This window comes from Bos indicus x Bos taurus, chromosome 23 (assembly GCF_003369695.1).
Source record: "Bos indicus x Bos taurus breed Angus x Brahman F1 hybrid chromosome 23, Bos_hybrid_MaternalHap_v2.0, whole genome shotgun sequence".
Taxonomy (NCBI): domain Eukaryota; kingdom Metazoa; phylum Chordata; class Mammalia; order Artiodactyla; family Bovidae; genus Bos; species Bos indicus x Bos taurus.
The window spans coordinates 36,353,915-36,426,003 of record NC_040098.1 but is presented as its reverse complement, the minus strand read 5'-3'; the positions used below and the strand labels follow the sequence as shown (position 1 = coordinate 36,426,003).

General features: G+C 37.1%; 1 protein-coding gene across 2 annotated transcripts in view; it reads left to right on the top strand.

Moving 5' to 3' along the window:
* The first annotated feature begins 71,003 nt into the window (after positions 1 to 71,003).
* The window catches only part of PRL (prolactin), an 8,645-nt gene continuing 7,559 nt past the window's right edge, over positions 71,004 to 72,089 (top strand). The window contains exon 1 of one of the 2 annotated variants that reach the window (XM_027524257.1): positions 71,004 to 71,113. In XM_027524257.1, the coding sequence (XP_027380058.1) occupies positions 71,086 to 71,113 (28 nt within the window). In that variant the 5' untranslated portion in view covers positions 71,004 to 71,085. The remainder of the gene's footprint in view (positions 71,114 to 72,089) is intronic. The other variant, XM_027524256.1, reaches the window with a different exon arrangement.

Genomic DNA, 72,089 nt, shown 5'->3' with positions numbered 1-72,089 from the left:
CTAAGGTACTGTGGAGTTGTAGGATCTTCAGTTTATTTAATGACACTCATTCAAGGGAAAGAGGGCTTCCCGGGTGGTCAGATGGTAAAGAATCCGCCAGCAATACAGGAGACCGAGTTTGATCCCTGGGTCGGGAAGATCCCCTGGAGAAGGGAATGGCTACCCACTCTAGTATTCCTGCCTGGAGAATTCCATGAACAGAGGAGCCTGGCAGGCTATAGAAAAGTGTTACTCGCTCATTTATGTCTGACTCTCTGTAACCCCATGGACCGTAATCCGCCAGACTTCTCTGTCCTTGGAATTCGCCAGGTAAGAATACTGAAGCTGGGTCTCCTGCATTGCAGGCAGATTCTTTACCATCTAAGCCACCAAGGAATACTCACTCAAAGAGGGTTTAAATACAGTTTTTAATCTATCCACCCATACACACACATAATAGAATTTAAGATACTCCCCCTTACCACTGATGACTCTGATGGCTATTGTTAATATTTGGGGCCAGTGAAAATACATTTGCCTCAAAGGAGTTAAACCATTGTAGTAGCTTCTCAGCTATAGCGCTTCTCAGCTTTCTGATCAGATACTTCCATGCTCTATCTTGAAAAAGGGATAGTTCGGAAATTTAAGACACTTATATATCCCCATTGCCTTGAAATCATGAGACCACAATGCTGCAAAGCTGAGACTTCAGATGGATATTATGGAAACAATGTTTACAGGTGAAAATATTTATGATTGCTGTGAATAATCTACATCCCTACAGAACTTATCCAGGTTGAATTCATGATTTTTACATCTTAGGTTGTTCAATTTATTTCTTATCTACTATACGACTGAGTGATTTCACTTTCACTTTCACCTTATTGACAAATCTGGCATATCATGGCTTTTTTTTTTTGGATGAAATAATGCCTTGTCAAATCACCAACAAGGAAGAATATATTTTAAAAAAGGAAAAAAATACATTTCAAAAGCCACACACATGACATATTCATCCATTTAACACTTATGTAGTGTGTACCAAATGCCATGCAGTGTTCTGTTGGTGAAAAACATGGGCAAATTCTTGCACCAAGAAAGTTATTGGAGTAATGTAAAGAACTGTGAAAGTGAAAGTCGCTCAGTTGAGTCCGACTCTTTGTGACGCCAAGGACTATACAGTCTCCAGGCCAGAATACTGGAGTGGGTACCCTTCTCCAGGGGATTTTCCCAACCCACGGGTCGAACCCAGGTCTCCCTTATTGCAGGCAGATTCTTTACCAGCTGAGCCACAAGGGAAGAGCAAAAATACTGGAGTGGGTAGCCTATCCCTTCTCCAGGGAATCTTCCCACCCCAGGAATTGAACCGGGGTCTCCTGCAATGCAGGAGGATTCTTTACCAACTGAGCTATCAGGGAATCAATCAATAAGTAAGATAATTTTAGGGTGAGATATGCTAGAAATAAATCACTCTGGCTGTTGTTTGAGAGTGGTCTGTTCTAATCTATTTGGAATACCATAGTATGGGTGGCTTATTAACGACAGAAATTTATTTCTCACAGTTTTGGAGGCTAGGAAGTCCCAGTTTTAACAGGTTGAAAGTCAGGCAACAAGGAAGGGAGAAGAAGCTCTTCCCCAGGTACATTTCACATGAGCCTTGTACATGAGTTTCAGATAAGAATATTGTCCAATCACAGATTTTTGTGTCTATGTCTCATTTCCTGAGGCAGGGTAGCATTGTAGAAATAACAGAAGATTCAGAGTCAGGTTTCAAGTCTGCTCTCCAGACTCTTCTTAGTTGCATGAGTGTTGGAAAGTTAGTGAACATACCTAGACCTCAGTTTTCTCCCCTTCAAAAGAAATACACCAGTGAATAGGGTCAAATGAGACAACATAAGTGACAGCACTTTATTTCAAAGCACTTTATAAATGTTAGGCATTTTGAACAATGAGTATCTAAGTTGAATTCAATATTTCACGGGATAGAGATGAAAGTTTATTAAGGTGCACTGTCATATCCAAAATTGGGGACCTAAGGCTGAGCTCCTGCCTCTATCTATTAATACCTCCCACATCCAAAATCAAGGCCGAAGTGGGAATTGGAAAAGGAAGATGATAAGAGTCAGCTTAAAATTAAAAATTGGAGGGGAATATGAAAACTCACTCAGTCCACAGCAGTCAGGCTGTTTTTCTGAAGGGCCAGAGATTAACTAAGACATTGCTGCTTCTACCGCCTCCACTGTAAACCCCTATCTATGAGGTTATAGCATAAAGGTAGCAATAGATTTTTGGCAAAAAAAAAAAAAGTGAGTGAGACTGTGTTCCAGTATAATTTTATTTGTGAACACTGACTTTGTATGTCATATAGATTTCACTAGTAAAACAATCCTCTTTTAATATTTTTTCAACCATTTAGAAGTGTAAAAATGATTCTTATCTTGAAGGCCACACAAAATGTGTGGTAATGGGCTGGATTTGGCCCAAGAACCCGAGTTTGCTAACTTCTGATATAGCCCATCCATCTATCCCTTTGAGTAACTGTGAGGAACAGCACAACCAACTAGCTGCTAATTTATCTGCTAGAAATACTTCAAAAGATAGGATAATTAGAACTTTGCATGACAAAACATTCAAAAGACAAATAATGAAAGAAATCCACTTACATAAAGAATTTTTTAGAGAATTTAATTAAATAAAAAGGATGACTTACAAAAGCTGTGTCACAGCAAATGAAGACTTACGCTGGACATCGACTGATAAGAGCGTCCAGCTAGATTAAGAAGTTCACTAATTGACACATGCAACTTTGTAAAAGATAAATAGAGCTTCATTTGTAGAACACATAGGCTGTGTTGTGATGCACAGACAGACCAAGTTCACTGTTGCTAAGAATCCTGTCAGATTAAATCAACCTGCAAATATATAATTGTGACATCTTGTTCTCTTTGGTACAATCCGTGCCACTGCAGTCATTATCTCAAAGCTCTTTCACTCCGAGGAGCATCAGTGTTTAATTATATTCTTTTATGAGGCCTCATTTGTAGACATCATCCTCCTTCAGAGTTGGCTTTGCTCAGGAAAAGTAGGTTATTATTTTCAAGACTGTGCCCAGTAGTACAGAACATTAAGCCTCTCAGCAGCATCCTCTTAAATGGAGCAGCTTGTGGAACCAAAGCTCCGTGTTCTTGCTTCACATTCTTCAGCTGTAAGTTGACAGATGAACTTATTTTCCAGTTCCTCCAGGCCCTCGCTGGCCTCAGTAAGGCTCAGAGAAAATAACAGGTCTGTGGTCTGTTCAGTTGAGCATATGAGTCATATTCTTCAAAACAAATGAGGGGAAACACTATTTCATGTCCATATTTCAGATAAAAAGCTAACATGATAACTTGAAAATAGTTTCTAAGAATCTCTATGAGGAAAAGAATTAGCTAACACAAGAAGTGAGTTACCAAGGATCAGGGTTTGACAAGTGAGCCAAATCCAGTTCCCTGTCTGTTTTAGCAAATACATTTCTTGGGAATCATAGTCATGTTCATTTGTTTATGTGTTGTCTACAGCTGTTTTCTCACTATAAAAGCAGAGTTGAGTGGTTGTAACAGAGACCGGTGGTTTGCAAAGCCCAAAATATTTACTGGTCCTTCATAGTAAACTTTGCTGACTGCTGCTAAAGACTATTGAAATCACCAAGTTAAAAATATAAATGCATTTAAATTTGACAACACACAGGATTTTTTTTTTTTTCAGAATTAAATTCTAGCATGCCATTTTCCGTTTAAAATGAGACACGGTGTCTAAAGTGATTTTGCTCCCTTTTGTTCTTTAAGCTAAATTAAAGCAATTAGTAATAAGTTCTATGTATTCTATGGGTATTTTAAAGAAAATCCAAGTAAAGTCTTTCTGTGAAATACACTCATGTGTGTGTGTGTATTTGTTTAATGAAAACAATGATCTATGAGTTTTTCATTTTAAATTGAAATAGGAGGTATACACTCATGCTGCCAGGCTTAACATCTTCAACCTGCAAAGGCCTGAAGTTCATTAGTAAGCATCAAGCATGGGAGGATATGCAGTTTCAAAAGTAAGAAATTTCTCAGATTCTTTAAGAAAGAACCAGTACTTTTCCCTTATGTAGGACTTCTTACTTTCCTAGAATCACTTTTGATTAGGAGTAAAAAGGACTTTCCTGATGGCTCAGGGGTAAAGAATCCACCTGCAATGCAGGAGACGTGGGTTCAATCCCTGGGTCAGGAAGATCCCCTGGAGAAGGAAATGGTAACCCCCTCCAGTATTCTTGCCTGGGAAATCCCAGGGACAGAGGAGCCTAGCAGGCTACATACAGTCCATGAGGTAGCAAAGAGTCAAACATGCCTGAATGACTAAATTACCACCACCACATGCTATACCATATCCCCCTAAGTGGTGTGAGAGCCTGTCAGGAGAGGGACATTGCAGCTGCTGGTCAACAGATTTCACAGGCAATTTGAGAAGTTAAGATTAAGATAAATCTGCAAGGTTACAATTTAAGTCAAATGGATTTATCCTTTTTTAGTGGGGGTGGGGGAGAGATGGTCAACACATACTACAATTTAAATAGAGAAAATAATCTGATTCAGCACAGGGTTGATTTGGCAAACAGACTACAGATCTTCTGTCACTGAATTCAGATATAAGTATTTTCTGTTACTTTCCCCAAATTATTTGTATGTGCATGCTAAGTTGCTTCAGTCATGTCTGACTCTTTGTGGCTCTATGGACTGTAGCCCGCCAGGCTCCTCTGTCTGTGGGATTCTCCTGACAAGAATACTGGAGTAGGTTGCCATTTCCTCCTCCAGGGGATCTTCCCGACCCAGGGATCAAACCTGTATCTCTTATGTCTCCTGTGGAAGGCGGGTTCTTTACCACTAGCGCCACCTGGGAAGCCCCTTGTACACGCATACATTGTTTAAACGTACCACCTACTCTGTCTCTCCCAGTCAGCACACAGTTGGAAAGTGGGCCTTCATTTGGCAATTTATTAAAAAGCTATACACACACTTTCAAGATTAGATGCATGTGAAATTTTTAGAGTGTCACAGATGTGGTTCTGTTTCTAAAAATAAACTTTTCCTTATTAAAATCTATTCACCAGTGCCAAATTAAACATTGCAGTCAAATATAGCACACGAAAACTAATAAGCTAATATATATATAAAAGCAACTTTTCTAGAAATTCTGATTTTTTGATGTTTTTTTCTCTTGAAAGTCCAAAAACAATCTGAATGCCCATCACCTAACCCACTGAACACTTGCTATTAATTTCGATTTACTTATAAAGGTCTTCTGTTAAGTGAACAAGGGTTCAGTATGTAGAATGGCAGCTTGATTTTCCTTCTTTGGACATCTGCTCAAAATTAGCTATGATATCATCAATCATATTAACTCTGTGGTATTGTGTTATTCCTTGGGTGTTCCCCAGGTTTCATCTGACAACTTTTTCTAGGATTCAAACCATCAACACTTCCTCCGGAGACTGTAATTAGAGGTACAGATAAAAATCTAGGGACAAGACCTGATAAAAAACAAAAACAAACAGAGTTTTACATTGCCTCTTTCTCCAACTTCAAAATTAATTTGTCATAATTTTCTATAAGAAACCAGTAGAAAAAATAGAACCTAAAAATCTAAAGAAGTATGTTTAACTACTAAAACTAAAGAATAGAGAAATTTCTGAAATGATATTACTTTTATCCAATAATGTTACAAAGCAGAATGAGAAAATATATACTATCATCAATTTGAGCAGAATGTAATAATCGGCTCAGTGGGAACCAAAACTGTAATTATGCTTTGTGTGTGCTGTGTGCTTAGGCACTCAGTCATGTCCAACTCTATGAGACCCCATGGACTGTAGCCCTCCAGGCTCCTCTGTCCATGGGGCTTCTCCATGCAAGAATACTGGAGTGGGTTGCCATGCCCTCCTCCAGGGGATCTTCCCAACCCAGGGATCCAACCCAGGTCTCCCGCATTGCAGGAGAATTCTTTAACCATCTGAGTCACCAAGGAAGCCCAATTATGCTTTAGAAGTAATGATTTTTCTCACTTTAAGAATAGAAATAATGATTTTTTATCACTTTAAGAATTATAAAGTATCTTTATTGACAATTTCTGGTAGTATCCCCTTTATACAATAAAGAACAATGAATAACAAAATAGTTTTGTTTAAAACAAGGAACTTCATGGGAAAACAGTAGCACATTTCCTCAAACTTAGAACATTTCTATTTCTCTTTTTGGATATCTACACACAACCCCAGAATACAGAACTCAATTCTCAATTAAATGTCCAAGTGTTGCAAGCATTTTTTAAAGCTACTTAATGTTTATCAGAATTATAAACAGCAGCATAGCAGAAGGAATGCTTTGTCATAGTAATTTATCTATACACTGAATGTAACAAATTTGGGCAAGTGATTTTCAGTTTATATTAGATAAGCTCATACATTTTTATTATTAATTATAAATTTTAGTCATTACATTACAAGGTAAGCATCATAAACAGTTTGTGAAGAAACTAGATCGCTTTCACTCTATTTGTGTCTCATTCTTCTTGTGCCAAATGCAGCCTAGCACTTGTGCATAGCCATATGACTGGGTGAATTGAATATGGATAGATGGAAATAATGTCCACCAGTTTTAGGCTTGGCCCATACAGAATTCCCACATGCAATGCTCTACATTCTTTCCTCTTTCATGGTGACCTTGGAAACTATTTGTGGAACATGGTGGAACCACAAGGTGGAACGAGATCAGCTCTCTGAAACATGGAGAAAAGCCATTTGGCAATCAGGGACACTCATTTAGGGCTTTGAGTGAGTGAGCAATAAACCACTGATGCTTCGGAGTTTATTTATTAGAACAGCTAGAGTTACCTTTGTTACTACAAGGTTGGACTAATTTAGATGTGGTTCAGAATTGTTTATTAAGTCTGGATACAACATGTCTATGGAAATGTTGGACCAAAGTGATTTACTAATAATTTCCAAAAAGGAACTCAAGTCCTAGTGAAGAGTCCACTTTCATATGACCTGCTTTGATATGAGGAAACTAAGGAATTTGAGAATAAAAATAAAACAGAAATAAAATAGAGCTTAAGGACTCACTTATACCACCAGCTGCATCATTTTTCCATGGTAGAAATATGTTGGGAGAAATTCCAGTTACTCACAACCACTGCTTATATACAAAGCTCAGAAGATTTTGAAACTTAGTTCTTAGGTTCAGACCACAGGAAGTAATTGGCTTCCAAAGGGATGATTTCCAGTTCTGTATAATTTTTGCATCACACTTAACCCCTAATATAATTGGCCTTCTTTACTTAACTGAAGGTAGTGACCATGAGGAAGAAGGATGGACACAGGTTTCATGACCCAGCCCATCATTCTTCATATAGAAATACACCTTCTTAGGACTTCCCTTGTGATCCTGTGGGTAGGACTTTGCCTTCCAATGCAGAAGCAATATTGTAACAAATTAAACAAAGATTTCAAAAAATGGTCCATATAAAAAAAAACTTAAAACAAAAGAAAGAAATACACCTTCCTAGACATGCCAGCATCATTTTCTTTTTTTTCCTGCAAACACTCTAGAAATATTAATGGTAGTAGAGAGACATAAACGTGATAGAAGACAACCTCAGCAAAGGCAGATCAGCACTGGGAGAAATTTAACAGTGATGTACAATACTCTGAGATCCCTTTGGAGTATCTAAAGTAGAGTTGCCATATTATAGTTGACAACTTTTGGGCTGATGGTCAATCCATAGCCTAACAACTCTGGGAATGTCCTCTCATTCAAAAGAAGTCTGTTTCCAGGACTCATGTTGTACATTGTGACTCCATCCAGACCACGGTGCACTGGATCAGTTAGGGCAGATAAAGACTCCCCCTCCTGAGATTCTGGGATTTAGATTCAGCAATGGCATCACGTCTAACTAGACATGGTGGTATGTAAACTGTACTGTCTACTGGAAAGTGGTACCAGTCTTCAGAGGAGAGTGATTTGGGCCTAGAGATGAGAGAATCTGAGCAAGAGAGAGAGAGAGAGAGAGAGAGAGAGAGAGAGAGAGAGAGAGAAAGATTCAGAGAAAGAAACAAGATGACAAAGACAGAGACAAATAACAGGAGAGAAAGAAAAACTTGTTAGACGCTAGGTGCTATTGACACAATTGATCCTTTTGGTAACAGATTTGAAATCTCAGATCCTATTGCAAATTTGCCATCAATAAGCATTTTAAGAAAATGAATGAGGGGGAGCCTAGATTACTACCAGCTTTCATCTTTCCCTGGTTACACACCCTCTGGCACGTGGTCAGCTTCTAGATTAGTCCAGAATAAAGATGCAAATGAATGGTACAGTCAAGGCTCCCTAGTACAGGCCTGTTTGGCCTACTCATAAATTATACCTTTGATAAGCCTTTCTCTTTTAACTCCTCCTTTCCAACTCTCATAATTTTTTTAAAATCTCTGCTTTACTAATTTTTAAACAAGTCATTTCCTACTTATCTGTACAGATCTGGATCATGTGTCACCTCCTTGGTGAAGTTTTATCAAATTCTGTTAGACAAAGTTAGTCATTTCTGCACCTGTGTTTTCATAGTACTTTCCACATTCCTGAACTGTAACAGTTTGCTTATGCAACTCTCAGCTCTCACACTGGGAGTACTTGTGGGTGAAACTGTAATATACTTTTCTTTGAGTCTCTAGACCCTAGTAGTATCTGGCATATAGTAGGTTCTCAATAAATGTTCCTGAAATGAATGAATGGATGCTGTGTGTTTAGTTAGTGTTACTTCCTCTGTGGTATTTTAAAACACCAAGATAGTCTTTAAAATGTTGCGTGCACCCTCAATATTTTGAAGAAAATTTTCCTTTCTCAGGAACTGTGCCTCTTTGACTTCTGTCCACACTCATTTTGAGGTCCTTTTCCAGAATACATATTATTCTGCAATTAACACAATTTCATAAGGAATGACTCAGTCCTACCTATAGCTAGGGTTCATTAGCAAATAAGCCTTTGCATTCCAAAAATATTCCTAGAATTAGTTTACATTTTGAGAAATTGTATAGGAAAATTAAAAAAAAAAACTGCTATGGTTTAGAATTATTAACAAGAAGCCATCCTCTATATTGTTCAAGTTAACAGTATATGTTAGTTATGCCATAAAGCATTAAACTGCTTTGAAGAAAACTATGGATTAAGATAGAGATGTTTTTAGAGATCTAGATAAGCCTAAATAATATTACCAGGATAATGGAGTGAAACAATTTATATATCCTAAGTCCCAGTAAAACTATGTCTTTATCACATTGGAATCAAGATTTCTACACTCACTGCCATTAATCCAGGAGGTAGATATACATAGCTAAAATCCATGGATAACTTGCATGGCTGTAGGGGTGTTGCTTTCTTTTTTTACACAGAAGCATGTACTATTGGAGCACCAGACTTTTTAACATCTACAGAGGAAAAAAAAAGGAGCAAAAGCAAAGGGATTTTAAAATTTCTGTACGTATTTGTCTTTCTGTCTCTCTCTCTTACATATATATGCAAAATTATATGTATAATATATGCATGCATATGTAATAATATTTATATGTGCACTAATTATATTTATATGTATTTGTGTGTATACACACAAATATATGTGTATAATTAAATATATATATATATACACACATACACACATATAAATCCAAAAGAGCTTTTCTGATTTTTTTTTCTTCAACCTTTTTCATAAGGTGAAGTTTCATCAAACCACATCATGTGACTCTCTAGGAACCTCACTGAACGAGTCTGACTCATCGTCTGGGAATTTTAAATAGGCATGTGCTTCCATGAGAGTTAATACTTAAAAACACACATACAAACTGGCAGTGAAAGAGAGAAAAAAAGAAGAAAAAAACTCAAGTGAAACTTTTGCTTGGCACAAACACTCGGGTCAGGCGCCGGCCACTCAATATTTCACAGTTAATTACCAGGTGGCACTACCTTTAGAGTGAAGGTGGTGGCTCAGTGCTCAGGGGACAGAAGCAGTAAATCTACAGTTCATATCGTTAAGTCAGCCAGGTTGGATTAAGCAGTGAAAGGAACTGCCCCTGAAATAGTTGACCCCAATTCCCCTCTGAGATACAAAGTTTTCCTCAGAACCAAGGGCTGTGTCTGCCCACTAGTGGTAAGATGGCAGAGCTGGCACCCAGACATTCCCTAGAGGGATTTATGCCAAGTTCTATCTGCATCAATGTGGGAATGGCAGTGGTCACCTAGTCTGATTTTTTAAGTCATGGTTTGGGGATCTATCAACTCAGTTCTCTCAGAAGTTAGAGCAACACAGGCCAAGTCAACTTCAAGCAAGAATTTCTATTTGTAAATTTACCTGAAACACTTACTAATGGTAAGTTTGCAATAGGAACTGTGATTTCAAATCTGTTACTAAAGGGATCAGTTGTGTCAGTAGCACCCAGTACAGGCTAACACCTTTCTTCTTTTTTCCCAGATCTTTTTAAAAACATAAATTTACTTTTTTGGCTGTGTTGGGTCTCAGTTGTGGCATGTGGGAACTTCGTTGCAGGGCATGGACTCTAATTGAGGTGAAGGGGTGCAGTAGACATGTTCCATGGCATGTTGGATCTTAGTTCCCTGACTAAGGATTGAACCCCCATCCCCTGCATTGCGAGGCAGATTCTTAACCACTGGACCATCAGGGAAGTCCCTCTTTCCAGATTTTCATAGAATACTGCACTGGGATATTTTCTGGTTTGAATATCACTTAATGTTCTTCAGTTGTCAATGGAATTCATTTTTAAAAAATATTTAGGTTGGATTTAAAGCTCTTCTGCCAATTTTATCCCAACTGATATCTTCATCATTATCTCCATTAAGTCCCTAAAAAAGTCCATAGTCTAATTAAACTCAGTTAAACACTGTTCTCAGTAGAATTTTTGTGCTTTGTCCTCTATGTTTGGCTTATCACTGCTCAGTTTAGTTCAGTCGCTCAGTCATGTCCTACTCTTTGTGAATCCATGGACTGCAGCACTCCAGGCTTCCCTGTCTATCACTAACTCCCAGAGCTTGCTCAAACTCATATCCATTGAGTCAGTGATGCCATCAAACCATCTCATCCTCTGTTGTCCCCTTCTCCTCCTGCCTTCAATCTTTCCCAGCATCAGGGTCTTTTCCAGTCAGCCAGTTCTTCGCATCAGACGGCCAAAGTATTGGAATCTCAGCTTCAGCATCAATCCTTCCAATGAATATTCAGAACTGATTTCCTTTAGGATTGAGTAGTTGGATCTCCTTGCTGTCCAAGGGACTCTCAAAAGTCTTCTCCAACACCATAGTTCAAAAGCATCTATTCTTTGGTGCTCAGCTTTCTTTACAGTCCAACTCTCACATCCATACATGTTCAGTTCAGTCGCTCAGTCATGTCTGACTCTTTGTGATCCCATGAAACGCAGCACGCCAGGCCTCCCTGTCCATCACCAACTCCCGGAGTTCACTCAGACTCACGTCCATCGAGTCAGTGATGCCATCCAGCCATCTCATCCTCTGTCATCCCCTTCTCCTCTTGCCCCCAATCCCTCCCAGCATCAGAGTCTTTTCCAAGGAGTCAACTCTTCACATGAGGTGGCCAAAGTACTGGAGTTTCAGCTTTAGCATCATTCCTTCCAAAGAAATCCTAGGGCTGATCTCCTTCAGAATGGACTGGTTGGATCTCCTTGCAGTCCAAGGGACTCTCAAGAGTCTTCTCCAATACCAAATCCATACATGACTACTGGAAAAAACCATAGCTTTCACTAGATGGACTTTTGTTGGCAAAGTAAAGTCTCTGCTCTTTTAAAATGCTGTCTAGGTTGGTCATAACTTTTCTTCCAGGGAGCAAGCATCCTTTAATTTCATGGCTTGCAGTCACCATCTGCAGTGATTTTGGAGCCTCCCAAAATAAAGTCTGTCACTATTTCTGTTTCCCCATCTATTTGCCATGAAGTGATGGGACCAGATGCCATGATCTTAGTTTTCTGAATGTTGAGTTTTAAGCCAACTTTTTTTTACTCTCTTCTTTCACTTTCATCAAGCAGAACTATTTACATGTTCTACCTATATAGGTATCACCTTGGATTAAAGTAAAATCAAAATCCAACATCATCATAAAACTCTAAAGTTACTGTCACAATATGTACTAATTTTGTGGCACTTGTTATAGCCTATTTTCATTGTCTTATTTCATTGTCATATTCTCTTTTTCACCCACATAATGTTTACTGAAGGTATTTTCCTTATAACAGGGAATTTACAAATACTTGCTAAAAGTAAAACACAGAAATAAATTAGTGGCTTAACTTCCAGGTCAAGACACAAATCTGTCATTTGGCACAATTTTACTGCGATCCAAAGCAATGTGACAAAGCTACCTCTCCAGGGGTTTAGTTTTCTTTATCATCTCTAAGAGTTTCAATCTTGCATTATGAGTAGAAGGCCACTGGATGGCTTACTGACTCCCTGGTAAAGTATAAAATTTCTATGACCGTCACATAAGTATTAGATTTTATGATGTGCAAAGTTTCTCAATGTTTTAGCGTCTTTTCAAATAAAATTTTGAGTCCTATAAATATCACTGGAAAATTTAAACACATTTTTAGATAGCATGATATCTGTTACAAATGTTAATAAATTTGATAGTTTTCCTTCTAATTTGTAACTCATAGTTCCTCACTTTATATCCCAAATACTGACTCAAAGAGTGTTTGGTTTAATTTTTTTTTAAAGTTTTTTCCAGAGTTTACTTCTGATTCCATTTTCGTAATTGTTCAAGATGATCTGTCAGCTTTTCTTTATTCCAATACTTTCCTTTCCTAGTTTAAAGAAAAATCCAAGTTACTAACAAACTAAGAAAAACATCTTTAATTCAAAAGACATTTATTGAGCATCTTTTATGTTTCAGGCCACCCAGTAGAAACATGTAGAAATGTCTGGAATATCTTTTATCAGTAACAGCTGTGAGTCTTTGCAGACTGAGGGATGTTTTTACATAGATTTTATAATATCAACTATGGCTAGACAGATAACTGATTACTACATATTATTTTCTAAATCACTTTTGATTTACTTGTTGATTAGATCCATTGTTCATGGAAATATGGGAGATACAGTGCAGTCATTGAGAAAACCAAAAAGACTTGAATAACTAATACGTACATTGGTATTTAGTATTGGTGTGTGTGTTATCCATTGTACTTCTTTAGAAAGAAATGCAGGATTTAGCTAGGGAGGAAACAGGCTACAAAAATAGAAATGATGTAAGGAAAAAAAGATCAAGATGACTTTCCATGATAAATACACAACAAAATCTAATCTTTCTTGCAATTAGTGGCTCAGGCAAGTGGGAACAATTTGAAGACTACCATCATTCAGAAATATTTTATGTAGTTATCTGTCTTAACAGGTTGGAGTCAGGAAGAATAAAGCACCTAAAGGCATAGATTTTCCTTACAGCATTTGTTTCTCCAATCCACAAACTAAGTAATAATGTGACACAAGAGAAAATAGTGATGACAGATAAGAGTTGTTACAAATAAGTAAAAAGTCCCAAAGAAGGATGTTAGATGAGGCTTATTTTTATATATGTAGTGGTTTAGTTTCTAAGTTGTGTCCGACTCTTGTGACCCCATCGACTGTAGCTCACAAGGCTCCTCTGTCCATGGGATTTCCTAGGCAAGAATACTGGAGTAGGTTGCCATTTCCTTCTCCAGGGGATCTTCCTGACCCAAGGATTGAACAGCAGTCTCCTGCATCGCAGGCAGATTCTTTACCAACTGAGCTACCAGGGAAACCCATTTCTATATGTAGGCCAGAACAAAAGGATTCCATTATCATCCAGGCCATATGCTTTCCCTTTTAAATAAATTCTAATATAATATTTGTATTTTGCATGTAGACAGAACTATATACTATGACAATTGTGGAACGGAATAGTAGAAACATGCTTTTCAGTTTTTCATAATACTTATTTTGTTCTGGTCACATGAAAAATAATTCCAGGAAAGGACTAGAGGACAGTTTTAAATTCATTCTCCTTAATTTCCTCCTAAGGTTCAACCTCCAAACACCATCACAGTGGGGATTAGGGTAACAAAAAGGAATTTTGGGAGGGACACAAGCATTCAAACCATAATAGTACCCACAGAAGGATATTTTCAAGGTAAGTCAATTTCAGGTGCATAAAAAATATGAAAAAATGCTTAATGTATAAAAGTATTGTGAATGGTTACAAAATTCATACATTCTTATAAAAACACTTCCAGCACTCTACCACAGAGCACAAATGGCCATGGATTCAGATGAGTAAGAGAACTTTCTTCTTCACTGTTGTCAAAATTTTTTAATGTATACTTTTATAATATACTTAAAAAAATTGTGATTTGTTCTCCTTTCTGGGTGTGAAAGTAATATGTGCTATCTGCAGATGTGTTCAGAACCTGAAAAGAAAGGATATAAAAATCACCTATAATCTCATCATTCAAAGATAAAAAACAATTCTAATGTTAACTATTTATATTATTTTGGGATATGTATAGCATTGGGCTTCCCAGGTAATGCTAGAGATAAAGAACCTGCCTGCCAATGCAGGAGATGTAAGTGATGTGGGTTTTATCCCTGGGTTGGGAAGATCCCCTGGAGAAGGAAATGGCAATCCGCTCCAGTATTCTTGACTGGAGAATCCCATGGACAGAGGAGCCTAGAGGGCTACAGTCCATAGGGTCCCAAAGAGTCAGACATGACTGAAGTCACTTAGCATGCACACATGCATAGCATAGTATACTTTTTTTCCCCCAGAAGGCAAAACAAGAGTTCCAATTAAATAAGTGTTTTACAGTAATTTTAATAACATTTCTCATGAAATGGTAAAGTTATAGTGACTTTTAGTGCTGAGATAAAGACAAGTTTGCTTTCAAAAAGTGATGGGAAATGTCAGGTTTATCTACAGCTGTGTACTTCATTTTTAAGCGTGTTGACCGGCAATTCACCGACTTTAGCTTCATAGCTGCTTTTTCAATGTTTACTGGGCAGATCTTCACCAGGCAAGAGCTTTTCTCCCCACTGGTTACTGATGAAGTTTGTCAGTAGCAATGTGCTGAGTGCATTCATGTTAGTCACTCAACTCTGAAAATATTCTCTGAGACAGATGCTTTCCTCTATTCTTCCTCAGGCAACCAAAAAACTTCTACTGACTTAGAGTCAGTTACTTCTCCTCAGGTAATCTTTGCACTCCTTAGAATACCTTTATATCAGACAGACTACAATTTGCTTCAGTTACACAGATGAGACATCTTTTGAAAGAGTACAATCTAATTGAAACTGTCTTGAATGTCTTTATCTAGACAGCATCTATTATAATATCTATTTTTAAATACACTTAATATTTTCCCATTTTCAAGCTGATTAAGGTTTGAAGTGTGAATAAAAATCACACCTTTCGTATTTTAAATATTTTTGATAATTCTAATGGTCAGTCCTTAAATGATCTTAAATCTTAACATAGTTAGCTTAAAAGATTTCATGATGAGAAAGTGAAAACAAAATGAAAACTTGAGAACACATGTATTTTCTGTCTCAACACTGACAATAGAGAGGAATGAAAAACTGAACATTAAAACATGCATATTTTTTCAGAATACAAAATGGTTCTTTTTTTTCCCTCTCGACTTTATTCAACCATTGTTTTTAAAACTATTAATTTAGGCCCTTCCTTACATTTAAGGCAGTGTGCTAAAATCACAAACTGTCAGTATTTATTGGATGCACTACTACATAAGTCTAGATTTCAGAATAATTTAGCTCGAGCTTCAAAATCAAGTTTCATTAGCAATTCTCAGCTCTCGATTGTTCTATTTTAAAGCTTTCAACTTGACATTATTGATTCTAGGTCATTCCTCACTTTCTCTCCAGAGAGAACACTCCTCTTTCCTCCAAGCTTACTTCTCTTTACAGCCCATCTCCTTAGAAGTCTTAATCTTTTGTTGTTGTTTTGAAATTCATTATTTATTATACAAATAACACATGAATGAATGATCACATTGAAAGATTCAAGCCACACAGAGTCATGTAGAATAAATGGTGCAAATCACACTCTTGTCAGCCATACTGTGAAGTTCCGAAGCAGAGATAATCCCTTTTTATAATCCAGGGTGAGATGTCTTCTCTTCTTCTGTTCATGTATGTATATACATATTGCTTTAAATATAAATGAAATCATAGTACACACATTGTTCTGTGACATGTTTTTCACTTAACAGTCAACTTAGGAGTTTGGTCCTGATTATTACATGGGTCTCTTTAATTGTTGCACAGCATTTTATGATAATTGATACTTTAAACTTTATTTCAAGGTCTCCTTTTATGCATGTTTGGTTCTTTTCTAATTTTTCAATAGCTTAAAATACATAACAAAACATAGGTACCTATATTATTATGCACATATTTCTTTGGGATCATTACCTAGAATCAAATCCTGCATTAAAACATGCATATATAAATTCTGACTACTGCTGAAAAATTGCTCTCAAATTATTTTGAATATTCAAAACAACTATATGGGGCTCCCCAGGTGGCTAAAGGTAAAGAATCTGCCTACCAGTTCAGGAGATGCAGGTTTGATCCCTGGGTAAGGAAGATCCCCTAGAGTATAATTGGCACGCCACTCCAGTATTCTTGCCTGGAAAATTCCATGGACAGAAGAGCCTGGCGGAGCCCACAGTCCATGGGATCTCAAAAAGTTGGACACAACTGAGCGACTGAGCATACTCACACAATCATTATATGACAGCACTCAGAAATCTTTGCCAACACAGAATATTAACACTGATATTAGAGTTTCATCAGGATAACAGAAACAACACCAGTTATTTTAAAAGGAAGAATTTAATATTGATTTTGGAAGTGGTTACACAGATATTAGAGGAATGACAAGACAAAATAATAAACTGAAGTATAACTCAGTGCAGGACACAGCTACCATCCTTTTGTTTATATATATATATTTTTTTTAATATATATCTAAAATTATATATATATATATATGTACATATATACTTTTAAATGGAAAATTTATTCTTAAATACTATTAACTTCTTTGATCTCCTTTTAAAATATTACAATTTTCTGGACGTATCATTCTGTGGGATTTCATTATATAGAAGCATATTGTGGTGATGGTTTCATGGATGTATACTTAGCTCCAAAACTCATTAAGTTGTATACTTTGACTATGTACAGATTTTTGTATATCAGTCATACCTCATGGAAAAACAAACCGGTTCCAAATTGGGAAAGAGTACATCAAGGCTGTATATTGTCACCCTGCTTATTTAACTTATATGCAGAGTATATCATGCGAAATGCTGGGCTGGATGGAGCACAAGCTGAAATCAAGATTTCCAGGAGAAATATCAATAACCTCAGATATGCAGAGCCCCCACCCTTATGGCAGAAAGCAAAGAAGAACTAAAGAGCTTCTTGGTAAAAGTGAAAGAAGAGAGTGAAAAAGCTGGCTTAAAACTCAACATTCAAAAAACTAAGATCATGACATCTGGTCCCATCACTTTATGGCAAATAGATGAGGAAACAATGGAAACAGTGACAGACTTTATTTTGGGGGGCTCCAAAATCACTGCAGATGGTGACTGCAGCCATGAAATTAAAAGATGCTTGTTCCCTGGAAGAAAAGTTATGACCAACCTAGACAGCATTTTAAAAGAGCAGAGACTTTACTTTGCCACTAAAGGTCCATCTAGTCAAAGCTATGGTTTTTCCAGTGGTCAGGTATGGATGTGAGAGTTGGACCATAAAGAAAGCTGAGTGCTGAAGAATTTATGCTCTTGAACTGTGGTGTTGGAGAAGATTCTTGGGAGTCCCTTGGACAGCAAGGAGATCCAACCAGTCCATCCTAAAGGAAATCAGTCCTGAATATTCATTGGAAGGACTGATTCTGAAGCTGAAACTCCAATACTTTGGCCACCTGATGTGAAGAACTAACTCATTGGAAAAGACCCCGATGCTGGAAAAGATTGCAAGCAGGAGGAGAAGGGGATGACAGAGGATGAGATTGTTGTGTGGGATCACTGACTCAATGGTGATGAATTTGAGCAAGCTCTGGGAATGGGTGATGGACAGGGAAGCCTGGCATGCTGCAGAAAGGGGTCACAAAGCACCAGACATGACTGAGTGACTGAACTGAACCAAGTCACAAAAGCGACCAGAAATACATCTTGAAATGCCCATTATGTACCTTGGAAAATTGAGCCAAAATTACCAATATTGTGAAGAAAATCATTGTATTTAAAAAAAAAAAATTGGGGCACTTACATCAAAAGAAGACAAGTCTTAAGCAATAAAACCATATTGTCATCATGCTTTATATCAGAGGTCAAAGGAGTTACAAATTTAGGATACTCAAGAAAAGAAAATGTGAGCAAGGACTTTGTGTCCACTGAAAATGACCTTCAATTTTAAAGGTCATAGACAAGCTGTTATAAATGTTCAAGAACTCAAGAGATACTGTTCCCAGTGTCCTTTCAAAGGGTTCTCTTAGAGAACAGAACAGAACTATTGGAGAAGCATCCGAAGAATGGATGGGTTTTCAAATGCCACACAACTGTAGATTACTAAAAAAAAGAGAAGTTGTTAAAAAAAAAAACAACATTAAAAAGGCAGATTATTTAAGGAATAATCAAACTTAGAGCTTAATTTTTATCAACACCAATGGATTCTCTAAGATCATGGAGTTATACCAATGTTCTAAGGGGTAGGAACTGTCAACTGTGAATTCCATCTTCAGGTAAAATAGCTTTTAAAAATGATAGCACATAGAGACATTTTCAGGCAAACAAAACCCACCAGAGTTTACCACCAAAAGATCCTAAGTAAAGGAATTTCTGAAGGCAGAAGAAAATGAATCCACTGGGTAGTCTGAGATGTAAGAAAAGATGAGTATACCATTGATAAAAAGATGATAAATGTGTGAGTGATTCTAAACAAATACCATCAAACATTAATTACATAATGTAATGATAATACTGTCTTGTTTAAAACATTTTCAACCCTCAGGATAATACTAAAACACTGTATAGAAAATAGCAACTATGTCAGAGAAACTTCAGAATAGGAAGGTTGGAGTATTTCCGGTATTTAAAAGTAATTGTGATACACTAAGTGCTTCCCCGGAGAAGGCAATGGCACCCCACTCCAGTACTCTTGCCTGGAAAATCCCATGGACAGAGGAGCCTGGTAGGCTGCAGTCCGTGGGGTCGCTAAGAGTTGGACAGGACTTTCACTTTTCATTTTCATGCATTGGAGAAGAAAATGGCAACCCACTCCAGTGTTCTTGCCTGGAGAATCCCAGGGATGGGGGAGCCTGTGGGCTGCCGTCTATGGGGTCTCACAGAGTCAGACATGACTGAAGCGACTTAGCAGCAGCAGCAGCAGCAGCAGCAGCAGCAGCAGCAGCAGCAGCAGCAGCAGCAGCAGCAGCAGCAGCAGCAGCAGCAGCAGTAGCAGCAAGTGCTTCCTTTGTAGCTCAGTTGGTAAAGAATCTGCCTGCAATGCAGGAGATCCAGGTTCTATTCCTGGGTTGGGAAGATCCCCTGGAGAAGTAAATGGCAACCCACTCCCGTATTCTTGCTTGGAGAATTCCATGGACAGAGGAACCTGGCAGGCTACATACAGTCCAGGGGGTTGCAAGAGTCTGACATGACTTAGTGACTAAGCCACCACCACCACATGATATACTGCAGTATTCTCTTTATCGTTGTTTATAATTTATACATATTTTATATAATTATTTTCTATATGTTTATACTAAAAAAAACCCAAAATTTTTTGGGAAAAAAAATCCCTGTAAATCTCCATACCTGCTTCACAGTAATGGCAGTCTGGAAATAGTACTGAAAGAGATATTTCTTTCTAAATTTATTGTCAAATTTATTAGCTATGGTATGTGAATAAGAAAGTATGATCTTGATGCATTTTATTCTGTTCAGGCTACATGAAAGAAATAGGAAAAACATTTTTTTTCCCCCTTTGGAAGTTACAGTGGTAATAAAACTGAAGTCGAAGTGATATGGTATTAACCGCTTGCCTTATTAGCTATGCAATTTCCCCTGCTAATTTCTACCCTTTCTTTTCTATATATTAAGATAAATACAGTCATTAGTATTACATTGTGGAAGAGACACTATCACAATGATAGTTTCACGCGAACATTTTCATGGTACCTACAGTGAGAAAATGCAAGTTTGTCCTCAGAGAGCTTTAATGTAGTGACAAGTTAGTGCCTGGTATGAGAAGGGAGGAGCAGAAGACAATGAAAGAAAGAGCTTGGAAGCTTTAAATGTAAATGAACGTTAATCATGAAAAACACTGATTAAAGTGTAATGATGTAAAAGTTAATCTAGCTACTGTGCAATTAACTCAAAATTACAACCATATATTGTATGTGTAATCACATCCGGAGAAACATATTACATTTTAAAAAATTAAACCGCTTTAACAGGCTGCTCACGGGAGTTGCTGACAGACAGCTATACCAATTTGATAATTAACTTTTTAAGGCTAGTTCACATTTTGTGTTCCTAATTAATGCCTACTTAATTTTTGATACATTCTATACTAACTTAAGTGCCAATTAAATGCTGTGCTAGCTCTAGGAATGGAGAAATTTCTAAACCTCAAAAACCGTGTGATTTTATCATTAAATCGCTCAATAGAAATCAACTAAGACCACTTTCTCACTAATACCTTAATAAATCTACCCTTGAACCAAATTAATAAAAATAAAATGTAATTGGCTCTCATGACAGTGAATTCAAGTGATCACTGTGATGATAGTTTCTAATTATATGGTCACTTATCAAAGTTTCTAAAGATAACCTCCACAAATATAATAATTTCTGTAAAGTCATATCAGATGCACTTAATTATCCTTTCATCCTTCAGCTGGAAAGCAGGGTTGAAATCCTGTCATCCTTAACTTTCTGGAAGCTTCATTTTACCTTTCACCTTTAGATCTTCAAACCATTTGGAATTGATTTTTATATGAAGTATAGACCAAAATTAATCTTTTAAAAATGATATTCAACTCGCTCAGCAGCATTAAATCACAAATGACCAGCAGTGATAATGTTATCATAAGTTAAAGGTCTACTTGTATCTTTGATTTTTTTTCTTGAGTAAATATTCTGTTCTAATTTTCTATTTATCCTGCACCAATACCACATTATTTGGTTGGTACAACATTATACCAAGTCTTAAAAAAAATTTTTTTTGAAGAATAATTGTTTTACAGAATTTTGTTGTTTTCTGTTACACCTCAACAAGAATAGCCATAGGTATACATGTATCTCCTCCCTTTTGAACTCCCCTCCCATCTCCCTCCCCATCCCACCCATCTAGGTTGATACAGAGCCCCTGTTTGAGTTTCCTTAGTCATACAGCAAATTCTGTTGGCTATCTATTTTACATAAGGTAATGCAAGTTTCCATGTTACTCTTTCCATACATCTCACCCTCTCCTCCCCCCTTCCCATATCCATAAGTCTATTCTCTATGTCTGTTTCTCCACTGCTGGCCTGTAAGGAAATTCTTCAGTACCATTTTTCTAGTTTCCATATATATGCATTAGAATACGATATTATCTTTATTTTTCTGACTTACTTCACTCTTATAATAGGTTCTAGGTTCATCCACCTCATTAGAACTGACTCAAAGGCATTCCTTTTTAAGGCTGAGTAATATTCCATTGTGTGTATGTACCACAACTTCTTTATCCATTCATCTGTTGATGGACATCTAGGTTGCTTCCATGTTCTAGCTATTGTAAATAGTGCTGCAGTGAACAATGGGATACATGTGTCTTTTTCAATTTTGGTTTCCTCAGGGTATATCCCTAGGAGTGGGATTGCTGGGCCATATGGTGGTTTTATTCCTAGATTTTTAAGGAATCTCCATACCATCTTCCATAGGGGCTGTATCAATTTATATTCTCACCAACAGTGCAAGAGTGTTCCCTTTTCTCCACACCCTCTCCAGCATTTATTGTTTGTAGACTTTTTGATGATGACTATTCTGATGGGTGTGAGGTGATATCTCATTGTGGTTTTGATTTGCATTTCTCTAATAATGATCGACGTTGAGCATCTTTTCATGTGTTTGTTAACAATCTGTATGTCTTCTTTGGAGAAAAGTCTGTTCAGGTCTTTTCCCCACTTTTTAATTGGGTGGTTTGTTTTTCTGTTATTGAGTAGTATGAGCTGCTTTTACATTTTGGAAATTAATCCTTTGTCAGTTGTTTCATTTGCTATTATTTTCTCCCATTCTAAGGTGTCTTTTCACCTTGCTGATAGTTTCCTTTGCTGTGCAAAAGTTTTAAGTTTAATCAGGTCCCACTTTTTTACTTTGTTTTATTTCTGTTACTCTAGGAGGTGGGTCATAGAGGATCTTGCTTTGATTTATGTCATCAAGTGTTTTGCCTATGTTTTCCTCTAAGAGTTTTATAGTTTCTGGTCTTACATTTAGGTCTTTAATCCATTTTGAGTTTATCTTTGTGTGTGGTTTTAGGAAGTGTTCTAATTTCACTCTTTTACATGTAGCTGTCCAGTTTTCCCAGCACCATTTATTGAAGAGGCTGTCTTTGTCTCATTGTATATTCTTGCCTCCTTTGTCAAAAATAAGGTACCCATAGATGCATATTTATTTCTGGGCTTTCTATCTTATTTTTTTTCTTCTCTGATTGCTGTAACTAGAACTTCCACAACTATGTCGAATAATAGTGGTGAAAGTGGACACCCTTGTCTTGTTCCTGATCTTAGGGGGGATGCTTTCAGGTTTTCACCATTAAGAATAATGTTTGCTGTAGGTTTATCATATATGGACTTTACTATGTTGAGGTAGATTCCTTCTATGCCAATTTTTTGAAGAGTTTTAATCATAAATTAAATCATAAGTGAAAGAGGAGAGTGAAAATGTTAGCTTAAAGCTCAACATTCAGGAAACTAAGATCATGGTATCTGGTCCCATCACTTTATGGCAAATAGATGGGGAAACAGTGGAAACAATGACAGACTTTAATTTTTGGAGCTCCAAAATCACTGCAGATGGTGACTGCAGCCATGAAATTAAAAGACACTCATTGGAAGAAAAGTTATGATCAACCTAGACAACATATTAAAAAGCAGAGACATTACTTTGCTAACAAAGGTCCATCTAGTTAGGGCTATAGTTTTACCAGTAGTCATATATGGATGTGAGAGTTGGACTATAAAGAAAGCTGAGCACCAAAGAATTGACGCTTTGGAACTGTGGTGTTGGAAAAGACACTTGAGAGTCACTTGGACAGCAAGGAGATCCAACCAGTCCATCCTAAAGGAAATTAGTCCTGAATATTCATTAGAAGGACCGATGCTGAAGCTGAAACTCCAGTATTTTGTCCTCCTGATGTGAAGAAATGATTCATTTGAAAAGACCCTGATGCTGGGAACGATTGAAGGCAGGAGGAGAAGGGGACAACAGAGGATGAGATGGTTTGATGGCATCACTGACTCAATGGACATGAGTCTGAGTAAACTCCAGGAGTTGGTGATGGACAGGGAGGCCTGGCCTGCTACAGTCCATGGGGTCACAAAGAGTTGAACATGACTGAGCGACCGAACTGAACTGAATCCTAAATGGGTACTGTATTTTGTCAAAGGCTTTTTCTGCATCTATTGAGATTATCATATATTTTTTATCTTTCAACTTGCTTGTATGGTGTATCACATTGATTGATTTGCATATATTGAAGAATCCTTGCATCCTTGGAATAAATCCAACTTGATCATGTTGTATGAGCTTTTTGATGTGTTGCTGAATTCTGTTCATTAAAATTTTGTTTAGGATTTTTGCATCTACCTTCATCAGTGATATTGGCCTGTAGTTTTCTTTTTTTGTGTTGTCTTTGTTTGTTTTGGTATCAGGGTGATGGTGGCCTCATTGAATGAGTTTGGAAGTGTTCCTTCCTCTGAAAAATTCTGAAAGTTTTAGAAGTATGGGTATTAGCTCTTTTCTAAATGTTTGATAGAATTCTCCTGTAAATCCATCTGGTCCTGGGCTTTTGTTTTCTGGGAGATTTTTGATCACAGCTTCAATTTCAGTGCTTGTAATTGGATTATTTATAATTTCTATTTCTTCCTGGTTCAGTCTTGGAAGATTGAAATTTTCTAAGAATCTGTCCATTTCTCCCAAGTTATCCATTTTATTTCCATACAGTTGTTCATAATAGTCTCTTATAATCCTTTGTATTTCTGCATTGTCTGTTTTAACCTCTCCCTTTTCATTTCTAATTTTGTTGATTTGATTCTTCTCTCTCTTTTTCTTGATGAATCTAGCCAAAGGTTTGTCAATTTTGCTTATCTTCTCAAAGAACCAGCTTTTAATTTTTAAAAATCTTTATTATTTTTTCTTTCATTTCCTTTTCATTTATTTCTGCTCAGATCTTTATGATTTCTTTCCTTCTACTAATTGTGGGGTTTTCTTGTTCTTCTTTTTCCAGTTGTTTTAGGTGTAAAGTTAGGTTGTCTATTAGATGTTTCTCTTGTTTCTTTTTTTTTCTTTTTCTTTTTTAAATTTTATTTTATTTTTAAACTTTACAATATTGTATTAGTTTTGCCAAATATCGAAATGAATCTGCCACAGGTATGCCTGTGTTCCCCATCCTGAACCCTCCTCCCTCCTCCCTCCCCATACCCTCCCTCTGGGTAGTCCCAGTGCACCAGCCCCAAGCATCCAGTATCGTGCATCAAACCTGGACTGGCGACTCGTTTCATACATGATATTATACATGTTCCAATGCCATTCTCCCAAATCTCCCCACCCTCTCCCTCTCCCACAGAGTCCATATGACTGATCTATACATCAGTGTCTCTTTTGCTGTCTCTTGTTTCTTGAGGTAGGATTGTATTGCTATAGACTTTCCTCTTAGAATTGCTTTTGCTGCATCCCATAGGTTTTGAGTTGTGTTTTCATTGTCATTTGTTTCTAGAAATTTTTTGATTTCCCTTTTGATTTCTTCAGTAACCTGTTTGTTATTTAGAAATGTGTTGTTTAAACTCCATGTGTTTGTGTTTCTTACAGTTTTTTCCTTGTAATTATATCTAGTCTCATGGCATTGTGGTTAGAGAAGATGCTTGATACGATTTCAATTTTCTTAAATTTGCTGAGGTTTGATTTGTGACCTGAGATGTGGTCTATCCTGGAGAATGTTCCTTGTGCACTTGAGCAGAAGGTGTATTTTTCTGCATCTGGATTGAATGTCCTGAAGATATCAAAGAGATCCATCTCATCTAATGTATCTTTTAAACTTGTGTTTCCTTATTAATTTTCTGTTCTGATGATCTTTCCATTGGTGTGAGTGGGTGTTAAAGTCTCCTACTATTACTGTGTTACTGTCAATTTCTCCTTTTATGTCTGTTAGTGTTTGTCTTATGTATTGAGATGTTCCTATATGGGGTGCACAGATATTTACAAATGTTATGTCTTCCTCTTGGGTTGATCCCTTGATCATTATGTAGTGTTCTTCCTTTTCTCTTGTAATCTTCTTTATTTTAAGGTCTATTTTGTCTGATACGAGGATTGCTACTCCAGCTTTCTTTTGCTTTCCATTTGCATGGAATATATTTTTCCATCCTCTCACAGTCTATCTGTTTCTTTAGGTCTGAAGTGGGTTTCTTGTAGATAGCATATATATGGGTCTTGTTTTTGTATCCATTCAGCCAGTCTGTGTCTTTGGTTGGAGCATTTAATCCATTTACATTTAAAATAATTATTGATAAATATGTTCCTATTGTCATTTCCTTAATTGTTTGGGGTTGATTTTGTAGATCTTTTTGCTTCTCTTGTATTTCTACTATGTAAGTCCCTTTAACTTTGTTGTAAAGTTGATTTGGTGGTACTGAATTCTCTTAATTTTTGCTTGTCTGAAAAGCTTTTTATTTATCCTTCAATTTGAATGAGATCCTTGCTTGTTACAGTAATCTTGGTTGTAGATTTTTCCCTTTGAGTACTTTAAATATATCCTGCCATTCCCTTCTGGACTTCAGCATTTCTGCTGAAAGATCGGCTGTTTCCCTTGTATGTTACTTGTTGCTTTTCACTTGCTGATTTTAATATTCTTTCTTTGTATTTAGTCTTTTTAGTTGGATTAGTATGTGCCTTGGCATGTTTCTCCTTGGGTTTATCCTGTATGGGACTCTGTGCCTCTTGGACTTGATTGACTATTTCCTTTTCCAGGTAGGCGAGAATTTTCAACTATAATCTCTTCAAAAATTTTCTCATACCTTATCTTTTTCTCTTCTTCTTCTGGGACCCCTATAATTCGAATGTTGGTGTGTTTGATATTATCCCAGAGGTCTCTGAGACTATCCTCAGTTCTTTTCATTCTTTTTACTTTATTCTGGTCTTCAGAAGTTCTTTCCACCATTTTATCTTCCAGCCCACTGATTCGTTCTTCTGCTTCAGATATTATGTTATTGATTCTTTCCAGAGTATTTTTAAATTTCAGTAATTGTGTTGTTTGTCTGTTTGTCTATTGTTTAATTCTTCTAGGTCTTTGTTAATTGATTCTTGCATTTTCTCCATTTTGTTTTCAAGGTTTTTGATCATCTTTACTATCATTATTCTAGATTCTTTTTCAGGTAGTTTGCCTATTTCCTCTTCATTTATTTGTACTTCCGTGCTTCTAGTTTGTTCCTTCATTTGTGTAGTATTTCTCTGCCTTTTCATTATTATTTTTTTTAATTATTGTGTTTGAGGTTTCCTTTTCCAGGCTTTAAGGTTGAATTCTTTCTTCATTTTGGTTTCTGCCCTCCTAAGGTTTGTGTAACCTCCAATTGTTTGTGTAAGTGTCATATAGGGTGAGATTTGTGCTGAGTTTTTGTTTGTTTGTTTGTTTGTTTTTCCTTTAATGGGCAAGGCTGAGTGAGGTGGTAATCCTGTATGCTGATGATTTGGTTTGCATTTTTGCTTTGTTTGTTGTTTAGATGAGGCATCCTGAACAGGGTGCTACTGGTGGTTGGGTGATGCTGGGTCTTGCATTCAAGTGATTTCCTTTGTGTGAGTTCTCACCATTTAATATTCTCTAGGGTTAGTTCTCTCGTAGTCTAGGGTCTTGGAGTTAGTGCTCCCACTCCAAAGGCACAGGGCTTGATCTCTCCCTAGGCTTGATGCCCTCCAACACTGTGCTGATCTCTGGATCTGCTTTGGGGCAGCTCAGATTCTAATCTTGTCCTACCCCTTTGTATTCTTGTCCTACCCCTACACTAGAACACTAGTGTGTTCTCTTTGGTGGGAGCCATAGACACAGAATCTGCCTAGTTAATCATGTGGATTTAATCTGCAACTTATAGAGCTGGTGGGAAGGTTTTGGGTCTTCTTCCTTAGCCACATGCCTCTGGGTTTCAATTGTGGCTTTATTTCCACCTTTGCATGTGTATCATTCACTGGGGCTTGCTCCTGAGGCTGCCCTGGAGGACTTGGGTTTGCCCCTGTGAGGGCCAGATATGGAGGCAGTGCAGCTGCTTGGGTTGCAGGTGTTCTGGCAGCACCAGGCACTCAGGGAAGTTGGTGGCTAGGGCAGCAGGAAATATAGTGCTCTAGAAGGGTATGGCAACCAGTATTGGCCAATACACTCCAGTATTCTTGCCTGGAGAACTCCCTTGGCAGAGAAGCCTGGCAGGCTACAGTCTACAGGGTCGTAAATTGTTGGACACGACTGAAGCAACCCTGCATAAATAGACACAAGACTTTTTTTTTTTTGCCTGTGGCAGCTCTGCCTCAATGAGATTTGAGCCTGAAGGTGGCACAGCTGCTTAGCTTGTGGGGACCCTGGTGGTGCAAAGTGTGCAGGGACACGGACTATCTCTGCAGAAGTAGTTATGGCCCTATCAGAGATTTTTGAGCCTCTTGTAGCTGGCGTTCAGAAGGCCTCTTTGGCCAGTCTTTCTCTGTAGCTCCGTTCATTCAGGCACTTAGAGGGCTCCCTTCCCTGGGATCCTTCTCTGTTATTCAGCGCATCAGATACATAAAGGGGCCGCTCTGACTGGGGTCCTACTCTGTAGATGGGCATGTCAGGGACTTAAAGGGGCACCCTGGGTGGGGTCCTACTCTCTAGTTCAGCTGCTTCAGGTGTTTAACGGGCCAGTCTCTCTACTGTTCAGCTGCCCATGTGGGCGTGTGGGGAGAGATGGGATATGGTGATGGCTCCACCCAATGTGCGTGACTCAGCAGGATCCTCTTGCTTCCATGGCTGCCCGGCTTTCCTCCACAGGCATTTCTCACCAGGATCTTCTCCCTCCTATCCCTTTGATCTGCCTCTCTGCAGTCAACAACAGCCCCCGCCCTAGGATTGCTCCACAATGCCTAAACTGCAGTTCCCAACTGCTGCACCTTCCAGGGGATCTGCGTCCCTCTCTGGGGTATGTAATGCTGCGGCCAGGACTATCTGATTCTCATTCCATTTAGGCTGCCACAGATCTGCTGTTTCACTCTCAGACTTAAATGTTTCTCCTCTGACTCAGACAATTACCCTGATGTGGGGATTGGACCCCTGCTTCAGTTCCCTCACCTGCTGAGGGCAGCTCCAATCCTAACTAACACTCCTATTTTTTCCCTGTAGTTCCTTCATCCCACTGAGTTTTGCGTGGTTCTATATATTCTTTTCCGCTTGTCAGGTACTCCTGCCTGCTCTCAGCTGGTGATCCGTATGCACTTCCGGGTCTGAAGGTGTATTCCTGATGTATCCATGGAGAGAGATATACTCCACGTCCACCTTCTCCTCCGCCATCTTGTTCTCTCCTCAGTTCCTTTCTTGAGAGAAGAAAGGCTTCTCTCTGAGAGATTTTGCAGAGCCTGCACTTTTGTAAGGGCCTTTTGGAAGTCGCAAGCCTGGATTCCTGGGTCTCTCACAGGAGCTCAGAAATAGTGCATCCAGATCATGAGTCATTCCTGTCACTCAGTTACACCAAGTCTTGATACCTTGCTGAAAAGATTTTCTCAAATAGTTTTTCTTCTTCAAGAATGTCTCATACATTCTCGACACATTGTTTTAATACAATGAATTATAGAATTATAGAATGCCAATTTTCACACATTAAAAAAATTGTGGAATTTTTATTGAAATTACATTGAATCTTTAAATCAGTTTGTAAATAAGTGGTATTGTTGTAATATTGTTTTTTAATTTATGAGAAAGGCCTTATTTCTATTTATTTAAATAGTCATTAACTCCTTCAATAAAGTCTTACATTTGTGTATAGACATCTTTTAAATATCTTGTTAGATGTATTTCTATGTATATGGTTGGTACTGTTGCAAATAAAATGAGAAATGTCTCTTTCTATATTTGGGGAGAGTTTTTGCAGGGTCAGTGTTAATTTTTCTATAAATATTTACTAGAATTCATTGGGAAACTTCTCAGTGCCAAGAGGTTTCTTTTAGAAAAAGCTTTAAATAAAGATAAAAAAATTAATAGTTATTCAAGTTTTCTATTTGTGTGTGTGTGTCAATCTGAGAAGTTGTCTTTTCAAGAACTTTTCTATTTCACCTTAAATTTTCAAATTTATTAACATGGGATTTTCCATGATATATTACTATAATGTTTTAATACATTGTAGGGTCTCTAGTGATATCAGTTTAATTTGACATTGGTAATTGGTGAATTCTTTCCCACAAACATGTTCCTGTGCATGTACACACACACACACAAACACACACCTATCACACCAGGGGTTACCAGTTTTAATTTTAATTTTTGGAGCAGTAACTTAATTCCTGATTATTCCTCTTCATTGTATGTTTTAAACTATTTTATTAAATCAGCCCTTTTCTATTTCCTATCTTCTACTTTTTAAAAATTTAATTGGACATTTTTCTCCATTTCCCTTGATGGATATTCATTCATTTATTTATTTTTTTGTTCTACTTCTCTTTATTTTCAATTACATTATCTCTTTAGCTACAACCATTTTTAATGTTAATTATCATTCAGGTTAAAATAATTTCTAATTTTCATTATGACTTCTTTGATACATAGCTTATTCAAAAGTGTGCTGTTTAATTTTTAAGTATTTGAGATTCAAAAATTCTCTTTATGCTATTTATTTGTAGCTAAATTCCACTGTGATCAGAAAGCATAATCATTTAATTTCAATTGTTAATAGCTGTTGAGACCTGCTTCATGGTCCAGTATGTGAAATAGTTTTGTAATGCTCCATGTGTATTTTCAATTATGAACGCAGCTCAGTTTTTGCTTTATGCATATATTTCTTTACAGCTCTTTACAGTTCAGTTTTTGCTTTATCTATCTATTAATATAGTTACGTAGTATGGCTAAGCAGGAAAGAATCCAGCTACAATGCAGGAGACATGGGTTCAATCCCCAGGTCAGGAAAATCCCCAGGAGAAGAAAATGGCAATGTGCTCCAGTATTCTTGCCTGGGAAAACCCATGGAGGGGCCTGGCAAGCTATAGTCTATAGGGTTATAAAAGATGGACAAAGCTTAGCAACTAAACCACTACCATCACATAGTACATAACTTTTAGAATTACTATATTCTTTAATTTAAGCCTTTTATTTATTATTATTTGAAGTGTTCTTTTTGTCTGAAATAATGCTGTTTTCCTTAAAGGCCATGTTATCTGACATTAATATGTATACACCGGCTTCTTTTAAATTAGTTCTTATGTGTTTAATTTTCCCTTCATTTCAGTTTCAGCATTCTTATATTTTATATTGATCTCTGATAAGCATCATGGAATTAGATTTTGTTTATTTTTAATTAAGTCTGATTCTTATTTACTTTTTAACATGCCACAATTTGGCTTTCATATCACAACATTGAATTACCTCAACCTAATGACCTGCACGGAGAAGGCGATGGCACCCCACTCCAGTACTCTTGCCTGGAAAATCCCAGGGACGGGGGAGCCTGGTGGGCTGCCGTCTACGGGGTTGCACAGAGTCAGACACGACTGAGCGACTTCACTTTGGCTTTTCACTTTCATGCATTGGAGAAGGAAGTGGCAACCCACTCCAGTGTTCTTGCCTGGAGAATCCCAGGGACGGGGGAGCCTGGTGGGCTGCCGTCTCTGGGGTTGCACAGAGTCGGACACGACTGAAGCAACTTAGCAGCAGCAGCAGCAACAATGACCTGCATGTCACCTAATCTAAAACATGCTCTCCAGTTCATAGATTTCTCTTCATCTATTTAATTGATACTACAGACCACTTATTGTATCTTGAAATTTCCTCCTTTTGGGTTTCAGATACACCATATTCCTGTGGTTCTTCTCTATACCTTCAATGGATCTTCCAGCAGTTCTTAGGGTCCTTGGGACCATCCTTCAAACAATGTTATTTTCTAAGTGTTCTGTTTTTAGTTCATTGCTCTTCTCACCCCATTGCTCTGCTATGGGGTGTTTATATTGTGCTCATTATCTTCTGCTTGATGCTGGCAAATCCCAAATATATATCTTTATAGAATTTATTTTCCTTAATACCTTTTCAGCTATAAGTACTATATGGGAAGTTTTATTCTAGACATACCTCTCATTCAGTGCATGTAGATTTAGATCTGCCAGGAGGCCTTAGTTTTCTGAACTTTTTCCTTACCTGTGTTGGATAATATTTTTATTTTGTGTTTTCTTTGGAAGTGCACACATCTCTGTCTTTTGACTTATGCTTCTACTAGATTACAACTTCCTCTAAATATCAAGGTAACACTTGTCTGATCTCCCCATAGGTGTTGTCTCTATATTTAAATAGAAATATTTTATCTTGTTCTATTTTTTTTCTTACTGTTCTTAGAGTGAGTGCATTTATCTCAAATGGACAAATAGTTCATGTGAATAAAAGGAAAATATTTGACCTCATTTAAATTCTAGGCCTGGGATTCCAGGTGGTCACAATTGTTGCTATGGGAAATTTTGCCCTAGAACTTAAAAAAAAAGGTTTAACAGGGCCCACATTTGTCATCAACTTTCATTAAAAAATCACAAGTTTTCTGCTATCTGAAACATTTGGCCTATTTTTAAGCCAAACATCTGGTGCACTGTAGGTATTTTTATTTATGTAAATGATCTAAAATTATTGTTTTATGCATATTTTCAGGATAAAACATAAAAATTTCCCCTGATCTTAATAATACAGTGTTGTAGCCTGATGACTTTTGATAATTAAATTGATTAAATCTCCTAATCATTCTTTTAGATATCCTTTTGCTGTTGCTTCAAACAAATCTCTATTAAGAAGGAAAGCTCTTATTAATTACCATTGAATACTGAGAAAATGTTCTAAGGCATTTATGTTTTTGTTAACCAGACCATTGTCCAAACTTCCTTTCAGCTAAAATGAACTATACTAGAGTTGGGACTTGTTTTAATGACCATCAGATCAGATCAGATCAGTCGCTCAGTGGTGTCCGACTCTTTGCGACCCCATGAATCACAGCACGCCAGGCCTCCCTGTCCATCACCAACTCCCGGAGTTCACTGAGACTCACGTCCATCGAGTCAGTGATGCCATCCAGCCACCTCATCCTCTGTCGTCCCCTTCTCCTCCTGCCCCCAATCCCTCCCATAGTAGCTCCCAATAACTAGAATGCTCTCTGCTATACATTGGTAAAAGCTCGTAAAAAGGAATGAGTAATAGCTTTCCAAGAAAAACAAAAGTAATACCAATATTACAAAGATCTTAAGCTGTCTGTTTACCTAGAGGTTTAACATAAAATTTTATTTTTACTTTTGCTGTATCGATTAGACTAGGTTGATGAGGGAAATGGAAAGAGAAAGATAATATTTTAGATAGCTTCATATTGTCAGTTCCCCATCAGATAAGGATGCTAATATTGGCTATTAGTTTCTTGAGATAAAGAATGAGATTATGCTCTATTAAATTAAAGTGTGAAAATATGACCTTTTTTTGACAAGTGATCTGAGAATTTCAACCTGGCTGACTGTATGTCTGTAGTATTGGGTTAAGGATGAAGGATAATTAAGCAAGTCTTTGTGAATAGTGTTAGATGACTTTATCATGGCCCTTTGTATCCCTAGAGGGTCATATTCACAGTATTAACAGAAAACTCATAGTGTTTGTCACCTCCTAAACCTATTTTAAATTCTTTTTATATCCTTTGCTAGTTGAGTAAGACTTACAAACTTACATAACCTCTTTGAGAGCTGCTAAAAAATTTTGGGTAGATAAGATTAATCTCAAATGGCTTTGAGGTGATGCACAACAAATGTGGACCTCCCAAATTATATAATCAATAAATATTTGTGGTAAAGTATGTAACTGGGAATTCTCCCAGTGAAATTGTGTTCCCAAGTGCTTTGTTGCTATGTATATATGTAAGCTTCATGTTTGATTATGACATCAAGAATTGATATCTGCATATCATGCAGACAATGTAAATAAATATTTTACTGACATTTTATCAGGTCCTCATTTCATGTAAAACTAACCTTCTACTACTAACTTCTGTTTATATATTTTCTTTTTGTTAGTGGAAGCCTAAAAATGCAAAAATATTGAATTTATACATTAAAATAATATGATTAAAGATAATGAAGTTACTATAGAGTTATTTTTCAGGCAGAATCATTCCAAATAGATTGCAAAGGGAAATGAGTACGAGAAAAAAATGAGAACAAGGAAGTAAGAGTCAAAAGGGCACCTGGTATGTTTTATCAGTATTCATATGTTCAATGTCCTGATTTATTTCTAATAGAAAAAGTACAAAAGGACTTATATGTCCTATTCTACTGTTTTGTAGATAATTCTATACATTGGTGTGTGGACTTGAAATCTGGATGGGTATGGTTTGCATGAGAAATGCTAGAATAAGTCTCCTTTGTTAGTATGTTTAACAACCTTAAAATGGGCTCTGACATCTCAGCCCTTGTTCAAAAAGGCTAAGAACCATGCTGTAAAGAAGAAATCCTGAAGAAGTTCCATATGTCTGTGAGTGGGAGGAAGCACTTTTATTAGTAAACAGAACTTTAGCCTCCCGGTCCCATTTCCCCAGCAGTCAATTCACTTAGAAAAATAAAATGTCATTTAATTGGCAGGAAAATTGCTTAAATTCTGTGTGACAAACTCCAAGAAATTCATTCTGTTGATGGAAAAGCAAAGAGAAAAGGATATAAATTAAATGTTCATTAAAAGGATGATTAAAATGTAATAATATACAAAATTCATCTAGCTCCATGGTAATTGACACAAAATTATATAAATTTGGGATATGTAATCACAATCAAACTAATCTTATAAATGTAAAAAAATACATTGCTTAAAATTGATGCTTAGGTTCCATTGTGTTGACAGCTATCTACTGACTGTAGAGAACGCTAATTTGATAGGAATGACTTGCATTTAAAAGTCAGTTCAGATTTTAGGTTAATTGGCATCCACTTAACTTGTGAAGTCTACCTTGTTAAATATTAATTTAAAAAAATTAATGCCAATAGAAGTGAGAAAACCATTTGACACAAGGCAGCAATTAACAATATAAAACCAAATCCAAGATTTTAGAGGTTGGTAAAGATGCAGACTCCTTTACTTGCCCTTGAATTTACAAATCAATCATATGTCAAAATGAAATGTAGGAAAATAACCTGCCAAATAGAATAAGAGGGAAATCAGAAAATCCAGGAGAAATGGAAGTACAAAGATTAATGTAGAAATCAATGAAATAAATGATGAAAAAAATCCAGATACCCTCAAAAACATTCTGTACTTCTTTGTAGTCTAATACTCGAATTTAGTACTATTTAGCTACTATGAAGACTTTTTCATTTTTTATGAAACAGGCTTTTGCTAATATTGTTATGGTACAAAGTTAAGGATATCCTAGCCTAGAGGATGAGGTTAGAGAAAAGCTAACTGTTAGTGAAAAGCTTACTATTTTGTAATAACATGACTCTTCCCTCCCTCTTTATTTTTTGGGTCTTCCATATTTCAACTCAACATAAGTTCATTCATGGTCTCTTGCAATTGGAGCACTGAAGTGTTACAGGGGATATCTATCTCCTAATTCAACTGTTTATGAGTTGACATTTTTTCTCAAGGACAAATAGAGACAAATGTAACCAAGATTAAATCAGGAGAGAGGGTCTGGAGCCAAGACTATCAGGACATTGGCTGAGGGCATCTGAGGGAACACAGAATAATAAGATATAGAAAGCAGATGGAGTTTAGAGATCCAAAAGTGATGGGGTTTTTGTTCATTTTGATGTTGCCTTAGGGCCATGAGGTTGGGATAGGTTAAAGAGGTTGTGAAATGGACAGATTTGAGATTAGTAAGACACAGTTCTTGCCCCTGAGAAACTCCCAGTGTAAAGGTGGATATGTGATTATCCTTGTCTTGCTTTGTTCAGACTTCAGTCAGCTTGAGGATAGATCCTAGCTCAGAAGCTTGCTCAATCTGACTCTGGGCAATTTTTTTGAAGTTTCTGTCATCAGTTTCCTCATAGTTGAAATGGCAAAGGTGGTAATTGAAGGTCTGTGTGTTAGTTAGTCTTGTCGGACTCTTTGTGACCCCGTGGACTGTATAGCCCTCCAGGCTCCTCTGTCCATAGGGTTCTCCAGGCAAGAGTAGGTTGCCAGTTCCTCCTCCAGGGAATTGAGAGTCTAGGAGCACACACACATGAAAAAAACTATCTTGTAGGATCCAGAAAAAAATGAGAACAAAACACTGAAAACACAATTTCAGCTTGAAAAAAACAGCCTGGAAAAATACATTAAATGATAATACCAAGCATAAATATAACACAGAGAAAAGTAAAGTATTCAATATTACCATCTCTGAGAAGTTTCCAGATTCAAGGGGAAAAAAGACACATCAAAAAAGGAATGAGAATGAAGCTTGCATAAGAGTTCTCATTGGCAACAAGGCAATATTGCAGCTGTAGGTGTTGAGGGTGGGGTCAGTGTCACCGAAAGCACTGAGGGAAACTTATTTTCAAATTAAAATTTTGTACACAGCCAGAAAGTTAGTCAAATGTGATAGCAAAGGCATTCTCAAATATAAAATTACTTCTCACATATCCTTTTATATTAAGGAGTTTCTCTAGGAAAAGTAAGAGAAGAAATCAAGAAATAGAAATTTTTCTTGAAATAGAAAAGAAAGGGTATAGATGAAAAACAAGCAATCAAGAAATGACTTTGGGGAAGCAGAGTGGGAAAAGTTTTAAAAAAAGAAATAAAATACAAGAGTGGATACGCATCTATATATCTATTTCTATATATGTATCTTGTATATATACTCTGATTTAAGAAGATAAAACATAATTAGAGTAATATAAGCAGGAAAAGATCATGGCATCTGGTCCCATCACTTCATGGCAAATAGATGGGGAAACAGTGGAAACAGTGACTGACTTTATTTTTCTGGGCTCCAAAATCATTGCAGATGGTGATTGCAGCCATGAAATTAAAAGACTCTTACTACTTGGAAGGAAAGTTATGACCAACCTAGACAGCATATTAAAAAGCAGAGACATTAAAGGTCAACAAAGGTCCGTTTAGTCAAGGCTGTGGTTTTTCCAGTGGTCGTGTATGGATGTGAGAGTTGGACTATGAAGAAAGCTAAGTGCAGATGAATTGATGCTTTTGAACTGTGGTGTTGGAGAAGAATCTTAAGAGTCCCTTGGACTGTAAGGAGATCCAACCAGTCCATCCTAAAGGAGATCAGTCCTGGGTGTTCGTTGGAAGAACTGATGTTGAAGCTGGAACTCCAATACTTGGCCACCTGATGTGAAGAGCTGACTCATTGGAAAAGACCCTGATGCTGGGAAAGATTGAGGTCAGGAGGAGAAGGGGATGACAGAGGATGAGATGGTTGGATGGCATCACCGACTCAATGGCCATGGTTTTGGGTGGACTCCAGGAGTTGGTGATGGACAGGGAGGCCTGGCGTGCTGTGGTTCATGGAGTCGCAAAGAGTAGGACATGACTGAGCGACTGAATTGAACTGAACTGAACTCAAGCAGGAAAAATGTTTGGTAAGATATAAACCAATTTTTGATAAAATATTTTTATTAAACTGGGATAAGAATAAAAAATTTTAACATAGGACATCTCCCAACAACTGTATACATATGGTTCATAATAATGGGAAACACTATAGAGATTTCCTTTAAAGTCATGACAAAGGCAGTAAAATTCAGAGTGATCTCTTTATCAGGACATAACCAGTGAAGGAAAAAGGGAAAAGGACTATAAACATAAGAAAGTAAAGCATTTTATTATTTGCTGCTAATTTGACCATATTCTAAACAAACCCCCAAAATATGCAAGTAGATTATTAGAACTAATAATTACACAGAAGCCAAGGCCATGAGGCAGTATACACAGGAGCTGGAAGGGAAAAGTAATAGAAACAAACACAGGAAGTACAAAATCTTAATTCACTTCTTTCATTACATATCAGATTGAATAGACAAGTAGGATAAAAGGATTTGTATCTTGTAATTAATATGGTTCCCAGAATTATTATATTAAATTCTGCACTCTGAAATACAGAATACACATTATAATTCCCATGGACCCACTATAAAAAACTACCATACATTATGCCATGTGGAAAACCTTAATATGTTTTAGAAAAATATGGAAGACAACTGTCTTAGTCATTAAGGGCTGCTATAGGAATACACCACAGAGTGGCTTAAAAACATATTTCTCGCAGTTCTAGATGCTGAGAGGTCAAGATTAAGGTGCAAGCTAATTAAGCGTCTGGTGTGAGCCCATCTCCTGGCTTGCAGATAGCTGCCTTCTCTCTGTGCCCTCATATGGCGAGGAGAGAGATAAAGAGAGCATAGTTTCCCCAGTCTCTTCTTACTTATAAGGTCGTGTTATGACAACACTACCCTCACAACCTTATCTAAACCTAAATGACAACCAAAGGCCCCACTCCAAACACTACTTGCCATACCCAGCTTGGATAGCCTTTGACTCAAATATTATTTAAAGGAGAAGCTTTACATTTTCCCATGTTTAAGTAAGTGTTTCAATGTTTGCTATTAAATTTTAGTTTTATTGCATTGTTTTCAGAGAATTGCTATTATTGTGGACTGAATGTTTGTATCCAAAATTCATATGTTGAGGCCCCAACTCGCAATGTGATAATGTTTGAATTTGCTTGTAAGTTCAGAAATAAATGTTGGAGGGACGAACAAGAAACAAAAATAATGACTATCTGAGCACAGGAAAGGCAAGAAAATGTTTGCTTGGGTGTTAAGTAGAGCTAAGGAGATAGTCACTTAAATGTGTAAATCATGTAAATGTAATACTTGCTCAAAAAAGTTGTTGGAAACCAAATACAGCAATATACCTGTGATAAATGTTATAACTGAGGTGTACCAAGTGCCAGGGAAATGGTGATGAGGGAATACTCAATTACTTCTAGCTGGTAGGAAACCCTAATAGTATTGCTATTGAGTCTAGAAAGTTGAGTAGAAATCCTCCAAGGAAACAGGAGGCTCAGTGGGAAAAAATCCTCCTGCCAATGCAGGAGGCTCAGGAGATGTGGGTTCAATCCCTGGGTTGGGAATATCCCCTGTTGGAGGAAATGGCAACCCACTCCAGTATTCTTGCCTTGGAAATCCCATTTACAGAGGAGCCTTGTGGGCTACAATCCATGGGGTCAAAAAGAGTTGGACACTACTGAGCACACATGTAAGGAAACAGGATGGCAGGAGTGAAAATGCATTGCAGTCATTCAAGCTGAATCAACCTTACGTAGGTATTTCTGGGTTCATGGAACCTGAATGTTTTCCAACATGACTCTGCCAACAAGTCCTGGTGAGTAAGAGGTCTTCAGTCTCCTCAGCATGAAGCATATAGAAACTCTTCCTGGCTTTAGAAGTATCAGTCTTCTATGAGTGTATCTTTTATTCTTGTGAAATGAATAAAAATAAGACAAGATTTGGGGAAAATGCTACATCTTTATGTAGAAATTATAAAATAAGTGCATCAGGTCAAATTTTGTCTACAGAATTAATAAGGTAAATTACTTGTTAGCATGAATGCGCTGAGTTATTTTCCCACGGGTGTGATAAATTTAAGGATGAGCAATCTTTATTTTGGTTTGCCTGGTGGCTCAGTGGTAAAGAATCTGCCTGCAATACAGGAGCCAAAGGAGATGTGAGTTCAGTCCCTGGGTCAGGAAGATCCCCTGGAGGAGGGCATAGCCACCCACTCCATTATTCTTGCCTGGAGAATCCCATGGACAGAGGAGCCTGGTGGGCTACAATCCATAGGGTCGCAAAGAGTCGGACAGCACTGAAGCAACTTAACACAATCTTTATTTCCCATCTCAATCTCCTTTGTATGGAGATTTGCCCAATGATGGCATCAATTCTAAACCATGGAATCATTTTCCACCTCTTATCCTCTTTCAAATTCCACAAATGATATCTCAGCGAATCCTACCTCTCCCCTTCTAAAATCTTATCATTCTCCCTACCTTTGCATATTCCCATTGCTACTATCTTACTTTGCTACTTCAATAGCTCCCATCCAGACCCGTCTCATCCAGATTAGTAATATCCTAAAGCATTTTCCTTTCTTAGGTTTCTTCATCTTCCCATTTGAGAACACTGTCATAGGAAATGATTGGAAAGACTGAGCATGATACCAGGCTTAAGTATATTTCTGAAGCATTCAGTGACTCATAGAGACACTTTCTAAATTCTCTTCCACACACTTTTTCCCCTGGATTGACTGCAACACCAGTGACCAGTAATGCCTCATAAACATAGACTCTTATTTCTTAGAAATGTGTTACAATTCAAATAGATGTAGAGCTAACGTTCTCTTTGTACTTCTTATGTTGAATTTTTTTCCAAGAAAATTAACAGTATCATCAAGACTGCTGGGGTAATTTCTAGGCTATTTAAGAGAACAAATTGTTTTCAAGCATTGGTAGGCAGTGCAGAAGAATCTATTTACATTTAAATTATTTCCTAATTACAAATCATTATTAGCTATTAACTAAGAAAAGTCACTTAGAGACAACTACTAAGCAATGCTTTGTTAGACTTGTTCTAATTATGGGGACTGGAGACTAATAAAACCTAGATTAAAACTAGTTCACAATCCATATTTCTTTTCATCAATTCAAATATACCTCTCCTCATTTCCACTAAGCCAAATGCTCAGGGTTTTCTTGGACCTGCAAAATATCTTGGAACAAAATAATACATATATATCAGAGGAAGGATGATCAATTGTCTAAATTCCAGAAATCAGACCCCTCAAGCTTAATCCTTTCCCTGGATTTCTTTAAAGACTATAATCAAGGAGGTAGAACAATGCAGTCTCAGAAAAGACAGCTGCAGGGATAAGTATTTGTTTTCACTTTGAAAACACGTTTTGGGCTCCCATACAAGTCTTTCCAGAATTACACAAAGATTTCAGAACAGAAGTGAAACAATGGCCCAAATTACATTTAATTTAGCACATAGTTCTTTAAGTCTGGGCAGACAGAAATCAAACTAGATGTCTCGTCATTTACTGTAGGGTCAATGTAATGAAAAAAGGAACAAAGCTCTGCTTCATTCAATTCTGTACGGGGATAGTGTTACCCCCAATGCATTTCAGTGGAGAAAAGACATACCTCAGGTTCCACATCATGGAAAAAAATATAGAAATGAAATAAAATTCTGGTATTGACATACATACTCCTTCCTGTGGCATGAGTCATGCTTACTTATTGGTGGAAAATGATGAGAGCTAATTATTTAAAAAAAAAAAAAAACTTGGAGTATAGTTGCTTTACCAATGTGTTAATTTCTACTGTACAGCAGAGTCAATCAGTTATACATATACATATATTCCCTCTTTTCTGGATTTCCTTCCCATTTATGTCATCACAGAGCACTGAGTAGAGTTTCTATAGAGTAGGTTTTCATTAGTTATCTATTTTATGTGCTTGTGTGTGCTCAGTCACTTCAGTCATATCCAACTCTTTGCGACCCTATGGACTGGAGCCTGCCAGGCTCCTCTGTCCATGGGATTTTCCTGGCAAGAATACAGGAGTGGGTGGCCATGCCCTCTGCTAGGGGATCTTCCTGACCCTGGTATCGAACCTGTGTCTATTACATCTCCTGCATTGGTAGGTAGATTCTTTGCCACTGAGCCACTGGGGAAGCCCATCTATTTTATACTTAGTATCAATAGTGTATATATGTCAATCCCTATCTCCCAATTCAACCCATCCCTCCTTACCCTGAGAGCTAATTCTTTATTTAAGTGTTTTGCAAACTATGTAGTACTCTCTAAAAATAGGTGATGTCAATACTAGCTGCCAGGGGGCACTTCTAAACATATAGACCAAGAATGACAAGCTAATTGATAGGACTTGTAAATTATCTTCTCAAGTGGTTGTTTAAAGACTTGACAAAATATTTCTTTAAAAGGGAAGGCTGTTATGCGCTCTATAAACATGGTGTGTGAAAATTGTGTGCATGTCACATCCAAGATGGTATTTCTCTAATATATTTCTATAGCTTTGATGGCATGAGAGAGTAGGATGGATAAGGATGACCTCACAGAAGTAAGTGATTTCCAATGCTTAGCTTCTGTATAGAGTGGTGGGTTCACAGGTCTTTGATATATTGCTAAAATAAACATATAAATAGCACCAAGCATGGCCCAGTAAAAATCTGTCATAGATGAAGAAGTATATTCATTCAGTTCCGTTCACCTGATAGGCCCTTATAATATGTCAACAAATTATTTAAGAAGGGTACTTACTCTTATCTAATCCTGAATATTCACTGGAAGGACTGATGCTGAAGCTGAAGCTCCAGGACTTTGTCCACCTGATGCAATGAGCTGACTCATTAGAAAAGATCCTGATGCTGGGAAAGATTGAGGGCAGGAGGAGAAGGGCAACAGAGGATGAGATGGTTGGATGGCATCACTGACTCAATGGACATGAGTTTGAGCAAACTCCGGGAGATAGTGAAGGACAGGGAGGCCTGGCATTCTGCAGTCCATGGGGTTGCAAAGAGTCAGACACGACTGAGCCATTGAACAATAACTTCCAAATAAGCTTGATATAGTCATTAGTGTCTGTCAACTGTCAATAAAACATTTGAATATCTGGGACTCTTTGATTTCTCAATTAGAGATCCCATGCTTTTCAATGTCCCTCAAATAGACTTGTAGTTATAATAAGCTGACAATGACAAGGCCTTCATTGTGGCAACACAAGTATGAACTTATCCAATGAATGTTCTAACTGTTCTGTATCTGAAGACCATAGTCTTTATTTGATTCTTCACTCTGAGAATAAAACATCCTGGGAATTGAGTCAATTTGATCAAGGAAAAGTCTTTAAGTCATGAGTTAAGCCAGTTATTTTAAGTAATTTAGCAAAACCACCAATTGAATGACCAAAGTAAAAATTCTTTTTCAATAGTTTCTGTTGACAAAGTGGGTGTTGTGCTATTTAGCCTGTTGGTGCTGCTGCTAAAGTCGCTTCAGCCGTGTCGGACTCTGTGCGACCCCATAGAGAGCAGCCCACCAGGCTCTGCCGTCACTGGGATTCTCCAGACAAGAACACTGGAGTGGGTTGCCATTTTCTTCTCCAATGCATGAAAGTGAAAAGTGAAAGCAAAGTCGCTGTCATGTCTGACTCTTAGCGACCCCATGGACTGCAGCCCGCCAGGCTCCTCTGTCCATGGGATTTTCCAGGCAAGAGTACTGGAGTGGGGTGCCATTGCCTTCTCAGATCGTGTTGGTGATTAACTGCCAAATACTAACACCATGCACTCATGTGCCTCTATTGTGGACCTTGTAAGGAATGGCAGGACAGAGAAGAATGTTCTCTACTACCCAGATTCTCAAAACCTCTCTGAATAGATCCTTCTTGACTTTTGGCTGCCTGATCTCGGCCACATACTCATGGCTTGTGGTTTCTATTCCCCTCTGCTTTTTTTTTGGCCAAAGATCACCTAGCATCAAAAAAGTGACCCTTAAATATATAAGAAACAGGATATATTATATAGCATAGAGACTTACAGCCATTATCTTTTAATAACTTTTAATGGAGTATAATCTAGTTTAATGGAGTATAATCTAGGTGTATGCTATGCTGTACACCTGAAACTAATATAAATAAAATACATGCAGTAATTATTTTTAGAAAGCAAATTAAAAAGCCTATGATCCTCAAAATAATTAGGAATCTTTTCAAGAAGTAACAAAGTTATTTTTATCTCTCATTTGTGCCAAGTGGTTGTGCAATGTCTAAAGCATTCCTGTATGTTAAATTTCATGTTTTTTACAGTATGTAATCATAATCTCATTCCAACAAGTGGCCGGAGTAATGATGGGATTTTTAGGACACAGCCTATTAAAATATTGTGAAGTAGACACTGGAAGTTAGGAAGAAACATGAAACAAAAGCCAAACATAGCCTTCTGGTTGTCTGTCCTATCAGCAGGTAGAAGAGGGAGACACACTTTGACTCTTTGCCTATCCCATAGCCAAATTTAGAGGTTAGTTCTAGAGAAGGGATCCTCAGCCTTTGGGAGTCCATGCCTGATGATCTGAGGTGGAGCTGATGTAATAAAGTGCACAATAAGTATAATGTTCTTGAGGCATCCCAAACCATCCCCTACCCTGGTCTGTGGAAAAATTGTTTTCCATGAAACAGGTCTTGGGTGCCCAAAGTTTGGGGACCACTGTTCTAGAATATTCAGCTGCACCATCAAGCCCAGTGTGTCATGGGACTGAGACTTAAAAATGTCCTGCCAAGACTCTTCTGAAGGAAAAAAGCATGTTATGGTATTTCCTTTTTGGAGCTTTGTAATGCACAGACTCATTAAAGGCTCTGAGAAACCCTACAGAAAGAAACCTAAATTTTATTTATCCCAGAATTTTTTGGAACATGCTTGAAATGGAATCCTAATTCTTTTGGAACTGGAATCCTCATTTATTAAATTCCCATGACACTGCCTTTTCTTGGAATGGATTTTGGGAAATAATGGTTTATACATAGATGATTTATATTCCTTAATAGGGTAATAAGGATGTGTGAAAAGAAGCACTCAATATGGGAAAACAGAGAAGTAAATAGCAGTCAGTGGACAGCCTACAGATGCTATTGGTGAGAGACCAATGAGTAAAAGAAGACCATTATTTTTGATGAAGAACAAATAATTGTTGTAATATGTAGACATTGACATATTGTATAAATATACGTGGAGATTTTAAGAGATTACCAGAAATGCAAGATTCTATAAATAGAGCACTTTAAAAAAATATGAAATGCTATACTCAACCTTAAGAAAGAAATTTGCAACCATATGGATGGATTTCAAGAATATTACACAAAGTGAATCAAGTCAGATAAAAGAAAGACAAATACTGTATGATTTCAATTCTGTGTGATTCTGAAAACAAACAAATAAACAAACAAACTAGTGAATATAACAAAAAGGAAATAGACACACAGACATAGAGAACAAAGTAGTGGTTACTAGTGGGGAGAGGGAAATAGAGAAGGGGCAAGACAGAAGTAGGGAGTTAAGAGGTACAACTATTATGTACAAAATAAAGCTACAAATCTATATTGTATTACAATGCAGGAAACAGAACCAATATTTTATAATAACTATAAATGGAGTATAACCTTTAAAAATAGTGAATTGCTACATTGTTCATGTGTAAATTATATAATATGTTATATCAACTATGTGCCATGCTGTGCTTCATCACTCAGTCATGTCTGACTCTTTGTTTCCCCATGAACTGTCCCACCAGGCTCCTCTGTCCATGGGGATTCTCCAGGCAAGAATATTGGAGTGGGTTGCCATGCCCTTCTCCAGGGGATCTTCCCAACCCAGAATTGAACCCAGGTCTCCTGCATTGCAGGTGGATTCTTTAGTCTCTGAGCCACCAGGGAAGCCCACATTAACTATACCTCAGTTTAAAAATAAGAAATGGTATTCTCTATTTCTCTAGGAGGTTTGTCTAAGAATATCTTTGAAGACTTGATTCAGAGAAATACTCTCCTCTTCTGTCTTCTTTGTCATGCTGAAGTAATAACATTTCTCTTTGGGGAACCCTCACGTCCATGCTCTGAGGGTTTCATACGGTCCGCTTCTCTTGTCTCACTAACATCCTCTTTGGGCAGCGGTGGTCCATGGTAATGGAGTGTGGAGCTAGCATGGTCTAGTCCCAGAAGAACTGCTGGGAACACCGAAGAGCATGTCAAGCACTTCATTTTACACTCTCTGCAAATCTTGCATATTTATGTAAGCCACTGAAGAGAATGCAAACAAAGGGGTGGATGGTTAGCATATTTTGGGGGTAGTTGTTTCTTTCCAAAGTCAGATTTAATGTCAAGGCTCTCCTTGGAATTTAGGGCAGAAATGAAATCGATGGGAAATATGTCCTGTTATGTAAATGTTATAAATATTTAACATTACAAATGCGTATCTATGAATCATAAAACAAAATGCCAAATTGGCCAAAGATTGATTTTTTTTTTTTTCTGAAGTATGAGGGTTGGTTAGAAGAGTTTTGAAGCAGGGAGAGAGAGAGAGGGTCTAAGACATGGAATGAGGCAGATAAAGAGGGCCATTTTCTCTTTATTAATTTACACTTTTCATGAGAAGAGCATTCCAATTCTGACTCAGAGAGGGAACACTGAGAAGATTAGCCTTCCTGGAAGCAAAGCTTTGATGTGTTTAATAACAAAGGGTCTGTGTCTGCCACAGAACTGAAAATGATCCGAATGTCTACTGCAAGGAATAACTCCCTCACAAACTTTTTGATACTGAACGTTTGCTATCCTGAATCAAATATGTATATATATGAATATATATACATGCACATATATATAGTCATATATGTATAGTACTACAGGCTTTCATAAAACAATTCAATAATAAAATAATAGCTATAACTCACATTTTAATGACTTAGCGTAGGCAACATTGACAGATGGTGAACGCACACAGGGTGAAAATCAGGAGATCAATATAATCATACAAATGAATGCAGAGACTACTTTTTAACTCTTGCAGCTCTGATAATTTTCCTGTAGCTCTCTCTCCAAAGCAAGCTTTCAACATATCAGAGCCCAATTTCCCCTTTCTTTCAAGGCTCCTTCACTTGTGTACTTGTGTGAATTTATTCCTTGAAATTGATAAAGAAAATCTTTGTTCTCTGAAACATGTTGGTATCATGAGATAGTAAGAATGGCTGGGCTAATTGTGTTAGGATTTAAATGGTCAACTGAGCATTCCTATCAGGGAATCTCCACAATGTTTTGACATACATTGGGGTTCAAGAGTGGAGGCAGCAGTATCTGGGGTCTTAAAAGACTCTGAATGTTTTCTTTAAAGTGATGATGCTTTTGGTAATATCACGCAGGTCTGAGTAAGCAGTTTAGGAGTTATTCACACAGTGTCTTTTCTGAGATTTCGGGGCTATTTTAGCTTAAAGCTAAACTTACGAGTAAGCTGGAGATCATGATCCTTCACATATTCTCCATCCAGACAATACCTGGGATTGGTCTTCCCAAAATATTGATTGGAAATGACAATTATGGCTTCCAACTAGGATGCTACTTTCCTTTTGTCATGATTGCAGGAAGTTTCTTGTTTAGACATGTTTCTGTTTTTCTTAAGCAGGTATTTATTGCTTCATGGTTAAGAATCTACCCTGAAGAATCTTGCATTTAAGACATTAGTTCTTTTACGTAATTTGTATGTGAACTGTGGGAAAGTTATGGTCCTTTTTAAACCTATTTCTCCATCTGTAAAATATGGATAAAAGTATTACCCATTTTATGGTAATTAATGAAAAGAAAAATTCACTCAAATTATTGAGCACAGGTTGGTATACAGAAAATAATTTTTAAAAATATAAGCTGTAATTGTGATCTAAACTGGACATTGAGAAAATGTGACAATAATTGTACTGGCAGAAATGAACTTGCTCTCTCATCAACTTGAGCTGAATCCAGTTCTTTACCCACTACTAAGGTCACAAGCTCCTATAAAAGGAAGGAGATAAACAAGAAACTTTCAACTGCTCTCTGTCCAAGGGTCACAAATACTGTCTCTATTATTATGTACAGTAAGAGAAATGTCATTGATTTACTCAAGATTGCTGACCAATAATTTCAGATTATGTATAAATCAGGCATAATGTACACATTATTGAACTAAAAAGTTATATAAAAGTTGCTCTATTCCTAATGATTTCACTTCTTTTTACATAAACAAAATGAAAAGTAGACATTTCAAAGACTAGATGTATATTTTATCAAATTGCAAAATCATTTTGCATTACTCCAGAGTAAAGCCATTCTTTTCATAGTTCTTTGCTGACAGGTTGACACACACAAAGACCATCATGACACCTACATTCTCTATAGTATTTTCCCTTATAAGTGGCCCATCAAATATTTCTGTAATGCTTAACCGGGTATTTTAAAGAAATGGATTATTTCAAATTTACTTCATTTAGTGCTTGTTGTCATATATTGCTCAAGTTATAGCTGTAAAGAAACTAGTTTTATGACAATATAAGCAAGCAAACAAAAGAAGGATTAAAACCACCGTGAAAACTCAACACTTGTCTCCTAATTCTTTACAGTTGCAAACCTGAATGCCTTGGTTTCCCTTGATGGCACTTAACTGAGTTATGTGTATATAGTAGAGGTCCCTCTCCATGTAAATCTGAATGGCTAGGAAGGGGAGACTCAGAACTCTGCCCTCAGAAAGTCAGAATATTGTTTTATGGAATCCGATCTGCTACTAGAAATCAAATCTCATATATGAATTTTGGCCACCATGGAATTCTATAACTTCTTAACCATGCTCTTCTTTTCCCTTTGAAAGCCTGGACAACATTGTACAGTTGAAGGAATGGGCTACCCCCACAATGCCCTTCGTTTAGCTTCATCTTCTACCCTTCCCCATGTGTATGTCATCACAGCCCCTGGCTACTTTCTGGGATGCTGGGGAGAGAGAACGCCTGGACTGCGGGAATTGTACCAAAGCCACTGAGGTCACTTTATAAACAGACTGTGTTTAAAGGAGGTTTGAAGAGCTCTGAGGAAATGTGAAACCCACTGAGGCTCTGCCCAGGGAAAGGACACCCCCACTCCCTAATTCTCTCTTGCTCAATCCATGGAAAAAGACTCAATTAGACAAGTTGCTGAGTTTAAGGTCAAATTGAAATTCTTTTCCCACCTCTCTTCATTTTTTCCAAGCCAAACATTTCACTGGCTCTAATGCAGAAAGCATAGCAGTTTATCCTTACTTGCCCTAGAAACCCTGTTATTTTCAACTTAAATAACCACTCTCTGGCTTGGAGCTTTTAACCTGCTACCAAGTGAGGTTTCACTGGGTTTGCTCTCCTCTGATTTGTCTCAATTTGTATCATTTTAATTTATAGATATATAAGCCAATGCTTTGAATTTTGCTTATCTACACATAACCAGCCATCATACTCTACCTATAAGATTTCTCTCCCACTAAAACCTCAGTTTTCACCTACACTTTATAGCAGAGGTTCAGTAACATGCATGCTAAGTTGCTTCAGTCATATCTGACTCTTTGGACCCCATGGATGGTCGCCCACCAGGCCCCTCTGTCCGTGGGATTCTCCAGGCAAGAATACTGGAGTGGGTTTCCATGGCCATGCCCTCCTCCAGGGGATCTTCCCGACCCAGGGATCGCATCTCTTACGGCAGGCGGGTTCTTTACCCCTAGTGCCACCTGGGAAGCCCCAGCAGAAGTCCTCTAAAGATGGTCCCAATTCTGTTATCTTTCATTTTCTCTTCAACCTATTCTGACTAGGTCTTTGCACAGATTAATTCTCACTCGTGTAAAAAAGTCACCAATGATTTCCACCAATGAAATCTACAAGGCCATCAAGTGTAAACTGTATACCTATGAAATTTCTAGAAGAAACAGAGAAGGAGTCTTCTGTGAACTTGGATTAGTTAGGCAGAGAGTTTTTTGATATGACTGGAAAAGCCTAATTCATGGGGGAAAAAAAATGATCTTTTGGACTTTTTCAAAGTTTGAAACTTCTGCTCTCTGAAAAGCACTGTTAAGAGAATGAAAAGACAAGCCACAGACTGGGAGAAAATATTTGCAAAGCACATATCTGATAAAAGTCTGGTATGCAGAATACCTAAAGAGCATTCATAACTCAATAGTAAGGCAACACAATGTGATTAAGAAATGGACAAATGATTTGAACAGATAGTTCATTGAAGAGGACGATAGGGATGGCAGATAAGTACCTGAAAATGTGCTTAGTATCAGACATTAGAGAAATGAAAATTAAAACTACAATGATATATTACCTTTTAGAATGGCTAAAATTAAAAGAAAGGAAAAAAAATAACTATGGAGCAAGTAGAACTGTCATTTATTGTTGGTAGGAATGAAAAAATGGTTCAATGACTTTGGAAAACAGTTTAGATGTTTTTTTAAAGAGTTAACCATGCAATTACCATATGGCTCAACATTCAGCTTCCTTAGTATTTACCGAAATGAAATAAAAACCTCAAGACACACTCACAAAAAAACTCTGTGAATGTTTATAGCAGATTTATTGGTAATCTCCAAAAACTGAAACCAACACTCAACAGGAAAATGGGTAAACAAATTTTGGCTTATGGATACAATGGAATACATCTCAGCAGTAAGTGAATTAGAACTACTGATCTTGTAACAATTAGGATGAATCTCAAATGTTTTATGCTAAATGAAAGCAGCCAGATTTAGAGAGCCACATGCTGTATAATCCCATATATATGTCATGCTTGCAAAATAGAGGGGCAGAAAACATATCTATAGCAGAGGATGTGGAAGGTGTTTACTTCAAAGAGGCACTAAGAATATTGGGTTCTGATGAAAAGTTCTGGGTCCTAATTAGGGTAGTGGTAACACACCTGTATTTGTTTTTCAAGACTTACAGAAATGTGCACTGGAAAGGATGACTTTTTCCTATACTTATACTTTATTTTTAAAAATAAGAAAAAAATTCCATGGACAATTACTTCATAAACGTCTATAAGAACTTGATTACCATTCATAAATAATACAGTGGTCAATTCTAAGTTCACCCCTTATCTGACCTTTCAGTGCACTTAACAAAGGTGAACTCTTCCTCCCTTCATGATTTTTTTTTTCAGTTTAGCTTTGGATAACACACTTCTTTTGTGTTCCTTCTACATCACTGGCCACTCCTGCACAAGCCCATTTGGTGGCCTTTTCTCCCTTCAACTGGGACCACTGTCCTTCTGCTCCAGACCCACTGGTTTCCTTGTTCTTCATCAACAAAGACCAAATACCTTCCCTCCTCAGGGCCTTTTTCATTTGCTTGTCCATTAGCAAAGAACACAATTCTTTGCAAAAGTCATTTTCTATTTTCAGGTTTTTATTCAACTCTTATTCTGATGGAGGTCTTACTTACCTAAAATAGCTGCTCCCTTCACATCGTTTTTCTATAATTACTTTTACTGAATATCCTGGGTTTTCATAGCGCTTATCTGGAATTATCTTTGTTTTTTGTCTCCCATAGGGACACACACATTTCATGAGAGCTGTGGCTTTACCTGGCTCTTTGCTGTATATCTGATGCATGTGACAAGGCCCACACAACAGACTCTCAGTAAACACACACATGTACATACACATACACAAATATATTCTTTCTCTTTCTCTTACATACACAATCTTTCCTATACTACTTGCTATAAAATTCACCCCTGCCCCTTCACTAATCCTAAAGTAAATTAATAACACATTGAACTTTATGAAATTGTGAAATTGTCACTGTTTGGTCATTTTGAAATTACATAATGGTAACTCCATACGGTTCAAATTAGCACCATTGTATTAAAAACTAAAACTAAAATGTGTGAATGCACCAATTATATTAATTAAAATAATATAGGTATTTGATAGGAAAGGTCAAATGTCTTGAACAGAATAGTATTACTTATAAGCGAAACTTAGTGCTACCACTGTGATGTCTTTACCTTTCCGTGAAAGTTTGTAAGCCAGTAGGGAGTGACCTGCTTCCTGAGTGATAAGAAGAAATGAATGGATTTCACACCGTCAGCTGGCTAATCCATTACCTGGCAACCAAAACATTGGAGACCAATCCCCATTTTCAAAAAACTATGTTCTCTCTTGAAGTCTTATTTAATTAATATCTGTGCAATCTATGAATGAATCCAAACCAGAGGCATGTATAAAATCATAATGGCAATCACTGATAGATAACTAGCTCTTTCTCTGCTAATCCAGAAAAAAATATATATTTTTTTCATTTTTCTTTCCAGCACACCAGCTTTTATTGAATTTAAGAAATGCCCCGAATGAATGCTTTTTTTTCTCACAACTTGAAACATATAATCCCATGGTATTTGCACAGTACACTTAATTGCAAATAGTTATCGACAGCCTAAATCTTACATTAGTATTCTAGCCTCAGTGAGATTTATTTGTACTTCCAACCTTTAGTACTACAGATGGTTTAATACTGAATAATCTTTATTTTTCAATTTTTCAGCAACCTTTACTTTTATAAGTTTTCTAACCCAAAGTTTTTCCAGCAGATTTGAAAGTATAATAATCTATTAGTGTCTATAGTCCATCAGCTGAAGACAATGTAGTTAATATTCACATTGTAGGTTTGTCAGTTGAGCATGAGACTAGAAATTTATTTCCTATTCTCTTATTTTTCTCCCATCAGCTAGTGTAATTTATAAGCATATGCCTTTTTTGAGCATACTCCAAAACCTGATATTTATGGTTTTACAATCATGTCAATAATCAAGCTTACTCTTCTGATAACTCAGTTTTTACACACAATTATTAAGCCATGCTGGCTCAGTCAGTGATACAAATGGTCCTTTTTTGATGAAGATGTCTGAGCATGCTCTTGGTTATTAGACACTGAATGAACAAAGAATTGTTACTAGCAAGAGTATCAGTTCAGTTAAGAATGACAGTTTTGCCTGTGAAAGCAAGGCAGAGTGCTTTAAATATATACAATAAATACCTGAAATTTCATCTCATTTGACTGTTCTTATAGACAGTTTTGAAAAATTTCAGCAAAATGAGTGGTTCACTTAAAAATTTCACTATAAAGACATTGATAAAAATTCACAAAGAAATTACTATGTAGCATATTTTCGATTAATGTTAATGAATTTAAAATTTGTAAAGTGAATCTGTTTATATTTCTATAAAATGTTTTTCTATAATAGCACATGTAAACATACGTGTACATACATACATACATACATGTTTGCACATGCATTGATCAGGAGAGAGAGGACCAAATGGTAACAGCATGGTCTAAAAGGTCAGTGTCCAATAATAAGGAACCAATAGTAGACCAGAAAGACCATCCGTGAATTAATTGTCCTGCTTACGTAGAACAGTAATCACTGAAGAAAACTGATTAGTTGTTACTAGCCAGTTTAACTTATTCAAAGCCTCTGTTATTTTATTGCATAATAAACTAGTGAATTAGTTGGAGAAGGCAATGGCACCCCACTCCAGCACTCTTGCCTGGAAAATCCCATAGACGGAGGAGCCTGGTAGGTTGCAGTCCATGGGGTCGCTAAGAGTTGGGCACGACTGAGCAACTTCACTTTCACTTTTCACTTTCATGCATTGGAGAAGGAAATGGCAACCCACTCCAGTGTTCTTGCCTAGAGAGTCCCAGGGATGGGGGAGCCTGGTGGGCTGCCATCTATGGGGTTGCACAGAGTTGGACAGGACTGAAGCGACTTAGCAGCAGCAATAGGATGATTAAGTCTGTTTGGGGAAAGAAAAACAATGCAAATATTATCACTTTCTTTGTCTCTTATCATTGGATATTTGAAAACAATTGCATTTGTAGGTACTTGGGTGGAGTATATCTTTTTACTTACAATTTTGCAATGCCAAAGAATGCTCAAACTACCGCACAATTGCACTCATCTCACAGGCTAGTAAAGTAATGCTTAAAATTCTCCAAGCCAGGCTTCAGCAATACATGAACCGTGACCTTCCAGATGTTCAAGCTGGTTTAGAAAAGGCAGAGGAACCAGAGATCAAATTGCCAACATCTGCTGGATCATGGAAAAAGCAAGAGAGTTCCAGAAAAGCATCTATTTCTGCTTTATTGACTATGCCAAAGCCTTTGACTGTGTGGATCACAATAAACTGTGGAAAATTCTTCAAGAGATGGGAATATCAGACCACCTCACCTGCCTCTTGAGAAACCTATATGCAGCTCAGGAAGTAACAGTTAGAACTGGACATGGAACAACAGACTGGTTCCAAATAGGAAAAGGAGTATGTCAAGGCTCTATATTGTCACCCTGCTTATTGCTGGGCTGGAAGAAGCATAAGCTGGAATTAAGATTGCTGGGAGAAATATCAATAACCTCAGATATGCAGATGATACCACCCTTATGGTAGAAAGTGAAGAGGAATTAAAAAGTCTCTTGATGAAAGTGAAAGTGGAGAGTGAAAAAGTTGGCTTAAAGCTCAACATTCAGAAAATGAAGATCATGGCATCTGGTCCCATCACTTCATGGGAAATAGATGAGGAAACAGTGGAAACACTGTCAGACTTTATTTTTTGGGCTCCAAAATCACTGCAGATGGTGACTGCAGCCATGAAATTAAAAGACGCTTACTCCTTGGAAGGAAAGTTATGACCAACCTAGATAGCATATTGAAAAGCAGAGACATTACTTTGCCAACAAAGCTCCATCTAGTTAAGGCTACGGTTTTTCCTGTGGTCATGTATGGATGTGAGTGTTGGACTGTGAAGAAAGCTGAGCGCTGAAGAATTGATGCTTTTGAACTGTGGTGTTGGAGAAGACTCTTGAGAGTCCCTTTGACTGCAAGGAGATCCATCCAGTCCATTCTAAAGGAGATTGGTCTTGGCTGTTCTTTGGAAGGAATGATGCTAAAGCTGAAACTCCAGAACTTTGGCCACATGATGTGAAGAACTGACTCATTTGCAAAGCCCCTGATGCTGAGAAAGATTTAAGGCAGGAGAAGGGTATGACAGAAGATGAGATGGTTGGGTGGCATCACTGACTCATTGGACATGAGTTTGAGTCAACTCTGGGAGTTAATGATGGACAGGAAGGCCTGGTGTGCTGCAGTCCATGGGGTCACAAAGAGTCAGACACGACTGAGTGACTGAACTGAACTGAACTTGTCATAGTGCCTTATAAGGATTATAATGGCTTGAATTAGTCTTATATCTGAGTCTAGACCGAACTTTTACCACTAGGCGAAACTGCTTCTTCTAAAAATCCAAAAGTGAAGAAGTACAGATATGGCTTCTGGCCAGATCCTTGATACTGTGATTATCTGACTTAATTTCTTTGAGGAGAAGCTATCATAAATAAATACATTACAGTGTGTCCCCAAATTCAAGACACTTGTTATGGCTTTTTCAGATTTATAATTAGACCAATTGATTTAAATTTAGAAGGGCTTCATCTGAAAAGGTGTCCAGGTATTGAAGAAAAACATATTAAAATATTCATCAGAAACAAAACTGTCATGCTGTTTTATAACAAATTTATCTTACATTTCTTACCTTTTTTTGGTAATGAAGATAATAGATGGATAGATATTCTAGTTTTTGTTGTTGTTGTTCAGTCACAAAGTCTCGTCCGATTCTTCATGATCCCATGGGCTACAGCACACCAGGCTTACCTGTCCCTCATCATCTCCAGAGTTCGTGTCTACTGAATTGGTGATACCATCCAACCGTCTCATCCTCTGTCACCCTTTTCTCCTTCTGCCTTCAATCTTTCCAATGAGTCTCTGGAAATGAGTTTTTTCCAATGAATCATCTGTTCGCATCAGGTATTCAAAGTATTGGGGCTTCAGCTTCAGCATCAGTCCTTCAAGAGTATTCAGGGTTGACTTCCTTTAGTCTATTGACGGGTTTGATCTCTTGCTTTTCAAGGGACTGTCAAGAGACTCTCAAGGAACTCTTCTCCAGCACCACAGTTTGAAAGCATCAATTCTTCAGCACTCTGCCTTCTTATTGTCCAGCTCTCACATCCATACATGACTACTGGAAAGACTATAGCCTTGACTATACAGAACTTTTTCAGCAAAATGATGTCTTTTATTTTTAAGACACTGTCTAGATTTGTCATAGCTTTCTTGCCAAGTTAATATCTAACTAGATATTCTAGTTAGATAGATATTAAGAAATATGTATCTATATCTTTATAAATAGATAAGGAAATAAGATTAGTTTTAACAAATGATGGGGATTTCCTTGACTAGTCCCCTGAGACTGAGTATTCCAGCCCACATAAGCTTTAGAAAGTCAAGAGATACTCTTGGTGAGGGAAATAACATTACATCACTATTGTCCTTTCAGGTTTGCAAACAAAAGCTGGATACAGCCAATTATAAAAGTCCGAGCCAGATACCTTTGCCTTACCAAATTACAATGTTGGGGAATTTCCACTACAGTCCTGGGATGTGTCCTGTGAATAAGCCAGCTTTTTATGACCTCACTTGACTTACTCTCACTGCTAACCATGTCTTTCTTCTAGGAGAAAAAGGAACCAGGAAAAAAAAAGATGAGGAAGAAATGAGTGGTGAGTGATCCTATCTAATATATACTTACCCTTCTACTTTGTAATGTGACACTAAGGATGAACAAGTTCCATAAAAATTTCCTAAATTAGATCATGCTTATGCTCCAGGAATTCAATAATTAAGACAATATATTGATGGAAAAAGCAGTGACTAGTGATTGACAGAGCTGTTCTTGACCTGACACCTGATACTGAAAAGCTGGTCAAGCTCTTGAAGCTTTGGTTGCCTCATGTGTAAAATTTATGTTCTCTTAGTCTTTCTACATGCTTAGCCTTTGAAAAGATGAAGACAAAAGCTGAGATGTCACAGTACTTTATTATTGTTATTTGGGGCACCATTGTTTACTTGTTTTCAAAACTTTAGGTTTAGATCTATATTTAAGTAAGAGTTTTCTAGACAAGCCAGTCTGAGACTGGCCAGGTAATTACATGTTCACTGTAATATTTCAGTGTCAGTACATCTTAAGGGCAGTGATATCCACTCACAAAGAGCTTTCAGCAAGTTTCAATTCTAACTCATTTCCCTTGAACTTACTCAATTTTGGGGTTCTTAAATTTTTATTACTTTAAAATATTTGGCCACATCCTGCAGTATGTGGGACCTTAGTTCTCTCACCAGGGATTGAATTCATGCCTCCTGTATTGAAAGGTGGAGTCTTAACCACTGGATTGCCAGGGAAGTTTCTTTTTTAATTTCAATCAATAGATTAAATCCTGGAAAACTTTGTTTTAACATCAAGTATTTACTCTTAATATTATATATTATTAACTATTTGTTTAACTGCAGGCAAAAAGTCTCAAACAAGAGCAATTGAAAAAACTGCATCAGATAGAAGTTTATGGGACTAATGCAAACTTTCCAATTGAACTATTCTGTCATATTTCCAGAACACAATCAAGTTGCACTGAATTAAGATCAAATTCCTCTTAAGAGGAATTTATGTCAAGAATAATGATGAATGATAAAACTAAGACCAGAGATCTAAAAGTTCTTTGGGAATGATTGATTGGTTTTTCAAAGGTAAACTGTTAGTATGTAGTTGCTGCTATTTGAAAGTATAATTTGACTAATTTCAGAAAAAATGTGTAATAAATGATAAAGGTTTCAGCATAATAACAAAGTTTGTAATAAATATAATTCATTACAGTAACCTGTTAGGTATAATTTAATATTTAACCTTGCTCTGTTTTGGTAGACTTAAGTTGCTAGGGTAATACATCCTCACATTGAATAAAGCTTGTCAACAGGAAAAAAAAAACTCAACCTAAAAGTTGAGAATTATGTTTTATTTGGTGGACAAAACTGAGGCCTTAAGTCTGAAATGCTGCCTCTCAGATAGTTCTGAGGGATTGATCTGCAGAGGTAAGAGAGAAGCCAGGATATGTAGGAGATTTTCTACAAAGACCAGGTAATTAGAACTTCATTACTGTTAATGAAAAGAAACCAGATATCTCAAGTTAATGAATTTAGCACTTTTCAAAGTATGGGAAGATGCAAGAGTCTGGTCTTACTGAAATCATTCCTCTGATATGAACCTTGGTCATCTAGAGTCAGTATCCTGTTCTTTCCCATCCTGGGTCCCCTCGAGGGGCACCTCTGGGGGTGGTTTGGTGGCTTGGTGGCTGCGGTATCCTTTGTTTACTGATAAGGCAGGCAACATTGTTCATAAGGTCAAGTTGATGGTGAGCCATTTGAAAATAAGACAATCATACTATTATTTGGAGTTAGAAAACTCTATCTCAATCATACAAATCAGTGTTTACGAAGGTTAGCTTCTCCTAAGGTGAGTTTAAAGAAGGCTTTCTCAACTCTGGCACTATTGCTATTTGGGGCTGGATAATTTGTTGTGGAGGGCTGTCCTGTGCATTAAATGGTGTTTAGCAGCATCTCCAAAGTCTACCACGAGATGACAACAGCACACACCCATTTGCGGCAATTGAAAGCCTCCAGACGCTGCCAAATGTTCCCTTGTGGGTAAAATGACCTCTGGTGAAAAACACTTTTCTAATGTTTCATCCTTCCTCGATGAGTTCATGATGGGATTTTTATGACAAATTCTGCAATAATATAATTCTCTAAAAGATTCACATTTAATAGTAACATCTTAAAGATCCTGAAATATCTTATTGCAGTGAAACCAATTTACTTTTGTTTAATTGAACATTTCCCAAATATTTTGACCACAAAATCATCAGTATCTCAGTAACTGCTATTGTAAATTTCTGCATTTTGTTACAAAACATACTGGAAAATCATGGTGAAATTGAATGTTTACATAAGAACTTAATTCATTTAGAAGAGCAGTTGTTTTGCTGGGTACCCCAGCTGTGGTCCCTGCATACAGCCAACATTAACTACCAGATATCTGAGTGTAGAAGCTTTTGAGATGCCTCAACTCTATCTACCACTTGCCCTCAGCCTGCATTAAAGACCATAAGCAAGAACCATCAGAAATAAGAAACTGACTGTAGTTGTTGGAAAGCCACTAAATTGCAGGGATGGGGGGGTTTGCAACAATAGATAATCAAAACTATATCATCTTTAATGAAAGATTCAAAGAATATTTTTAGCATTATTCAATATATCATGAAATTAGTCCTGTGTAGAGAGGTTACTGCTTGAGATGAGTTATTTGACCTATCTTATTTCATAATGGGCTTCTCTGGTGGCTCAGTGGTAAAGAATCTGCTTGCCAGTGCAGGAGACAAAGGTTTGATCCCTGAGTGGGGAAGATCCCCAGTAGAAGGAAATGACAACCCTGTCCAGTATTCTTATCTGAGAAATCCCATGAACAGAGGAACTTGGGGAGATACAGTCCATGGGGTAACAAAAGAGTCAGACAGGACTTATCAACTAAACCATATCAACACCAATTCTTGATACCTCAGTAGAACTCGGAGACGGCAATGGCACCCCACTCCAGTACTCTTGCCTGGAAAATCCCATGCACAGAGGACCCTAGTAGGCCGCAGTCCACGGCGTCGCTAAGAGTTGGACACGATTGAGCGACTTCACTTTCACTTCACTTCAGTAGAACTAGATATAACTAGAAGTTGCTCGCCATTGCTGCCTTGTAGAGCTTCGTGAACAGAAGAGAACATGCAACAATCAGGAACTATCATAAACCACAACAAATCATATTCCTTAAATTTGGTAATAAAGTATTTTATCACAATCATTTTGGTGCAGGCTCAGTAAGCCAGAAATGTGGTCGATAGTCTAATCTAAAACTCCTTTTTCATGTTCGATGATTATATAAGTCTATATAACTTCTTAACAATCACATACAATTTGGTCCAAGGAAAAAGCATATTTTTCATCCTAAATCTTTAAGTTTGCTCTGAAATAACCCTTTCAAAAAATAAGACTTAAGATGTAAACTTGTAATTTGGGTTTATAATGGAAGTAAAACAGTTTTAATGTCATTTTTTATACTGTGCTAAAATGTGTCAGCCAAAAGGGAGAATATATATATTTGTAATTCTTTCATTACATTACAAAAATTTTTTTTGGTTTATGTTTGGGATGATGAAGTTTCCTATGCTTGGGATGACACTGAAGTAAACTATAAGAAAAGACTTTCTGAGGTTTTTGTTTTATTTTTTTATGAGGAAAAACTCATGACATTTTCACAAAGCCTTTGGTCTTAACCCAGGAAATCTGTATGCTTAGGATAAAGGCAGAGAAAATGAGCAAGAGTACTCTAAAGGTGGGCTGCTATTATTAAATGCAAATATATTCATTAAGGAATTGGCCAAATAGGAAGTTATATTCCATTTTTAATGAACTTTTTAAACACACAAATATTCTGCAGGTGTGCAGTTATAATTTAATTAACCTTTAAAGGAAGCAGTGGTTATCAACGGATAGGGGCCTGGATGATAAGATGTTATCTAGATTTAAGTTTTCACCTTTTATTTTACATACATGTTATATAAAATTTTTAAAATTTTATATAACATGTATGTAAAGCTGCCTTATTTCTACTTTCATACTCTTGACTTTTTCACAGAGTCAAAGCTCTGACGGCACCATTTTAATGGAATTTTTATTTTGAGTTGTATTGCTAGGAAAACTTCATATGATGGGAATGTTACATGTAATTTTTAACAATATATATTTTCTGAAAACTTTAAAACACTGATTAGGAATTAAGATATATTTTGCAGTACACAGTGAGACTATGATAGTTATCTGAGTAATATCAGGACAGGCACACATACACATCTATGGCTCACCCCCTAAATACTGTAAGTAAAAATGACTTACTGAATTTCTGAAGTAAAAATATTCAGGTAACACTGATAAAATCTACCCATTGGTGTGTCTATTATAGAATTCATTTAGAGCACTAAAAAAAAACTGGCTTCACTCTTTTAATCATCATTGTTTGGGTCATCAAGGTACTTGAAAAGTAAAAAATATTACTAATTTCACTAACAGTTGCTTAGAATCTACAAAACCTACCAAACAATTTGATTGACCACTTTTAACTATCTGATTTGCTCATGTGTAAGTTATGACCAACCTAGATAGCATATTCAAAAGCAGAGACATTACTTTGCCAACAAAGGTCTGTCTAGTCAAGGCTATGGTTTTTCCAGTGGTCATGTATGGATGTGAGAGTTGGACTGTGAAGAAAGCTGAGCGCCGAAGAATTGATGCTTTTGAACTGTGGTGTTGGAGAAGACTCCTGAGAGTCCCTTGGATTGCAAGGAGATCCAACCAGTCCATTCTGAAAGAGATCAGCCCTGGGATTTCTTTGGAAGGAATGATGCTAAAGGTGAAACTCCAGTGGTTTGGCCACCTCATGCAAAGAGTTGACTCACTGGAAAAGACTCTGATGCTGGGAGGGTTTGGGGGCAGGAGGAGAAGGGGACGACAGAGGATGAGATGGCTGGATGGCATCACCGACTCAATGGACATGAGTTTGAGTGAACTCCGGGAATTGGTGATGGACAGGGAGGCCTGGCATGCTGCGATTCATGGGGTTGCAAAGAGTCGGACACGATTGAGAGACTGAACTGAACTGAAACAAAAATCTTAAAGTTTCTACACACAAATAAGACACAGATCTGGGCGAGCAAATACAATAAATTTCATTAGCCCTCCATAATCTGGGGATGTAGAACCTGCACATATGCAGGGTATTTCTATTACAACACCATTTTATAAAGGGACCTGAGCATCTGTGAATCTTATATCCATTGAGGTCCTGGAACCAATGCCCCCTGCATATTGAGGGACAACTGTACTTCTTGAGATTGTTTGAAAAAATAACAGGAACAAATCTTCTGTCTCGATATTTGAGATTGAATTTCTCTTTAGAGTGTTGCTATTTAGTCACTAAGTCGCTTCCAACTCTTTGTGACCCCATGGACTGCAGCATGCCAGCCTTCCCTGCCCTTCACCATCTCCTGGAGTTTGCTCAAGCTCATGTTCACTGAGTTGGTGATGCCATCCAACCATCTCAACCTCCATTGTCCTCTTCTTCTCCCGCCTTCAATTGAATCATATAAATTCTACTTAATTTTTTAAACTTCATTTATGTACACAGGAGTTTGAAAAACCTAGTTATTTCATCAGATCAGATCAGATCAGTCGCTCAGTTGTGTCTGACTCTTTGAGACCCCATGAATTGCAGCACGCCAGGCCTCCGTGTCCATCACCAACTCCCGGAGTTCACTCAGACTCAAGTCCATCGAGTCAGTGATGCCATCCAGCCATCTCATCCTCTGTCGTCCCCTTCTCCTCTTGCCCCCAATCCCTCCCAGCATCAGAGTCTTTTCCAATGAGTCAACTCTTCGCATGAGATGGCCAAAGTACTGGAGTTTCAGCTTTAGCATCATTCTTTCCAAAGAAATCCCAGGGCTGATCTCCTTCAGAATGGACTGGTTGGATCTCTTTGCAGGGACTCCTTGTTGGATCTCCAAGGGACTCTCAAGAGTCTTCTCCAACACCACAGTTGAAAAGCATCAATTCTTCGGCACTCAGCCTTCTTCACAGTCCAACTCTCACATCCATACATGACCACAGGAAAAACCATAGCCTTGACTAGTCGAACCTTTGTTGGCAAAGTAATGTCTCTGCTTTTGAATATGCTATCTAGGTTGGTCATAACTTTCCTTCCAAGGAGTAAGCGTCTTTTAATTTCATGGCTGCAGTCACCATCTGCAGTGATTTGGGAGCCCAGAAAAATATAGTCTGACACAGTTTCCACTGTTTTCTCATCTATTTCCCATGAAGTGATGGGACCAGATGCCATGATCTTCGTTTTCTAAATGTTGAGTTTAAGCCCACTTTTTCACTCTCCACTTTCACTTTCATCAAGAGGCTTTTGAGTTCCTCTTCACTTTCTGCCATAAGGGTGGTGTCATCTGCATATCTGAGGTTATTGATATTTCTCCCGGCAATCTTGATTCCAGCTTGTGTTTCTTCCAGTCCAGCGTTTCTCATGATGTACTCTGCATATAAGTTAAATAAACAGGGTGACAATATGTAGCCTTGACAAACTCCTTTTCCTATTTGGAACCAGTCTGTTGTTCCATGTCCAGTTCTAACTGTTGCTTCCTGACCTGCATACAAATTTCTCAAGAGGCAGATCAGGTGGTCTGGTATTCCCATCTCTTTCAGAATGTTCCACAGTGTATTGTGATCCACACAGTCAAAGGCTTTGGCGTAGTCATAGGCTTATCTTAAAAAAGTGTTCGTAAATGATAAAATACGTGTTCATATATTCTTGATGTGACCTTAATGGGAAAGCTTTATTTAAACCAAACTTGAAAACCTCCTCAGTTTCATAGCTGTATCCAGTATATGCTCCTTGATTTTCTATTTATCCAAATGGACATTATCATTCTTGTGAGGTACACCTGAAAGTAAAGTCAAGCTCTTATTCTGCAGTTATTAAAAGAAACTTATAGCTTATACTCATTTTCTTTCTTTATGAAGTGAATGTCCCTTCCTGGAGGAAACACCCTCTCTTTCATCTATTAAGTTAATTTATAAGATATGAATACAAAATAGCCTATAAAAGATAGAACATTCAAATCCCATACCATCTATAGTGGTAATAATAATATTGCTTCTCTCAAGTGGCCAACATATAACCTTTTTTTTTTAATCTACAAAAATTCTCTGACTTTCATTCTACTAATGATGTAGAGTTGTCAAGTGTGAAAACTAAATGAAGCTGTTATGACGTATACAATACTCAAATCAGTAAAAGAATTCTTAGAGACCAAAATGGCAGACAAACCAAAAACTAATTTGAAGAAGTAGTAAAATTACTAGCTTTTCATCCCTTATCTACATAACTCATTAAGACATATTCAAACAAACGTATTGTTTTATAACATAATTTAAAATCATTCTCAAATTCTCTTTGGCAGTGGTAATGTTTCCTTAATGGCTCCAAAGAGTTTACAACTGTTATTTCTCTCTCTCTCTCTCTTTGGGAACCCAGTTACCCTGGAAATTTCCCTTGAAGTAATGTGTTTCTCAGTTTGCCCTCAAGGTCACATCTGCATCTCCTCACCAAGATTCACCATCACCCACATAGTAAGTTCAGAGGGTACAGGTGTGGTTATAGGAGGCAAAAAGAAATATTAATGGTATGACAAAAAAAAAACTAGAGTTCCTGTGCCAGTTCTGTCAATAACTACATATGGTCAACACATTTTCTTCATGTGTAAAATGAGATATTGGTTAGATTGACTCTATGGGTCCTCTGATCTCAAATACTATGATTTAGACAAATTACAGATTGTTCAGAAGTTGCCCTTCAGGATGATTAGTCTTCCTGATGGATAAACAGATTGAAATTGAAATGGACATAATCAGGAGAAAATGGAAGAGAAGCTATTATAAATATTCAGGTCAAGATAACCTAGAGAGAGGAGAAAAGAAAATGTTATGAATGTTAGAGAGACAGAGTAATTGCAACACACCCAGTGGTTGAGTGTGAGTCAAGAGAGACAGAAGAAAAGGAAACACACCCCTGAGACGTTAAGTGTAGGTGACTGAGAACATATTTAAGAGAAAAGATGGGTAGTTAAAGATTTTTAAAAAATAGTTCATCATATCTTGGTTGAAGACATACGGGTTGAAATGTCTAACAAGTTGATGGCAGCTCGGAAGAGAGTCGGGGAAAGAGAGAATTTGGATCATCTTCACGGATATGACAAAGTCATGACACTGAATGTGACAGCCAATGGGAAGAATGCCACTGGCAGTGATGAATGCCCAAAAAAATGTTTGACATTTCAAAGGACTCCAGGAGTTATTTAGATTCAGCGATTAAAAAAAAAAAATCACTGGTGGCTAGTAAGGGAAAAGCAAATAAAACAGACTGTGCTAAGTTACTTCAGTCGTGTCCAACTCTTTGTGACTCTATGGACTTAGCCTGCCAGGCTCTTCTGTCCATGGGATTTTCCAGGCAAGTATACTGGAGTGGGTTGCCATTTCTTTCTCCAAAACAAACTGAACTACTTCTATATTCTTATGTGCCATATTCTTTTAGAAAATTGCTACATTTTCATTACAGTCAAGTATAATGTCATTTATCATAGATGTTTCATAGGTGTTTGAAATACATACACACATATCTACTCCTACTCTTATGTCTTTATTAATTTCCCCTCATGTTTTCATAGTATATGCTTTATGTTTTGGATCCTATTATTAAATGCACAAAGACTGTTGATAGCTTTGTCTCCATTATAGATTGTCCACAACAAGATCACATGGCCCTTTGCATTAACAATTTTTGCTTTACATTTAAACTTGCCTAAGGGCTTCCTTGGTGGCTTATTCAGTAAAGAACCCACCTGTAAAACAGGAGATTGCCAGCAATGTAGGAGACCTGGGTTCGATCCATGAGTTGGGAAGTTTCCCTGGAGAAGGAAATGGCAACCCACTCAGTATTCTGGCTTGGGAAATCCCATAGACAGAGGAGCCTGGTGGTCCCCAGTCCTTGGGGACACAATGAGTCGGACATGACTTAGCGACTAAACCATCACCATTAGTAAATTTACTACTCCAGCAAATTTTTTTAATTTTATTTTTTGTGGATTAAACAGAAGAGTAATATAAAGAATTAAGAAGCTATGATAAAAGAACAAGGAGTTTGGGATTCACATGTACATACATCTATATTTAAAACAGATAACAAGGGCCTACTGTATAGCACAGGAAATGCTACCCAACAATTTAAAATAATTTGCTTAAAGTGGTTTTTTGTACTTTAACTTTGCTTAGCTACTTCATTTTAGATCTCAGCATTAGGGTTCTTTAATGAGTAAACTTATCCCATAATGCATTTGATGTTTGATTCTATTCTGGTCTCTATATTGTTTGTTGCTTATGTTTCCTTGTTTCTAGTTTTTGTTAAATGGAAAATACATTTTGTGTGTTCCTATGTATTTTTATGTGTGCGTGTGTGTTTGATATTTCCTTTTTACTGAGAAACTAAAGAATTTATAATCAGTTCTCATATCTCATATGTAATATATATGCTAGCATATACCTACCTATCATCTATCTACTTACATAGCTGTATATAAATGGGTTTCTTTTTCTTGGGTTGGTTTTGGTCACTGCCTCCTGTACAATATTACAAACCTACATCCATAGTTCTTCAGGCACTCTGTCTATCAGATTTAATGCCTTGAATCTATTTGTCATTTCCCCTGTATAATCATAAGGGATTTGATTTAGGTTATACCTGAATGGCCTAGTGGTTTTCCCTATGTTCTTTAATTTAAGTCTGAATTTTGCAATAAGGAGCTCATGACCTGAGCCACTGTTGGCTTCTGGTCTTGTTTTTTTTCTGTTCATATTGAGCTTCTCCATCTTTGGTTGCAAACAATATAATCAATCTGATTTCATATTGACCATCTGGTGATGTCCATGTGTAGAGTTATCTCTTGTGTTGTTGAAAAATGATGTTTGCAAGCGAGTACAAAGAATGTCTATATAGGTAGACATACTTTATATTGTTATATAAATACATGTGTATATATAAACATGTATATACACACGTGTGTGTGTATATATATATATATATAATTTCTTTTGATCAATAGAGCATTCCATCAAGGAATTCATTCTTATTTATATTTCAACCCTAAATGATAAATAGGAGTTTGCAAACAATTGTCACTTTAGTTAATCACTAAATATCAAAACCTATATTACACTAGTAAGACATATTGCATTTAATGAATAAATAAGAAAAAAAGATGGATGGACATGTCACAGCTAAGATACTGTAAAGAAATTTTAATACAAAAATGTAATGAAGGATGATGGGAATACAGACTAGAACCGGAGGATATTATTTGCTGTGGAGAACCAATCCTATTTCCCAATCTGAATTCTTTCTATATATTGGAAAGGATAAACAGTGAAAATAGACAGGAGAGATAGCTCATCAACACATGTATGGCTTTATGAGTTATTACAATATCAAAATACTTCTCCTGATCGGCACAGATATGTTACCCTGAGTTTCCAAGCACCTTGACTTCCCTTGAAAGTTTCCGCCTCATCTTAGGGATTCCTACTCTCTCACCACAATGGAATGATTAAAGAAATGAAACATATCAGATTAGGGAGCCTCAAGGACCCTGGTCTACTGTTATAGCTTCCTGTTCTGTTTGATGGTACTCAGGCTAATGATAAAATTTAAAATTATCCCTGGAAGAAGACATGGCTGAGTCCCATTTCCTATTAGACTATCTCTCCTTTTCCCTCTGACTCTCGCTTGAAGTATGTATGCTTCAGATCCACTTGCCCGTAGACAAGGAATACACACAACAATATCTAAATATGAAGAATCTTTTGCAAGTTACTAAACTGCCCCACATAAAGTTAGCATACGGCCAAATATTTGATGCTTTTACTTGCAAAAATGAAATCTCAAGGAGAGAATCTATGAAATCTCTAGGCACATAATCCTTGGATCTGGCATTATTTTATATTAGGCATTAAAACTTGTCCAAAGGTATAGATGATTCAAAACACTCATATGATAAGAAACTCAGAATAAGCTAACACAACCCATGGATCTAGATCAGAGGATATGAATATCCTGTAAGTGAAAAAAAGAAAAAGAAACATGAAATTACAGGGGAAATTTTCATTTCCAAATGCTTCCAATATTGCTTTCTTATTTAAGGAACAAATGCCCTCAAGACACTGTTGACAAATCAAGTTATTTAGGGTTATTTAGAGAAGCTGATGATTTGCAAAGCCCTAGTAAAGCGACAAGCATTGAACTTATGGGGAAAAAAATATATGTCTTAATACAAATGAAGTTAATGTACATAACAGAATATAATCAAATCAATGCTTTTGTTTATCCTGCAAACAGTGTAATTCAAGAAAGCCCCATTATGATCCATCTTTTCTCCAATGTACTCTTTACATTTTCTGATCATTTATATCAAAAACAATACAGGCAACTCTACTCAATACACTGTAATAGCCTAAATGGGAAAGGAATCTAAGAAAAAGTGGATTATGTATATGGAAAACTGGTTCACTTTGTCATACACCTGAAACACAACATTGTAAATCAGGTATACTACAACAAAAATGAAAACAAAACAAAACAGAAAACCCAAACAAACAAAAGCAACACATCTCCTATCTGATTTTCTTTTGAAGAGGAGAAATCGATTTATTTAGAGAGAAGCACACGCAACATAGTGGGCCATCTCAAAAGGTGCTGTGTTATGTGATCAGTTGCTCAGTCATGTCCGATTCTTTGCAGCCCCAAGGACTGTAACCAGCCAGGCTCCTCTATCCATGGACTATTATTCCAAGCAAGAATACTGCAGCGGGCTGCCAATTCCTACTCCAGGGAATCTTGCTGATTCATGATGAAACCCACATCTCTATGTCTCTGTGTTGGCAGATGGGTTCTTGGCCACTAACACCACCTGAGAAGCCCCCTCAGAAGGTGAGAGGCCCTGAAATATGGGCTGGTTCATTTTTATGGTCTGGGTAATTCCATAGGCTAAAGGGTGGGAGTATTATTCCAACTATTTTGCAGAGGGGGCAGGTTTCTAGGAACTGGGCCACTGCCCACTTTGGAACTTTTATGGTTGGCCTCAGAGCTGTCATGGCATTGGTGGGCAAGTCATTTAGCTTGCTAATGCGCTACAATGAGCGTATCCCAGATTCAACTTCTTATCTGATCTTTTGAAATTTTTCAATCCATAACACTATGCCTGTAGTCATTTTCAAATTAGAGACCGTCACTCCACATATAAGTGAAAACATACAGAACAAGTATAGCAAAACAAAAACAAATTCACAGATACAGAGAGCAAATCAGTGGTTGCCAGAGGGGAAAGTGTGGGGATATGAGCAAATCAGGTGAAGGGGACCTGGGGTTACAAACTCCAAATATTATTTATTTCAGTTATAAAATAAGTCACAGAGATGTAATATAGAGCACAGGGAATACAGCCAAAGTTATTATACTGTAATAACTTTGTATGGATAATAGCTTAAAAATATCTAATTACTATATTATACATCTGAAACTAATTTTATAAGTCAACTATACTTCAATCAAAAATAATAATGATAAAAAGACAATTCATTACTAGTGTAAGTTGAAATGTCCTTGTGATCCATTTATTCTGATGATTTCAACCACCTAAATTTCTTTAGCTCTTTAATATTCCATACTATATCCAGACAACTTTCAAGTTATGTGAAGTATTTTAAATATTTCTGCATCATTAAGGAAAAAAGAAAAAATATTATTTCAATCTTAAAAATAGATGAACAAAAGAAAATATAAAGAGCATATAGGCTCCATTTCTAATTAGGGATGAAATCCAACCTGATGTTACTTAGTATTAGAAGCTTTTAGAAAGGATGGCAAATATATCTGTTAGTTTTAGGAACTAAAAATATCATGGAGAATTGAACGTTATTTGACCTATTTATTCACCCACTTGACAGAAATCAATCACCAAGTTTAATCCTAAACTCTCAGCCCAAAAATGGCAATGAACGAATATCTGTCAATAGAAACAGACAAGTCCACTCTTAGTGAACTTCTTGATTGCTCTAATGTAATGGCAAGTTTTGATAAAGAGGAAGATCTGCAAAAGAGCACATACAAAAATTAAGGTAGATAGGCAGTGACATATGAGAAAGACAGATAAGACAGTTATGACATTTTATATAAAATAAGCCTTTTACATTATTTCAACCCACTCCAGGTCTCTTGCCTGGAAAATCCCATGGATGGAGGAGACTGGTAGGCTGCAGTCCATGGGGTCACTAGGAGTCAGACGTGACTGAGCGACTTCACTTTCCCTTTTCAGTTTCATGCATTGGAGAAGGAAATGGCAACCCACTCCAGTATTCTTGCCTGGAGAAACCCAGGGATGGGAGAGCCTGGAGGGCTGCCGTCTATGGGGTCGCCCAGAGTCAGATACGACTGAAGCGACTTAGCAGCAGCAGCAGTTTGCATTATTTAGCTATGGCAGTATCCTTTTAACAGGAAATATAGGGCTGTGAATCAGCAAGAAAGCACACAAGAAATTTTACAGAGAAACATGGACCTCTTCGGAATCAAATAGATCAGTTGGCCTCCATTAAATAAACAACTTAGGCTTTTTAAATTACTTTTTTCCTCGCTATCTACAAAAGGTAAAGCACCTTTAAATTTTAAGATTAAGTTGTCAATTCTTAGGGCAGATTTTCCTATTATTAAGTTTCAGGAAAGGAGGGGAAATTGGGGCAGCATTAATTTCTTTACAAATGGCACTGTTCTCAACAACTCAGACTTTCACTGTCCAGGGAAAAACAGATACCAAGCATGGCATTTTGACCCAGCTTTAAGTTGACGGAGTCTATGTAGCATCATACTTGATTCATTTGATGCAAAATCAGTATTGATTAAGCTAAGGCAGTTAGGAGGATAGTTTTTAAGTGGCGTTAGTCTTTGTTATGATTTCTAAGTCCCCATAAGCGCACTTGGATAATTGCTAAAGCAAAATACAGCAGGAGAAACTATAGAAAATATGAATGCAATAAAAAGAGATTATTTTCTTAATGCAGCTCACTTGTCAATTTACTCTGAGAGACATATGGTAAAATTGAAACTAAAGGTCACAGGCTGCTTGAGATGCATGAACTTAAAAATTAAAGAAAGTCATCAGCAACTTGGTCTATATTCATTACCATCATCTCATTCAGGAAATCTCTAAAAGGCAAGTGGAACTTTAGAGCCCATGAAAGATGAATTTTTGTCACCTTGGCCCTAGAGTGGCTTGAGGTCAGAGAATTAAAGCTATCATAAGTTAATAACAGTTTGTGTAACCTTACCCTTAAGGAAAGTGAACATGACTGTTTAGAATTTTGTTTTACTGCATTTACCAGAGTTTGTGTGTGTGTGTATGTGTGTGTGTGCCCTTGAAAACCACTGTCACTTCCCCAGTATGAACTCCCTAAAGTTAGGGGTGAGTTTTGTGTTCATTGTAGAAGAGAGGGCAACGTATGTTGGAGGATTCATTTTCCAGCCCTCTTCACATCCCTCCTGATTTCTCTTGAAGTGATAAACCTTTCGGTATCTAACTTGACTAATTACTTCTATATCCTTGACATTTAAACTCCCCATCCCACTGTTTCTCAATCTGGGGATGAAAGATATAACTTTACATACATGTTAAAATCAAAAGACTTATGTGAAAATGCACATTTTACCACAGAGATATATCCTTTTAGAAACAACAAAACAGAATGTGTAAAAATCAAGAAAAAAAAAATGAGGAAAATGTATTGAGAGTATAACAGGAACTGAAAATCTTACTTACTCATCCTTATTCTATATTTCTTAGTATTTAGTGTGTAAATTTTGAAATCTTGACTTCAGCCAGCAATTTTGAATGAGAATAAAATACTCTTTGATAATACATGAGACACCTAAGTGAAAGATAATGCTATATTCAAGAAACTGCAGAGAAATAAAGGCAAATGTTACAAGAAATGACTGCTATAATTTTATAGTTCCTCTAACTCAAACTAGTCTCCAGATCTCACCATCATTATCTCTCTCATTTCCTTTCAGTCTAATTAATCAAAATCCTTCCTAGATGTTCATTTCTGGTCAGTATGTCTTCCTGAATATGAATAAGAAATAGAATACCATTCAATGTTTGAAATTATGGGGGTAATCTCAATGACGGAAATAGATGACTGGCAAAAGGGAAGGGAATGCCTGATTAAATATATTCATGAAGATGTCAAAGCCTTATAAAGCCAACATCTGGGGAAGAGAAAGCCATAGGACGAGAGCTTCCTGGTGAAGTGTGTTTCTTGAAATCATCACCACCATGGACAGCAAAGGTTCGTCGCAGAAAGGTATGTACAGCAGCTTGTGGAGTTGTTGGGTTTTATCCATGTTCCAATGGGGGCATTAATTTGAAATTTGAGGAAATATTCTCTTAGGTTTCAGGATTACAGAGTTTAGAAGAACTAGCTAATCCTGCTCTAGAAATCAATTGTATAGGGGCACAATAGGACAGTGGTTCTTGAATGGAGGACTGTCTTCCAGAGACATTTGGTTAATGTCTGGAGATGGTTTTGGTTGTCTTAATATGGGGCAGGGGTGCAACTGGTGCCCAGGGGGTAGAGAACAGAGATATTGCTAAGCATACTACAATGCACAAGTTAGCCCCCAGAACAAGTACTTATCCAGCTCAGGGTGCCAATCATGTCAAAGTTGAGAAAACTTAGACTGGAATAAGACCAAAAATGTCTCTGAGTCCAATTCATCACAACTCCAGAAGGTAGAAACAAACATTTTCTAGTTACCAAGATTCTTATGTGGTGTGGCTAAGATGAGTCAGTCTGATGAAACTTTTAACTCTGAAGCTATAATACAGACAGTGACAGCAGAGTAGTCTCCTACAATACTTTGTTGACTGGGTTTAATCCAAATGATATCTTAGAAGAAAACACAGGCTAGTAACAATAATCGCCTTTACTTGCTTGGTTGACATTCGCTAGAAAAAGAAATTGCAGATAACTAATGAGAACTTACTGTATAGCAAGGACAAATCTACTCAGTGCTCTCTGGTGACCTAACTGGGAAGGAAATCCAAAAAAGAGGGTATATATGTATACATACAGCTAATTCACTTTGCTATACAGCAGAAACTAGCATAATATTCTAAAGCAAGTATATTCCGATAAAAATTAATTTAACAAAAGAAATTATAAGGCAAAGACAATTACAAAATTTATCTTATGAAACAACAAAAACATTTCTTTTTTATCTCATCTTAGGCTGTGGAAAAAAGTCCTTCAGATGATAAAGGTTCAGATAAATGTAGTC